The sequence below is a fragment of the Zingiber officinale genome, chromosome 7A (assembly GCF_018446385.1).
Source record: "Zingiber officinale cultivar Zhangliang chromosome 7A, Zo_v1.1, whole genome shotgun sequence".
Classification (NCBI taxonomy): domain Eukaryota; kingdom Viridiplantae; phylum Streptophyta; class Magnoliopsida; order Zingiberales; family Zingiberaceae; genus Zingiber; species Zingiber officinale.
Genome location: NC_055998.1, coordinates 56,137,859 through 56,209,947, shown reverse-complemented (window position 1 = coordinate 56,209,947; position 72,089 = coordinate 56,137,859). Strand labels below are relative to the sequence as shown.

Below are 72,089 nucleotides of genomic sequence, written 5' to 3'. Positions count from 1 at the left end.
GGCTCACCCGAATCCAATTTTCGACCTTCTCCTCGAGCAGGCTTCCGTCCCGGCTTCTCGTCCTTCGAACGTCGTGCACGTTCTTCTCGTCCACCGGAGTACTCTTCCACAGCTCTTTCGTCCTTCGGACGCACTGAGACCGTCGGCCCCCTTCCCGTGTCGTCCTTCTTGCTAGCTACATCTTTTACTCGACTTCCTACTCTCCTAAGCTCTTGCACACTTAGAAACAGGGATCAAAATCAAACAGGACCTAACCAAACTTGGTTGATCACATCAAAACAACCACGGGGTTTAACAATCTTACCCTTTTTGATGTGCATCAACCCAAGTTCAAGTTAGGGTAAAAAAAATAGACAAGTAGTAATTTAAAGAAATTACTAAACTAACATTTTAAGCATAATAATTGCAATAATAGAATTTGCAACACTAAGTAAACAAAAGATTTAAAAAATATTATCTTGTTCCAAATATTTTTTTTAATATTATCTTGTTCCAGAAAACATTTTAAGTACCAAAATATTAACTCCCCCTAAACTTGGTCTTATCTCTCCCCCTTTGATCACAGCAAAAAATGGGGTAGGAATTTTTCAAAATAAATTCTAAGTTGACAAAGAATTCTAACTTTTAGACAATTTAAATAAAGTATTTTTTGAGAAATTTCCAACAAATGTTTAAAAAAAACTTGTTAAACCATTGTTTAATTTTTATTTTCATGCTTTATTAGTAAGTTAATTAAATATTTTATTTCAATATTTTGGCCTTCAAGCAGTGGCTAGGCACTAGGCCTTCTTGGTTATTGGAGTCATAACCACTTTCTTAAACAAAGTCTCATAAAGAAATTAACTGTTTAATTTTTCTTGCTGAAAGTGCTAACTTACAAAAATATAATCTAGAAAATATTTTGGAACCCAGTATAGGTTTCTTCCTACTGAATTAATCAAAAACTTAGGGGGTATATAATTTCTAAAAAATTTTCTAAGTTGTCCTTAGTGATGTTTAATGTACCAATTTAATTTCCCATAAGCTCTAAGTTTTGATTTTTGAAATTTATTTAAGCATGCACGATCATTTTTCAATTTTTCAAATTCAATTTTCAATTTTTCATTCACTAATTTTAGATTATCGTACATTTCTAGAGAATATGTTTTTGCTAAGTTTAATTTTAACTCATTATTTTCTCTTTCTAACTTAACTAAGTCTTTAGTAAGCACTTTAATAAACTAAAAGGACTGCTTGGAAGTTAGAGCACGTATCTTACTTATCTCAATTTCTGATACTCCCCCTTCATCGCAGCTTTCTTCTTCTAATGATCCTCCACCTTCATCTATGCTCATTTCTGAGCTGGTCTCATCTTCTTCAACTTGGTGGTTGGCCATCAGTGCTAATCTCAGGAAGGCTTCGACTTCAGATTCGGAGGATGATGATTCATCCCATGTAGCCTTCAGACTCTTGCGTTTAGAGGACGTCGGTGTTTGGGACTTCTCCTTGCCCCTTTTCTTCAATTTTGGGCAGTTGTAGCATCGGACCGTCCTTCTATTGTGTTGATGTTTCCTCGACTGCGATCTAAATTTATTAGTCTTAATAAATTTATTTAACTTCCTTACCAATAGCGCCGCTTCAGTTTCATCGATCGACGCTTCGGAGTTGGGATTGTCCATCTCGGCTTGTAGGACAACATTGAGATTTGACTTCTCTATTTGGTTAGGTTCTGCAATTTGAGACTCGTGAAGTTCAAATGTAGAAAATAAATTTTCTAGCGTACTTACCTTAAAGTCCTTAGAGATGTAGTATACATCTACTAAGGACGCCCATTCTGGAGTTCTTGGGAAGACGTTGAGCGCATACCGTATTGAGTCTCGATTTGTTACCGTTTCTTCGAGATTGCTTAGTTGAGTTATCAACTCCTTAATTATCACTTGTAGTTGCGCTACCTTTTCACCGTTGTTCATCCGGAGATTTGTCAACTGAGTTCGGAGGATGTCGCGCTTTGCTAACTTCACTTCTGAGGTGCCTTCGTTGAGCTCCAGGAATTTTTTACTAGAGGTCTTTGGCGGAATCGTAACTTCTGATCCGATTTACCTCCTGGGGTGGCAGGACGCTGAGCAGATGGAACTCTGCCTTTCCGTTGGCCACAAAATCAGCTTGCTCCTTTTTTTCATCCAGTTGTATTCTTCCTTGTCTTTAGGGGCTGTAAAATCGTATTTCATAATTAAAAGAATATCAAATTCTATTTTGAAAAATACCTCCATTCAGCATTTCCATGTTGCGAAGTCTCCGTCAAATTTTGGGGGATGAATGCTTGCACCAACCATCGTCTTGATCTTGATGCTTTAGTCGGTGGTCAGTCCTTCTGAGGTGGTCTAGCTCTGATACTACTTGTTGGTGCAGCGGGGACCGACAAGAGGCGAGGGGTGAATTGCCTGTAAATAAGAACTATCCTCCTCGTACTTTCAACTCTAAAATAGCAACAATAAAATAAATGCAAATAACAGAAAAGAAGGAAAAGAGACTCAGCAGTTTGACTTGGTTACAACCCAGATGGTTGTTAATCCAAGGTGGTTGAACAGCGCACTAAGAAACTCCTTCTCTGAAGGCGGAGAAGCCTTTTACACACTTAGAGAGCTCAACAGTTGCTAGGAATTGATTACTGAGTTATATGAATAATTTCCTAACTCCAGGGGCCTTTATATAGCTCCTAAAAATCCTATCTCGAGTCTTGAGGGCGCCTCCAAAGGGGTTGAGGGCGCCTCCAAGTGGATAAGCGGATAAAACTTTATCCACGCGCAAACGATCAGATTGACCCAGTTGAAGGCATCCTCAAAAGGGCGCCCTCAATGCAGTTGAGGGCGCCCTCAATGCAGTTGAGGGCGCCCTCAATGCAGTTGAGGGCGCCCTCACTCTGGTGAGGGCGGAGGCGCCTCAACAGTTGTTAAGGGCGCCTCCAGCTACTTTTCCCACACTTCTTTATCTTCACTTTAGCTTCCGAAGTCCCGATAGCTTGGGTGATTGCGGTCAATTGAAATAGGGCTCACCCGAATCCAATTTCCGACCTTCTCCTTGAGCAGGCTTTCGTCCTGGCTTCTCATCCCTCGAACGTCGCGCACATTCTTCTCGTCCACCGGAGTACTCTTCCATATCTCTTTCGTCCTTCGGACGCACCGAGCCCGTCGACTCCCTTCCCGTACCGTCCTTCTTGCTAGCTGCATCTTCCGCTCGACTTCCTGCACTCCTAAGCTCCTGCACATTTAGACACAAGGATCAAAACCAAACAGGATCTAACTTAACTTTGTTGATCACATCAAAATAACCACGATGTCTAACATTACCTAGTGGCTTTTAGCCACAATAATTAGTTCAACGTGAATGTGGGTGTAGCTGTAGTAGGTAGGCACATAACCCACAAAGTAATGATTCTCCACCTTGGAATACATCACCAAATAGTTATAAGAACCTTTATTCTCTAATAGTTAGGACCTCACACATTATTAAAATGGATGAGTATAAGAGTATATTGCATAGTTGTTACCCTTAGATGAGGATATCGTAGTATTACAGTTTAAGTAGTAAATTTAGAGATCAAATTTTTATTAGTGGGGGAGAATGTAATATACCAAAAATATAGATAAAGATGTAAATAATTAAAATATGACATAATTAATTTTTTTAAAAAATATATATATATTAGTAATAATTTATCAAGAAATAAGTTTATATGAATTTATTAGAATTTTTTAAGATTTTAAAGGAACCATTTTATATTTTAAGGGGTATAAATGGGTAAAAGATAAAGTCTGTTTAACATATCCATTTTAATGAGGAGTTGATAATATATATTAACCTATGTTAATATTTCCAAACCTATGTTTGATTTTTTTGCGTTCTGTTTCATCTGCACGTCGCCTGCATCCCCTTCACTACAGCGGCTGCGCCGCATCCGATCGTGTGATTCATCGCTGTCGGCGAGCATCCGCCATCGCCTTCTCGAAGAAGCCCCGCACTCCAGTCCCAAGGGGTCAGCCACCTTCATGCATTGCCTCTTCACATTTGACCTCGGTGCCACCACGTAGGAGTAGCCAACATCGTGTCCCTCTCCTTGGTGCCATTGTTGGTCATTGTATCGCTACTTCTCTACCAGATCCAAAACATGGAGGGAATATCATAGCCGGTGGCAAAACCACTATTATCCACCGTGAGCGTGAGGGCTACAGGCATGTTTTCTCTCGGCTGTCGCACATGATCGGTCATTCTGGGTATCCTTTAACACCGCCTAGACATTGGCCACCCTCCTCCCTCCAAGCCGCCTAACTTCCAGTAGCCACGAAGGGCATTGGACAACAAGGAGAAAGGCTCTCCTTGCTCATTGCCATGAGCTCCCAGTCATCGGCAGGCCTTCTTGCTGCCCTATGCCACTGATTCGACGAGCAATTACTGGTGTCGGAACATAGTTACTATCAGACCTACTGCGGTTGCCAGTAGCATGGATCTCAACCCTTGGACATCGGTTTTATCATTGTCATCCCTATCCTCCAAATCGACAATGATCATTGCATTCTAGCAGTAGTCAATCCATCACAAACTAGTAGGATTCGAGCACGAGGCAGATCATTAACTTGAAGATGATTAAACAATCTACAATCGAGGTGGGCAGTTTTGATCATCTTCAAGATAATGATCTGTCTCGTGCTCGAATCCTACTGGTTTGTGATGGCTTGACTGCTGCTGGAATGCAAAGACCGTCGTCAGTTTGGAAGGGCAGGGATGACAGTGATAAAACCAATGTCCAAGGGTTGAGATCCTTACTACTAGCAATGGCAGCAGGTCTGACAGTAACTATGTTTGGGTACCAGTAATTGCTCGACGGATCAGTGGCATAGGGCAGTAAGAAGGGCTGTCGGCGACTGGGATCTCACGGTAATGAGCAAGGAGAGCCTTTCTCCTTGTTGTCAGGTGCCCTTCATGGCTATTGGAAGGTAGGCGGCCGGGAGGGAGGAGGGCGGCCGACGTCTAGGCAATGTTAAAGAACACCCAGAATGGTCGGTCACGTGCGACAGCTGAGAGAAAACGGGGTTGTAGCCCTCACGCTCACGGTGGATAATAGTGGCTTTGCCACCAGTTGTGATGTGACCTCCATGTTTCGACTCTAATAGCGAAGTAGCGATACAACGACCAACGATATCGACCAAAGAGACGGACATGACGTTGGCTGCTCATACGCGGTGGTGCCAAGGTCGGATGCCAAGAGGCAACGACACACGGCGGTGGTTGACCCCTTGGAAAGGGGGTGCGGGGCTTCTTTGAGAATGCGACGACGAATGCTCACCACGGCGACGGATCATGTGATCGGACGTGGTGCAGCTGCTGTAGCAAAGGGGACACAGGCGGCGTGTAGATGAAACAGAATGCAGAAAATAAAACTTAGGTTTGGAAATATTAACTTAGGTTAATATATATTATCAACTCCTCATTAAAATAGATATTTTAAAAAGACTTTATCTTTTACCCATTTATACCCCTTAAAATATAAAATGATTCCTTTAAAATCAAAAATAAATTTAATAAATTCATATAAACTTATTTCTTGATAAATTATCACTAAAATATATTTCTTTTCCTTAAAAATTTAATTATGCCATATTTTAATTATATACATCTTTATCTATATTTTTGGTATATTACATTCTCCTCCATTAATAAAAATTTAGTCCCCAAATTTACTACTTAAACTATAATACTACTATATCCTCATCTAAGGATAACAATTATGCAGTATACTCTTATACTCACCCATTCTAATAGCATGGGAGGTCCTAACTATTAGAGAATAAAGGTTCTTTATAGTTGGTGATCTATTCAAAAGTGGAGAATCACTACTCTGTGGGTTATAAGCCCACCTGCTGCAGCTACACCCACATTAATGTTTAACTAATTATTGTGGGTAAAAGCCACTAGGTAAAACTGATCTTCCAACTATTTTTGGTGTCCATCTTATATGCTTAAAGTAAATCCTCCAATTAGTGAAAGATGCGCTCCGTCTGTCTATCTAGCATTTTGCACAAAAGTAAGTTATGTACACCTTAATCATTAGAAACTCCACCAAGTGATCCAAATAATCAGTCTAGCGTGTCAGTAGAAAATGGTCAAATTTAGTTAATCGATCAACGATCACTTAATTTGAATCATGTACCTTCCAAAATCCATCATACTATGGTTCCCTTTCCACCTAGGTACGAAATCTTCCGAAGTAAATCTACTGATCTCTTATAGCTCTTAGCGGATTAGGGGCTCACTACCCTTCTTTGTTAATCCTAAAAATTATCACACGCTTTAAATTATTTTGTTTTGATCATAATGCATGATTGTTACTGTCATATTTTAATGAAGTTATAGTTACTCGCTTACCTTAAATCTATTCTATATTGCTCCTGAGTTTGATACTTTATTATTTGTCCTTATATTTGAATATGTTGTTGAGAGCTATGCAATTTTGATTGTTTTTCATGATTTAGTTTATATATATATGCATGATATTATCAAACCATAGTCTAGTTGTAGGCTTATGTTCGTACATTTATATTATAGTATGATTATATACTTAGGCTCGTGCCTACAAGGTATTGATATGATAGGTAGTATAGTTGTATACTTGTGAGGGCATATATATTATTGAGATGGTGTTGACCTATACTTGATGGAAATCACTCTCTAGTAGAGGGGTAGTGTATTCCACTAGGTTTCTCCCTTTGGTTCAACTCCTAGGATTACTTAATCTTGATCCCGCTGTCTATTATATGTGTGATGATACCATGTGATTAGTTGAGATATTAATACTAGATGACTAGTATTCTTTTAATAAGATTGGTTGACTAGTATTTTACAAGGTCTGATTGTCTATTTTCTACCTATATATTAGTAGAATTATATCGTAGTATATGATACCGAGTATCCAAATAAACCCTTGTTATATAGGCTCATACCTATACATTAGTAAGATAATACCGTAGTATAGTATTTCGAGTATCCTACTAGACCCTTGGTTAGTATATCTTGTCGACCATTGTCTCTCATTCGTGGTTGAGAGAGTCGTCAGTGACCATTAGTACATCCTATCGATAATTGTCTCTCATTCATGATTAAGAGAGTCGTCAGCGATCTTGATATTTATAACTACCCACAAGGCCATTTGTGGTAGCGAGTTCGCGTGCAGTCCATAGCTAGACAACTACGTATATACCCTGTCTGCACACGAGACCATTCGTAGTAGCGAGTTCGTCCGTAGATAATGACTGTGTACTTATCCTATTTCCCCACAAGATCATTCGTGGTAATGAGTTCACATGTAGACGGTGACTATTTATTTATCCTAACTGCATATGGAACCATCCGTGGTAGGGCGTTATCCTGTAGTCAGTGCTTGTTATATACTTACTATATGTGGGTCATGTATTTGTTCATGCAGGTTTGGATGAACTATATGTACTTTCGATTTGTTGGTTATACTTGGTTGAGCATGTTAGTGAAGTGCTATATTATTGATTATATTTTTGGTTAGCTGGTGATTATATTGAGACATCTATGTTGGTTAGCAAGTATTTTACCTGAGATTGCATATTTGATGTCATGACAGTATATTATTCATGTAATATTTTCTTCTATCTACTGAGTTGTTGTATTCACTGCTCTCTGCTTTTCCTTTGACTTTCAGGTTAATATATAGAGGATGTGTATCGCTCTGAGGTCCTGGCTATTAGTCTCGTTAGAGTTGGATTTATGTTGAGTTACTTCATTTTTATTATTTCTGTTGTTGCTTATAGTTATAATTTTTTCTATTCTAGATTTTTGAATGTTTTACATGTACATGTATACATACACGCATTATCATTTGTGACTTTGATATTATTATATTATATTGATATTTTATGTTTACTTGAATTGATTTAATATTATATTTTTTATATTATCACTAGGAGGTACCATCTAATTTGATGGATAAATATTCTCTTTGAGTATGATAGTTGGAGGGGTCATGTCAGCCATGCCGATGCTCATTAACGACTGTTGACGTGTAGGATCTTGGACTTGGCTGAAAGGTGGAGCTATAGTTCTAAGGAGGAGTGACCCGTATCAATTAGCACTACTTTTATTTTTGGTAATCATATCCAATTTTTATAATCTGATTAATACGGGAGGCAATCGATTCAGTTCACGAAAATATTTTAAGTAACCACTAAAATAAATTAAAAAATATTGATGGATCCTAACAAATAATGGTCAAGTGTCATAAATAATGTGAACTCCTTAAATTCAATATAATATATACAGGTGAAATTCGAATCCTTCTTAAATTAACTAACATACACGAACGATTACTACTTGTATCATTTAGTAAAGCTTCTTAATTTTTAGTCATATTTTAAAATATATATATAAATATTCAACCAATATAATATAACTTTTGAGTGGTGTGAGATAGTCCTTTTTGCTTAACCTAATTATTCATTTAATTTATATAATAAAAAATTTATGATTATCAATTATATATGCAATTTAAAATTAATGGATAAGTTTATGATTTTTAACTAACTAACTAACTAACTAACTAACTGTCCCTCCTTTAAATTTTTTAGTTATTTAAATTTCAAAAACCACATTTTTATCTCAGAGAAAAAAATCACCGAGCTTATAATTTAATATTTATCATTGAAATATATTAAAAAGTTTATCAAGCAGTAATGAATATATCACTCACATTAAAATAAAAGTCCTACAGAGATGCCGTGTTATCTTCGGTGTTAAAAAATTCGGAGGAATAAATAAAAGAATTAATATTTTAAAAGTCAACTTTGGGTGTTTTGGATTTACCGGTCTACGTTAATTATAATTATGGATATTCATTCTAATCAAATAATTTTTTTAATAAATAGATATGTATTGTTCACATACGAGCAAAGCCGTCTAGAAAATGGAGAATCATTTATTGCTTGTGTGGGAATAATATTCTCTTGTCCAAGGAGGGAGCTTTTGCGTGATTACATTTGTGATAACTATTTGTATAATTTTGTTTCAACGACGTTTTTCGAGGGCGCATTCGTTCTAAAATTCCGAAAAAAAATGTATTATACGTTTTTTTAGAACAGACGTACCTAATTTTAATACTTCTTCTGTTAATGATTATGCACCAACTATTTTAAGCCACATTAAACGTTTATAGTGTTCTAATTTTCCCGAACTCTACTAAACTTTAAGTATTTGATCATTTCTCAAAGTTAACAATGCAACGGTGTTTAACCTTCAAAATTAACGCCATATTATTTTGATTTCTCAAACCCAGCAATAGAATTGTACAGAATTTTGAAAACCAACGCCAAAGTAGTATTGAACTTTCAAAATCAGTACTACAGTGTTATGATTTTTTGAATCTAAAAACACAGAAATGTTAAACTTTGCAAAGCAACATCAAAGTAGTGTTACACCTTCAAAACCAACATCACAATGTGAATTCTCGAATCCAGCAACACAGAGGTTTTGAAATTTGAAAACCAACACTAAAGTATTGTAAGACCTTCAAAACCAACACCATATAGTTCTTGAACCATAGTATTCTAGTGTCCTTGGGGCAGTGCGATAATTAAGACATGAGGTGTTGTCATACTAGATCATGAAGTCGAAATTTAGCGCATCCGATCATGTCTTCCCCCATGTCTTAGTCACTGCACTAATGACTAACAGTCACTCGCAATTTACCTCTTCTGTATTAGTCCAGGGAAGGATTGACGGGAACACTAGGAACGACTGAATCATCCTTTACTAAATTGAATCATAGTGCTCTAGACCTAATCCAATGTTATCAGGTTTATGTATTACCTCTAAGTGACACCATGCCCTAAAGCCTCAGCTTCATGACCTTCTTATTTATTCAGAGTCTATTTAAAAAAAAAAATCAACTTGTGCGTCAATCGACATAGAGACATAAGTTTATATAGAAGGCTTAGAACTAGAGTTGCATACCATATCTATACCCCCCCACCCCCTTTCCCTTCTTCCATTCCATGCTCATTCCAAATCCTCTAGGTTAAATAATGAGTTTTTGATCAAAATACAGTATTGATACCCTTAGTCAACTCTGATTTAACCTAATCTATGTCTAGGAGGTTTTTATATTGCTCTTGAGTTTCACCATACCCTAAAGGCTTAACTTCATGGTCTTCCTATATGTGCTTAATTTGTTTATAAAAATTTAGTTTATGTGTCAATTGACACTAAGTCATAACTTATATAAGAGGTTGAAAAGTAGGGTTGCACATTGTCTCTAGATTCTTTACACTCCCATATTTCACTCTATGTCCAAATTTCACTCAAATACTATAGGTCCATCAATGTGTTTTGATCAAAATCTATTAATGCTCTTATCCATCGTTGATTTGACATAATTCAAATCTAGTAAATTTTTGCATTGCCCCCAAGTCCAACTATACTATAAAGACTCAGTTTCATAGCATTTTTATCTGCACAGAGTTTGTTTATAAAAATTCAGTTTATCAATTGACACAAAACCAAGTTTATATAGGAGGTTCAGAATTAGAATTGTACACCATCACTACCTTATCTACACTCTCTTCTTCCACTCAATGCTCAAGCTTTTGTTGTTGTAGAATTGAGAGCACTAACACAACAATTATTTGCACCAAAATAGCAAACATGCAATGAACAGGTAAACAAAAGAGTAAGGTTCAGAAATCGTTATCCTCCGGTTGAAGCGCCGGCGTGCCGACTGTCTTTAGAGAATATATTGCCGCCCACGGTGCAGAGGCTCTCCGGCAAAATTCTCCCAAGATCTGACAACCACTCGCGTTGTCCGTAGGTGCACTCCAAGATGGGCGTCGCACTCGGACCCAACCTCAAATCGCTAAACACCAAGCCTCAGGACAAGGAAAACTAGAGCACGCAAAGACAAAGAGGGAAGGAGGAGAGAGACTGCTTGAGTGCGCAAGCATTTATTCATCCTGAAGCAGTAGCACTACTTCACGAGCGAACCAAAGCGTTAGGACAGAACCAATGCTTCGCGAGCGAACCAAAGCGTCGGTTCCCTCCTTCACTCGCGGGACAGAACCAATGCTACTGCTTTCGCCAGCGAACCAAAGACTGGCAAAAACAAACCAGGCCGCCTGTGAGCGTAAGGCCCACGAGCTGGGGATTTTCACCCCCCCCCCCCTGAGCGCGATGATCGCGTGCGTCGCGCCCGGTTTATGGATTTCCGACTTGAACCCCTGAAACCACCTAATTTGGGCTTGGCTCGCGCATGCGTGTAGGTCCCCTTAACTTTGTTAAGCAAGGATGGAAGGGCTCCATATATAAGGTCTTCCAACCTTCTTAGTTTAGCAATGTGGGACTAAATGCATACACACATGCATTACTAGAACAACAATAAATACCAAGAAGAGTAGTTTGAATTAAAACACAGAACTCAACAATCCCCCACTAATTCAAATTATTTTGGTCGAAAGCAAAGATATGTTCTGAGGCTTGGTTGCAATGAGCTTTTAGTGAAAATATCTTTCGGTTTGAATTTTCACCTAAGTACACCAATCTTATTCACATAGGTTTGAAGAGAACTCAGTCTTGAACTTAAACCTTTTATATGTGAAAATCAATTTGTAACAACTCATCACAAGCGGCAATTGAATCCTTCTGGGTTGGTGCATTACGGTCATGCCACCGAATCTTATTTTATAAGTGCTAAGGAGAGTTGCCTAGACCCCCCACACTGCGACCCCACAGTTACACTTACATAGATGAGTTCTCCAAGGATGTACTACGAGCATCTTGTCGTTAAGACCTTGAACTCATTAAGAGCTCCTAAGCTCATCCTTACTAGCAGTCAAGCATCTATCTAGGGAAGAGACTGTGAGATTACATCTCAATCAATTTGATGCTTACGGTTCACCCTTATAGCTTGTTTATACCACATTGAACCTACTTCTTGGGATCTCCAATCAGATAAGTTGGGTTGCCGCTATAGATGAATCAAGGATAGGCCTAAGTCCCATTCCCTTACTGGATCTCTTGATTTTATCAGAATCAAGTCCTTTAGTGAGTGAATCAGCAATATTGTCCTTTGAACTTACAAAGTCCAATGACACCACTCCAAGAGACACTAACTCACGAATAGACTTTAATCTTATTCGTACATGTCTCTTCTGTTTCTGGTTATACTTAGAGCTTCTAATCTGAGCTATTGTTGTTTGATTATCACAGTGTACTAAAATAGAAAGTATTGGCTTCATCATCAAGGGAATTTCAGAAAGAAGACCCTTAAGCCAATCAGCTTCAGTTATTATGGTATCCAAAGCACACAATTTTACCTCAGATGTAGAACGGGTTATAATCGTCTGTTTAACAGACCTCCAAGCAACTGCACCGCCTCCAAGTGTAAAGACATAACCAGTAACGCCTTTACACTCAGCAGTGTCAGCTATCTAACTAGCATCACTATATCCCTCCAGGGCTGCAGGGAATCTCTCATACCACAAGCCCAAGGATATAGTGCCTCTTAGGTATCTAAGTACTCTGTCTAATGCATCCCAATGCGTTCTGTCCAGACAGCTGGTAAACCTGCTCAATTTCGTTATAGCAAAAGAAATATCAGGTCTAGAATAATTTGCTAAATACATTAGACTACCTATTATTTATGAGTATCTTAATTGAGACACTGCCACACCACTCTTATTCTTGTGGAGAGTTTTTGAAGGATCATAGGGTGTGACGACATATTTAACTTGACTATAGCCATATTTCTCTAATACCCTCTCAACATAGAGTGACTGAGAAATTGCTATTCCTTCAGTTGAACGAGTCAACTTCAACCCTAAAATCATGTCAGCACAACTCATATTCTTCATATCAAACTTACCACTTAAGAGGGTCTTAGTCTCATTAATAATAGAAAGGTTAGAACCAAAAAGTAGGATATCATCTACATATAAACATAAAATAATACAATTATCACCTTACATTTTAGCATACACACATTTATCAGAGTCATTTATTTCAAAGCCAAACAATAACATAGCTCTATCAAATTTTTCGTGCCACTGCTTTGGGGCTTGCTTCAAACCATAAATTGATTTGACTAACCCACAGACTTTATTCTCATTTCCAGAAACTACATGTCCCTCAGGCTGATCCATATATATCTCTTCTTCAAGATCTCCATTAAGGAATGTGGTTTTGACATTCATTTGATGGACCTCAAGATGATATATGGATGTTGGAGCAATCCCAATGGTCCACGGGACCATGTGTTTTGGTGTTTGGGCAAAGGGTTTAAGTTAGGATTACCCTCGTTATTTGATATGTGTATGTGAATGTGCAGGTTTGCAGGATACACATATGATTCAGCTTGATGGCTTTGGGTCTGGTGAAGGATGGAGCATCCGAGGGACCGTGGACAAGGCAGCAAGGACAAGGGTCGAGGGAAGCGACTTCAAGGCATACGTGAAGGATGGCATTGTGGATGAGCCGCGGGCTTGGATGCATCCGAGGGACGAGACCCAAAGGAAGTAGGCTTGAATGCAAGAAGTCAAGGATGTAAAGAAGAGTCAAGTGACTCGTGAGGGTACAAGTGCATGAGAGATTGTACTCGGGGAAAAATCCCGTGGGGGTACTGTAGCAGTCAAATGGGGGGGGGGGGTGTAGCGGGCAACTGATGCACTGTGGCAGTCGACTGGTGCACTGTAGCGTCGATTGGTAGAGCGTTGTTGGGCTGGCACCAGTCGACTGGTGCAAGGACCAGTCGACTGGTAACGGGCAAATAAGCTTACTGATTTGCTCCAAGCTCTATAAGAAGGAGCTTGGGATGGCCGGCCAAGGTGACGAAATTAAACTTGGTTAAAGCCTAATTAGTAGTCACCAAAGTGCTCAAGATCTCTTGTGTCCAAGTGTTCTTGGTTGGTATTGTGGTGAGGTTTCTCCACCCACAAGGAGTTGCTTGAGTAGCCGGAGTTTACCGAAGGCTAATCCACCGAAGGATCGGGATCGTCCACCTTACGGACAGCCGTGGAGTAGGACCATCATCTCCGAACCACGTTACATTGATATGCATTAGTTTGCTTGTTCTTTTCTTTGTCATTAGCTTTTGTATTCGTAATTAGTATTTGTATTTCCGCTTGCACACTAACGAATACGTAGGAAGCGAGTAATTGGGGGCGTCGTCCATTCAACCCCCCTTCTAGCTAGCCACAAGATCCCCAACAAGTGGTATCAGAGAGAGGCCGCTCTCCGTCGGACTAACTGCCGAGGAAGCAAAGATGACCGGCTTGATAGATCCGCCAAATTTCGAAAAAGGAAGCTTATAGGACATCACCTTTTGGATGGTGAAGATGAAGAACTTCTTCGAGATGGATTGGGACACAATGATGGTGGTGGAAGAGCCATTTGAAGTCCCTAAAGACAAGAAAGGGAAGAAGCTCCGACCACGACATTGGACGGAGGAGCAAACTGCATGATTGGAGGCAAATTCAAAAGTAATATCAATATTGATTGAAATTTTGCCTTCTAATGTGATAAGTCGTGTAGGTGAATACAAGAATGCCCATGAGTTGTGGAGCAAGGTAAAGCAAGTTCTAGGAGAAAAACTTTTGCCTACACATGATGAGATAGAGCCCAAGGAGATGGGCTTAGTAGCTCAAGAAGAAGAGGAGGAGCAACCGGAAGGTGACGAGCACTCAACTTCCGAGGAGAAGGAGGAGAAGGATGAAGAAATGTCATCCATTAGTGTGGATGAGGAGACATCCTCAAAGGTTGAGGAAGAATCCAAGACAAGTGAAGAAGAAGTCTTGGAAGTCAACCTAGTGAGTACCTTCACCGATGCAAAGTCAAAAGATCACATTGTGTGCTTCGGGTGTAATGAAAAGGGGCACTACAAGAGTAGATGTCCTTTGGGTAAGAAAGAGGTATATCCTAAACTCAATTCAATTCATTTTGAATCTAATTTGAGTTGTAGGAAGAAGAAAAAGAAGAAGCACATTAGATGCTTCACATGTGAAGAAATGGGTCACTACCACACCAAATACCCAAGGAAGGGAGAGCTCAAGAAATTGGCACATTTGAAGATGTGGGAAAAGAAGTGGAGGAAGAATGGAGGCTCGAGTCAAGGGGGAGCTCCAAAGGTAAAGGGTAAGGTAAACTCTAGTTTAAATTTGAAGTCAAATTTAAATTCCTCCATGCATGCTAGGAATAATTCTTATTATTTACCCATGCAAAATTTTGGATTTAAATATCATGATAGGAATAGGGTAAATATCGATCATAACCGTAGGAGAGCTATGCATGATAGACCTAGGAAAGTTAAATTCTCATTACCTAAGGAGAAGAAGGTAATAGAGAACCAAGGCATTAATCCCAAGAAGGGGAGACATATGCCTAGGAAGGGTAGGTCTAGGAATGTCCAAGGTGGACAAATTAACTATAGGGTTAGGAACCTAGAGAAGGAGAATCAAACTTTAAGGGGAAAGCTTGATAAGTTAGAACAATTCCTTAAGAGATTGAATATTGGATCTAAGGAATTAAGTATGATGTTGGGTAGTCAAAGACCCAACAATGATAGATCGGACTTGGGATACCGATCTAGTCCCTCCAAGGCCAAAAGGAGACCATGTGCTAGGGTGGCACATGATAAGGGTAAGGGAGAGTCATCTAAAGCCAATGAGAAGAAATATGCTAGGGTTGCATATGATTATGGCAAGGATGATGTGTCCAAGGTGCACCACTGTGGTTTAGCCATAATGGAGAAAGCATCTAAGAAGATGGCTAAGGTTAAGAGCTCTAGGGGGAGCTCAAAGAGTCAATTTGGGATCCATGGCCAATGGATCTCAGGTGGGTACTACTTGGGAGTCTAGGTTGGGTCATGGAATGTGCCAAGTGGTTTAGAGACGGACTTGAGTCTCAAACCTAGGGATTTGGTACACATGGTTTGTGTTTCATGTAAGAAATATGACATTTGGGGTCATATAGCATGATAATTGATTTTGAATGTATAAATGCCATATAAACCAATGCTAGGGATGCATTATGGGTTGGTATGGGCAAATACATCAAGAGGAAGCCAAAACTAGAACTTTAGATCAAGGTTCAATTGAACCATTTAGCTAGTTTTGGATTTTGTGTCAATCTTAGGATTGGTGATAGATACATTTTGTAATGTATTTTTTCTAAGTAGACAAGGGTACAATAGACCTCTCCACAAAATTTGGGGATTTTTGGAGGTCTAGGGAATTTCTGGTGTATTTCTGAAGTTTGTCTGAAAAGGTTAATTTTTTTTAGAAATAGGGTACCAGTCGACTGGTACAGATACTAGTCAACTGGTAATAATATTTTTGAGCACAGAATGTCTCTGTAAGCTCATTTTTATGAGGGTAGTCGATTGGTGCCGAGACCAGTCGACTGGTAACAGTAGATTTCGACCACAGAATGCTTCTGTAAGATTCTGTCGAAGGGGCAGTCGACTGGCACTCAGGGGCAGTCGACTGATACCAGCCTGATATTGTTTTTCAGTGTTGTTTGTGACCGTGTCAACTCATTTAAATGTATGGGATCCATGGAGGATAAATACATGAGTTTGGGTCAATTTGGATGATAAGTTTTCAACAATTGGGATATTGTTGGAGAACTTTTTGGATGTTAGGCAAAGGGGGAGAAGTAAGGTTTAGTTGGGAAAACCTTAAATGCCTTTGCATACCAAGGCATTTAAATAAATTGTCACGCCCCGAGAGTAAGGTTGTCCGACGAAAATCGGACAGCACCTCCCCTGTAGCAGTGACAAATGGAACCGGTATACATCACCAACAGATAATACATATACAAATAAAATCACAACCACGCGGATAATATGCAGCCTACACGGCTGTAAAAACAAACACAGTGGAAAGCAAGAATAACAAGTATAAAGTAACGAAAACTCACCGCGGGCCGGCCCGGCTTGACTTCTCGACAAAACAACCAAATACAAAATAACAAGTCCACAACCCAATTATTACAATGCTAAATTCAAAGGTTTAACTCATAATAAAATGAAAACCAAAATCATAAAACCGTCCTCGAATGTGACGTGGAACTGGCGGACAGGATCTCCAGGCGACTCCATAAATCCTTTACCTGCTAACTGGCGAAATTACCAATATACGGGGTGGTGAGTGTAAAGACTCAGCAGGTAATAGACAGATAGTGCATGAGTATAGTAAAGAACTAGAGATGCAAAGGTATACAGTCTCGTATGGAAATAGCAGATACTACAGTGATATCATAATAAATGTTCATACCTTAAACCATATCCTAGGCTAGTAATGGAAGGTAGATATAGCAAAGTCCTACTACAGTACTGCTCATAACTACATGGTATCATATGAGGTATATACAGGTCAATAGTAAGTAAGCCAGTGTCTAAACACATATCACAGGTATAAATCTCAACCTAGGTAAGCATAACAGCATAAATAAACAACAGCAGCATAATCTAGCAACAGCAGCATAGATAAGCAACAACAGCATAAGTAAACAACCAGCAGATATAATAACAACAACGTATGTACGGATGGTCACCCCGCCCACCTCTCTGCACCACGACCCATGTATGGTCGAGAGGCCGGATCGATGACAACTGTACGACACTCCAGTCGCCACTACTCTCGAGTGACCAAGTGGACAGTTGCATAGTAGCTGAATAGCTACGTCTGCGATGGGGGTCCCTGCTGCCCGCGACTCCAGCCGCCACTACCCATGAGTGGCTGAGTGTGGCACGACAGGACAAGCGGCACGCTCCAGCTGCCACTACCCATGAGTGGCCGAGCGTGCGGCCCTAGCCAATGACCCTCTCAACCACAAGGGAGACATGGTCGCCGGCATGCATGCAATTACATGATGCGAACAATGCAACGACATGATGCGAACAATGCAACAGTCATCATATATATATAAACAGAAACAGGTATGCTACATGAAGCCAGCATGCTCAGTAAGGTGTGTAAATAAACAGCAAACCAAAGCATGTAAACATGGTATCAGGTGCCCATATATATCCAACACCTAATATCTAATGTCTGGTATCTGGTATCTGATACCTAGTAATATAGTATCTAGTGTCCGGTATCTGCTAAATATCATGAATAGCAACGAGAGACTGTATAGATACAGAACCGAGTAGCTCAAAGATTGAGTGGAAGTATCAAGCGCAGGAAAATAAGAGTGGAGTCAAGATAAACATAGTAGTCATCTGAACATATAGCTCATGCACTAAGATCAATGTGCTAAAGAGATAAAGCAAGAAGTACCCGCCTTAATATGTAGATCGTGTCCGAAAATCTCACGTCGAGACGCTCGTCCCGAATCCAAGTCCTGTGATCATATAATATATTTAGCTAATTACATAAGTAGCAAATAGCTAAATAAACTTCCCAATTTAATTAGGGAAAAACCTAATCGAAATAATTAACCTAATCCCTTACTCCAATTAGGTTTAGCTAAATCCACAATCCTTCACTTCAATCCAAACAACCACATATCACAAAGGCTCCAATATAATATGATACAAATCTTTATTCACTCATCCATCATACAATGAAACCCCACAACATCACAATACTTCCCAATTCGCTAATTATCCAATCAACCTATCATAAAATCAAATCTCTATCATAAATCCACAGCAATCTAACATGATCATCTACAACTAACCAAACCACCACATCTGATAATCTAACCAACAAGCAATCCAATGATCTCAAGAATGATCACCTAACAATCTACATCAACCAATCATCATACCCACAAATTTCAACCCAATACAAACCTCAATCAATTCAACACATACCAATAATGATCATGTATCCATTTACATAAATCATTCACCAAATAACCATCACAAATCAACTTATCACAACCAAATCCCTTAGAAAACCTAATAGAGTAGCATTCTAATAAGAAAACTAGTAGTACAGCACTGAAAGACACTTACCTTGAGAGAGGGCAGCAAATCCCGTAGCCAACAACTAGCCTGCCACTGTCCGGAAGCTACAACAGAACACCACCACCAATTCTTCCAAGAATCAATCCAAAAACTCAATTGTATAGCAAAGAATTGCTGAAACCCTAATCCACAGTACAAGATTCACCTTAACAGAACCTTACCTCCTCATCCGACAGCTTCCACAGAACCCAGCCGCAAGAATTAGAGAAGATCAGCGAACAACAAAGGAGCATTCCACCAGTATGTGAATCCAAAGCCTCCTTCTAGTCCAAATCAGAAAGAATACCACAAACAAACCCAATTCACAAGAATTCTTGAATTCACAGCATTTCCAAACAAGGTCTTACCTTAAGTGATCATTTACAGTCGATGTTGTGCGATCCACCTCGGCTGGTGATGATCGGCAATACCCTCCAGTGAACAGAACGAAGAGGAGAAGAGAAAGGGCTAGATCGGCCGGAAAGGATACGAATCAACCTCTTCACGCCGTGCCCTAGATGCTGAACCGCCGCCCATCAAGCACAAGGAACCAACGAGGAAGCGATTGGGGTCAGCACCTTCAAGATTCCGGTGAGGTCCTCAGGTGGCGCGTTGAAGCCGAGTTCGCAGGTGGACGACGCTCTCCGTCGGCGTCGGGTGCGTCGGATCGTCCGTGGGAGAGAAATCGAGAGGGAGAGGACAAAGGATCAGCAACTCACTCCCTCCTAAAGCTCCGGTGGTTGCTTTGCGCCGACGACACCAAGAAGGGAAGGAGGGATCGCCGATCGTCGCTCGTCTGCGAGGGAGATCGGAGAAGAAAGGGAGGTCGGGGAAGGCAGGAGAGGAAGGATTGGCGTCGGGTTTGGGGAAAACGACGTTTGGGAAGGGAATTAAAGGAAAGAAAATAATTTATAATTATAAACATTTCCTCACCTAAACGGGTATCCCAAACAGACCTTATTTGTACCCGAAATTGATCCCCTTAAAATATGTCAAACGAGCTCCGATTAAATCCCAGAAAAATCCTAAAAATTTCTGAAAAATCCAATAAGATTATTTTTCCAATAATCTTATTATTTAATTATTATTTGGGCACCGTATTTTACAGGGGGATCCTTGTGATAGGTTCTTAAAAATCCCTGTGGGAAAATCCTAGCTCATTGGGGAGCTTAGGTGTAGGGGGAGCCTTGGGATAGGTTCAAATGCATGATGCATTGTTTCGGCGGTGTAAGTCCAAGTATGTAGCCTTGGCAACGTAAGTCCATTGTTTGTTTTTAGCATGTTTATTTGCTATTTGTTTTCCCTAACTTAAACGTATTGCCAAACACCAAAAAGGAGGGGATTATTGGAGCAATCCCAATAGTCCGCGGGACCATGTGTTTTGGTGTTTGGGCAAAGGGTTTAAGTTAGGATTACCCTCGTTATTTGATATGTGTATGTGAGTGTGCAAATTTGCAGGATACACATATGATTCAGCTTGATGGCTTCGAGTCCGATGAAGGATGGAGCATCCGAGGGACCGTGGACAAGGCAGCAAGGACAAGGGCCGAGGGAAGCGACTTCGAGGCATACGCGAAGGATGGCATTGTGGACGAGCCGCGGGCTTGGATGCATCCGAGGGATGAGAGCCAAAGGAAGTAGGCTTGAAGGCAAGAAGTCAAGGCTGCAAAGAAGAGTCAAGTGAGTCGTGAGGGTACGAGTGCATGAGAGATTATACTCGGGGAAAAATCCCGTGGGGGTACTGTAGCAGTCAATGAGAGTATTGTAGCAGTCAACGGGTAATGTAGCAGCTGACGGTACTATAGCAGTTACTGTAGCAGTCGACTGGTGCACTGTAGCGTCGACTGGTAGAGAGCCGTTGGGCTGGCACCAGTCGACTGGTGCAAGGACCAGTCGACTGATAACGGGCAAATCAGCTTACTGATTTGCTCCAAGATCTATAAGAAGGAGCTTGGGATGGCCGGCCAAGGTGACGAAATTAGACTTGGTTAAAGCCTAATTAGTAGTCACCAAAGTGCACAAGGTCTCTTGTGTCCAAGTGTTCTTGGTTGGTATTGTGGTGAGGTTTCTCCACCCACAAGGAGTTGCTTGAGTAGCTGGAGTTTGTCGGGGGCTAATCCACCGAAGGATCGGGATCGTCCACCTTACGGACAGCCGTAGAGTAGGACCATCATCTTCGAACCACGTTACATTGACGTGCATTGGTTTGCTTATTCTTTTCTTTGTCATTAGCTTTTGTATTCGTAATTAGTATTTGTATTTCCACTTGCGCACTAACGAATACGTAGGAAGCGAGTAATTGGGGGCGTCGTCGATTCAACCCCCCTTTTAGCCGGCCGCAAGATCCCCAACAATGGATGCTAATGTTATTAACACTCGGATTGTAGTAATTTTGGTAATAGAAGAATAAGTGTCAAAATAGTCAATCCCTTATTTCTGTTTGAATCCCTTAGCAACTAGGCGGGCTTTGAATTATCTACTGACCCATCAGGTTTTAGTTTTCTCTTAAACACTCATTTACATCTTATAGTGGTACACCAGGAGGCAAATCTACCAACTCCCAAGTGGAATTAGAGATAATAGAGTCCATTTCACTTTTAATGGCCTCTTTTCAATGCTTAGCTTCAAGAGAAGCCATAGCATCTCTATATCTTAAAAGGTCACCTTCTATATTATAGGTGATAAAATCCTGACCTAAATCCGTAGACACACGTTGCCTCTTGCTCCTTCTCAGTTCTGTTTACTCACTAGATTCATCTAGCACTACAACAAAAATCCTCATAGACATCGGTTTTCCACCGATGTCTATTACATTTTCGATCGATGTCTATGAAGGCGATGTAAAAGGTCTGTCATTTTAGACATCGGGTTATAACCGATGTAGTATCACTTAACGACATCGGGTGTAAAACCGATATAATATTATATGTTAATAATACCAGTTTTGGTAGCGGTATACAACCGATGTAATATTAGTTAATGACACCGGTTTTGTAGCGGTGGAAACCGATGTAATATCAGTATTGTTTAACGACACAAATTCGATTTCTGAAATAGTGAAAAACCAATATTATCACCAAGCAAATCATAAAATTAAGTTAATATTATTAATTCACTAAGAAAATCACAAATAAAAATGCACCGATGTATCTAAACACACCAAGTCAATATCCATATAACCAACACATAAATATTCTTCTTACAACATAAAAAGATAATAGATATTGTGCACATCAAGTCAGTATCCACAAATTACACATAACTATTTTTCTTATAATAGCAAAAGGTAACAGATAGTACACAAATATTCTTCTTACTGGTGCCAATGTTATCCTTCTTGCTCTGTGCAGAGATTTAACTAAATCTTCCCAAGTGTTCTCTTCCCCTTCAGCCACTCACATTTCCAACTTTTGAAATAGCACTCGGTAAACATCTGATTACAGAATCCCTGGAAATTCAAAGACTGGATCGCTCTGTCTCCATCTCGAAGCCACATAAGATCATCTCTCCCACCTAAACATATAGGTGACAGAAGTGAGATGGCAGTAACTGTTGGTGCAGCGGAGACCGGCAAGAGGGGGGTGAATTGCTGAAAAAATAAAATGAAACTACCCTCCTCGGATTTCAACTCAGAAATAAAATTAGCAATAAAACAACAACTAAATTAAGGAGACAGAAAAAGAAACAGACACAGAATTTAACCTGGTTACAACCAAGGAGGTTGTTAATCCAGGGCGATGAAAAGCTCTACTAGCAGAATCTCCTTTACTGTAGGCGGAGAAGCCTTTTTACACTTAGAACGCTCACTTAGTTGCTAGGAATTGCTTACAGATTGATTGCTTGAGTTCTTCTTGAATTCCTAGCTCCAGGGGCCTTTTTATAGCTCCTGGAAAGTCTATCTCGAGGGTCCAAGGCGCCTCCAACTCGATCTGCGGATAAAACTTTATCCACAGCGCAAACGGTCAAACTGGACTGCTCAAGGCGGCTTAAACAATCATTCAAGGCGCCTTCAATGTGTTCAAGGCGCCTTTAATGTGTTTAAGGCGCCTTCAAGGTTACTGCTACAGTAATTTCTGCTACAGTAATTTCAGCCTCTTTTGTCTTCTTTTCTTCTCCTCTTTAGCTTCCGAAGCTCGGTTCTTTTGGGTGATTGCGACCAACCGGAATAGGGCTCACCCGAACCCAATTCCCGGCCTTCTCCTCGAGCAGCCTTCCGTCCCGGCTTAACGTCCCTCGAACGCCGCGCACGCTCTTCACGCCCACCGGAGTACTCTTCCGCAGCTCTCTCGTCCTTCGGACGCACCAAGCCCGTCGGCTCCCTTCCCGTGCCGTCCTTCTCGCTAGCTGCGTCTTCCGCTCGACTTCCTGTGCTCCTAAGCTCCTGCACACTCAGACACAGGGATCAAATACAGCAGGACCTAACTAACTTGGTTGATCACATCAAAACTATCACGGGATCCAACAATCTCCCCCTTTTTGATGTGCATCAACCCAAGTTCAAGTTCGGGTTTAAAATAGACATAAAGAGTAATTTTAAAGAAAAAATTACTAAACTAACAAGTTAAGCATAATTTTTGCAATTAGTAAAATTGCAACACTTTTTATAAAAATAATAACAAAAATTTTAAATTTTTCTAACACCCCCTAAACTTGTACTTTTCTCTCCCCATTTGATCACAGCAAAAATGGGGTCCTAATTAGAGGGAACTTTTTTTTAAAAAAAAATTCTAAGTTAAAAGACTTTTTAAAAAAAATCCAAGTAAATGAACTTTTAGAATTTTCCAGAAGAATATTTAAAAAAAATTCTAAGGATTTTCCAAAAAAAATTCAAGTCAAAAAGAAAATTAAGTCTTTAGAATTTTTCAGGAAAAAATATTTCTAAAAATGAATTTATAAACAAAATTTTCAAAAATGTTTGATTAAACTTTCAAAGCATTATTTAATTCTAAATTTTTTTTTAAAATACTTTTTCAGAAAGTTAATTAAAGCTTTCATTTCAATATTTCAGCTTCCAGGTTGTAGCGAGGCACTAGGCCTTCTTGGTTATTGGAGCAACAACCACTTCCTTGACAAAGCTTTATAAAGAAATTTACTGTTTAATTTTCTTCTCTGAAAGCGCTAAGTCTAATATTTCTACTAAGATTAAATATTATGATTTTTAAATTTCCATTTTAACTTCTCATAGGTTCTTAATTCATAGTTTTTTAGAATTATGGCAAAAAGTATTGAGCATAAAAAAAATTATACATTTTCTATTGTTAATTTGTCAAAATCTTTTAATTGACAGATTGTGTCTTTTAACTCAATATTCTTTAATAGTTTTTTAGTTTTTAATTTAAAATATTCTTTTGAAAAAATAATTTGTAATTCACGAAAACTTTTCGGCAAAATTTCAATTGAAACAATTAATTTGCCAAGAGGTGGAGACCATACCTGACTTACCTTGTCGGCGGTTGATTCTCCCCTTGTTGGGTTGTTTTCATCATCTGATGTTTCTCCCCCTTCATCGATGCTCATTTGTGATGAGCATTCTAGGTCTTCAAGTTGGAGTTCGGTTACTGGTTCTATCTCGGCACTTACCTCAGTTTCGGACTCTTCTGACGTCGAATCAGTGTCCATCGAAGAGTCAGATTCAACTTCAATTTGTTCTTCGTGGAGTTTTAAGAACTTTTCCCAAAGTTCTTTTGCGCTATTGTACTCTCCGACTTTGTCGAGATCTTCATTTGGTATTGTGGTTAGAACATGAAATTCAGCTCGTGCATTTGCCATAAACTCGTCACGTTGCTTCTCGTTCCAGAGGTATTTCTCGAGCTCTTCTCCGTTTGCTTTCTTTGGTGCTTTATAACCAGATTTCATTATTAAATAAATAGAAAAATCAGAGTTAAGGTATACCTCCATCTTTTGCTTCCATGAAGCAAACTCCCCCTCGAATGCAAGTGGGTATTCACTATCTCCGGCCATCGTTTTGATTGTTGTGCGTCAGTCGGCGGTTAGTCCTTCTGAGCGGTCTGGCTCTGATGCCAATTGTTGGTGCAGCGGAGACCGGCAAGAGGGGGGTGAATTGCTGAAAAAATAAAATGAAACTACCCTCCTCGGATTTCAACTCAGAAATAAAATCAACAATAAAACAACAACTAAATTAAGGAGACAGAAAAAGAAACAGACACAGAATTTAACCTGGTTACAACCAAGGAGGTTGTTAATCAAGGGCGATGAAAAGCTCTACTAGCAGAATCTCCTTTACTGTAGGCGGAGAAGCCTTTTTACACTTAGAACGCTCACTTAGTTGCTAGGAATTGCTTACAGATTGATTGCTTGAGTTCTTCTTGAATTCCTAGCTCCAGGGGCCTTTTTATAGCTCCTGGAAAGTCTATCTCGAGGGTCCAAGGCGCCTCCAACTCGATCTGCGGATAAAACTTTATCCGCAGAGCAAACGGTCAAACTGGACTGCTCAAGGCGCCTTAAACAATCATTCAAGGCGCCTTCAATGTGTTCAAGGCGCCTTCAATGTGTTTAAGGCGCCTTCAAGGTTATTGCTACAGTAATTTCTGCTACAGTAATTTCAGCCTCTTTTGTCTTCTTTTCTTCTCCTCTTTAGCTTCCGAAGCTCGGTTCTTTTGGGTGATTGCGACCAACCGGAATAGGGCTCACCCGAACCCAATTCCCGGCCTTCTCCTCGAGCAGCCTTCCGTCCCGGCTTAACGTCCCTCGAACGCCGCGCACGCTCTTCACGCCCACCGGAGTACTCTTCCGCAGCTCTCTCGTCCTTCGGACGCACCAAGCCCGTCGGCTCCCTTCCCGTGCCATCCTTCTCGCTAGCTGCGTCTTCCGCTCGACTTCCTGTGCTCCTAAGCTCCTGCACACTCAGACACAGGGATCAAATACAGCAGGACCTAACTAACTTGGTTGATCACATCAAAACTATCACGGGGTCCAACAGTAACAAGGAGTTCATACCTGTTTAGTTAAGATTCAGCAAGCAAACATGATAAGTACCATGTAGTGAGGGCAAGTCAGAAGGCCAAGGGCGCTTGAGCCTAAGTGGAAAGGAAGATGGATACATTGGAAACATTGTTAAAGGCTCAATCTCCCAAAGAGAGACTCTTGGCTACCTCTCTCCAGAAGTTGACTCATCCCAGCCAACCTACAAGAAAAGCCAGATTCAGTTTCAAGAGGAAGTGGCAAATTAAGAACTTAGCGGTGGCATTCAAGAAACATTAATGGATTGAAACACTTTTACATGTTACTATAAAAGTCAGAAAACGGTTATCACATGGCAGGTTTGCTGAAGAGGAAAGTCAGAAAACTTCAGTATATATACCTTCACAGAGCGCCAATATGAATTTGGCCATTGGACAAGATCTAGATCACTTATCCCTGTGACAGTGCCCATATATCTAATAATAAAAGGACAAGGCAATTAGAAGCTACTGTGCATTAAAAAGCCTGCAGTCTAGAGTGACTTGAGGAAGGTGTACCTACTACGGATAATGGGACCTCTACGACAGCAGGCTTATCTCTAGTAGGAATACCAGATATAGGCTGAGGTGTTCTCGTCTTCATAAGAAATATATCCTCAAAAAATGTAGCATCGCGAAGTTCTACAATAGTATTTGCATCTATTCCAGAAATTTCAGATTTAATAATCAGAAACCTATATGCAATACTATTTTGAGCATAACCCAAGAAGATACCATCTACGGTCTTTGGACCAAGTTTTTCCTTCTGTGTTCAGGTACTAGTACCTTTGCAAGACACCCCCACACTTTAAGGTATTTCAAACTTGTCCTTCGGCCTTTCCAAAGCTCATATGAGTTTTTATCCCTTGACTTCATGGGGACTCTATTTAACACATGACATGCAGTATATAGAGCCTCCCCCCACATGAAGTTGGGTAACTCAGAACTGCCTAACGTGGAATTAATCATATCTTCAAGGGTTCGATTTTTTCGTTTTGCTATACCGTTGGATCGAGGACTATATGGAGCAGTTACCTCGTGAATTATACCTGTATCTTGACAAAATTTTTGAAACAGGTTCGAGGTAAACTCTCCACCCCTATCAGACCTTAACCTCTTAATAGATTTATTTGTTTGATTCTCAGCTTCAGATTTAAAAATCATAAATTTATCTAAAGCTTCATCCTTACTTTTCAGCAAATAAACATAACAATAACGAGAATGATCATCAATAAAGGTAATCAAATATCTTTTATGGCCTCTCGTTATTACACTGTTAAACTCACAACAGTCAGTATGAATCAATTTTAAAATATCAGAATTTCTATCAACTGATTTGAAGAGTTTACGGTGTTGTTTATATTGCACGCAAACTTCACATTTTTTTCTTATCATTTATAGCATGCTTAGGAATCATGTCTAGATTCATCATCCTTTTTACGGTATTAAAATTGACATGTCCTAATCTGTCATACCATATATCATAAGACTCAATGTTATATGAACAACCAATATTAGTAGATTTATTTAAGGTAGCATTTTCTACATTGAGTTTAAATAAACCTTCATTAAGGTAACATTTTCCAATAAATGTTCCTAAATGTAATATTACAACTTTATTACATTTAAAATTCAACTCATAACTAACACGGACAAACTTCGATCCGCTAATCAAATTCCGACGGACCGCTGGAACATGATGCACCTCATGCAGTGACAGGACTTTTCCAGAGGTGAACCTCAAGTCAACTTGTCCTATCCCAAACACCCTGGCTATAGAACGGTTCCCCATGGTCACGGAAGTGCCTTCAATTACCTGATAAGTAAGGAAGGCAGAGCGATGAACACAACAGTGCACATTAGCACCTGTATCAACTAACCATTCATTGGGTTGATAGATCAAGTTTAGTTCGGGTTTGAAGGTAACAAACCTATCGCTGGTGCCGTCACTAGCAGTCATAACATTTGTTTGTGCCTTGGTGTTGGACGTATTGCTTTGGTTTTTCTTCTTGTCCTTTTGCTTATGGCAGAATTTGGCATAATGTCCAACTTGTCCACATGCCCAGCACAGCTTGGTTCCATTTTTCTTTTGAACCTTTGGTTTAGGTTTCATCTTATTTTTTATTTTCTGATTTTTTAATTTATTCTTGTCAGATAAGACTACTATGTTTGCCTTTGGAATAAAATCCATAGGCATTCTTTTATCATCATCTTTATGTTGCTTCCGATGTTCTTCTTCGATATTTAACGCAATCATCAAATCTTCTAGAGAGATTTTACCTCTCCTATATTTAAGAGTCATGCCAAAATCTTCCCAACTCGGAGGCAATTTTTCGATGATAGACAAGACCTGAAATTTTTCAGGTAATGACATATCTCCTTCAGCAAGACCATGAATTTGAACTTGGAATTCATGTGTCTTCTCAACCACAGATTTCCCTTCAGCCATTTTGAAGTTTAGGAATTTTACCACAGTGTACTTTTCTAAACCAGAATCTTTGGAGTTGTATTTTTTATCCAAAGATTTCCACAACTCTTTAGCCGAAGACGTTGAGCGGTACACATCAAATAGTGCGTCTAAGAGGGCAGACAGGATCCTCCCATGGCAGAGATAATCCCTTTGCTTAAACCTTTGTAAGGCAGCACTATAGGCAGATTCCTCTTCATCAGGTGAAGGAGGATCTGTTTCTATAACGAAGAATAGCCCTAGCATAGTAAGCCAAAATTTCATCCATTGTTGCCAACGTCTGAAGTTTTGCCCGAAAAATCTCTCGGGTCTGGCGCTAGCCTCATCAGACCCCGTTACCCTATCATTCATCATGTCTATTGATGCTTACAATATATTCTCTAAAATTGTTGTTGTAGAATTGAGAGCACTAGCACAGCAATTATTTGCACCAAAATAGCAAGCATGCAATGAACAAGTATACAAAAGAGTAAGGTTCAGAAATCGTTATCCTCCGGTTGAAGCGCCAGCGTGCCGACTGTCTTTAGAGAATATATTGCCGCCCACGGTGCAGAGGCTCTCCGGCAAAATTCTCCCAAGATCCGAAAACCACTCGCGTCGTCCGTAGGTGCACTCCAAGACGGACGTCGCACTCGAACCCAACCTCAGATCGCTAAACACCAAGCCTCAGGACAAGGAAAACTAGAGCTAGCAGAGACAGAGAGGGAAGGAGGAGAGAGCAGATTGCTTGAGAGAGTATGAAACAGACTGCTTGAGTGCGTAGGCATTTATTCACCCTGAAGAAATAGCATTGCTTCGCGAGCGAACCAAAGCATCAGGACAGAACCAATGCTTCGGAGCGAACCAAAACGTCAGTTCCCTCCTTCACTCGCGGGATAGAACCAATGCTACTGCTTGTAGAGGATCGGTGGCCGGCTTGAAGGGGGGTTGGATAGACGGCGCCCCCAAATCCTCGCTTCTTACACTTGTTAGTATGCGTAGCGGAATATACAAAACAAACAAGCTAAAGACGGATGTCGCTCTCGAACCCAACCTCAAATCGCTAAACACCAAGCCTCAGGACAAGGAAAACTAGAGCACGCAGAGACAGAGAGGGAAGGAGGAGAGAGCAGATTGCTCGAGAGAGTATGAAACAGACTGCTTGAGTGTGCAAGCATTTATTCACCCTGAAGCAGTAGCATTGCTTCGCGAGCGAACCAAAGCGTCAGGACAGAACCAATGCTTCGCGAGCGAACCAAAACGTCGGTTCCCTCCTTCACTTGCGGGACAGAACCAATGCTACTGCTTGTAGGGGATCGGTGGCCGGCTTGAAGGGGGGGTTGGATAGACGGCGCCCCCAAATCCTCGCTTCCTACACTTGTTAGTATGCGCAGCGGAATATACAAAACAAACAAGCTAAAGGAAATTAAACTAAAGACAAGAAAGAATGCAAACCAAGCTACATGATCAGTTACGTGGTTGGAGATAAAGCTCCTACTCCACGGCGTGTCCTTGAGGTGGACGATCCCTATCCGTCGGTGGATTACTACTCCCCGGAAAACCTCCGACTAGCTCACGTAGCTCCTTGTGGGTGGAGAAACCTCACCACAACTCTCACTAAAGACTCTTTACAAGATAGGGCACAGGTAGACTACTAATAGAGATTAACCACCTCTATTTCGTCAGGGATAACCAAGCTTCCAAGCATTGGTTATATAGGCCGCGGGTTGAAAAACCCCGCCTACCAGTCGACTGCCAAAACATGCAGTCGATTCCCCTCTGTGGAAATTCGACCGTTACATCCCAACGGCTCGATACTGTCGACTGCTAAAACTTGCAGTCGACTGGTGCAGTCGACTGCTAAAACATGCAGTCAACTGCTAAAACATGCAGTCAACTGATCCACACTGACCGAACGAACAGAACCATTCTGTTCGCACCCAGTCAACTGCGCGGTCGACTGCACCAGTCGACTGCTAAAATATGCAGTCGACTGCTATAGTAACACTACAGTACTGCTACAGTACTTCTACACTGCTACAGTACTGCTACAATAACCCCTAAAACTAGGATTTTACTCCGAGTATAATCTCTCGTGCACTCGTACCCTCACCCTTATGACTCACTTGACGCTTCTTTTGCAGCTTTAACCTCTTGCCTTCAAACCTACTTCCTTTGGCTCTCGTCCCTCAGATGCATGCAAGCTCGCGGCTCATCCCCAATGCCATCCTTCGTGTATGCCTCGAAGTCACTTCCCTCGGCCCTTGTCCTCACCGCCTTGTCCACGGTCCCTCGGATGCTTCATCCTTCACCGGACCCAAAGCCATCAACCTGAGTCGCATGTATATCCTGCAAACCTGCACAACTCAAATACACATATCAAATACAAGGGTGAACCTAACTTAAACCCTTTGCCCAAACACCAAAACACATGGTCGCACAGACCATTGGGATTGCTCCAACAATCTCCCCCTTTTTGATGTTTGGCAATACGTTTAAATTAGGGAAAACAAATAGCAAATAAACATGCTAAAAATAATGGACTTACGATGCCAAGGCTACACACTTGGACTTACAACGCCGAATGGACTTACGATGCCAAGGCTACACACTTGGACTTACAACGCCGAAACAATGCATCATGCATTAGAACCTATCCCAAGGCTCCCCCTACACCTATGCTCCCCATTGAGCTAGGAATTTTCCCACAGGGATTTTTAAGAACCTATCCCAAGACTCCCCCTACGCAAAGGCACTAAAGTTTTCCCAACTAAATCTTACTTCTCCCCCTTTGCCTAACATCCAAAAAGTTTTCAAACAATATCCCAATTGTTGAAAACTTATCATCCAATTGACCCTAAACTCATGTATTTATCCCCCATGGATCCCATACATCTATACGAGCTGACCCGGTCAAAATCCAGTGTTGAAAACACTTTCAGACTGGTATCAGTCGACTACAAGAAGTACCAGTCGACTTCCCTCATGAAAATGAGCTTACAGAGACATTCTGTACTCAAAAACATTATTACCAGTCGACTGGTACACTATTCATGAAAAAATCAGCCTTTTCTGGCCAACTTCAGAAAATGCGTCAGAAATTCCACAGACCTCCAAAAATTCTCAAATTTTGTGGAGAGGTCTATTATATCAATGTCTACTTGGGAAAAATATATATAAAAATATATTTATCAAAAATCCCAAGATTGATACAAAACACAAAACTAGCTAAAAAGTTCAATTGAATCTTGACCTAAAGTCCTAGTTTTGGTTTCCTCTTAATGTATTTGCCCATACTAACCCATAATGCATCCCTAGCATTGGTTTATATGGCATCTATACATCCAAAATCAATTATCATGCTATATGACCCCAATGTCATATTTCTAAGCATGAAACATAACTCATGTGTGTCAATTCCCTAGGGTTGAGACTCAAGTCCGTCTCCAAACCACTTGGCACATTCCATGACCCAACCTAGAGTCCCAAGTAAAACCCACTTGAGATCCATTGGCCATGGGCCCCAACAAGACTCTTTGAGCTCCCCCTAGAGCTCTTAACCTTAGCCACCTCCCTAGGTGACTCATCCACAATTGTTAAGCCACATCGGTGCATCTCCGATGACACTTGGCCAACAAACCTAACCTTCTTAACCTTGGACACCTTGTCCTTGGTTAATTTAACCTTACTTTTAAATGGCTTTCCCTTGCCATTTATTGACTTCTCCTTGCTATAGTCATATGCAACCCTAGCATATAACTTTCCCTTAGCCTTGGAGAACTCTCCCTTGCCATGATCATTTGCCACCCTAGCATATGATCTCTCCTTGGCCTTGGAGGGACTAGATCGGTATCCCAAGCCCGATCTATCATGGTTGGGTCTTTGGCTACCCAACACCATATTTAATTCCTTAGATCTAACATTGGATCTCTTAAGGAGTTGTTCTAACTTATCAAGCTTTCCCCTTAAGGCTTGATTCTCTTTCTCTAGGTTCCTAACCCTAGAGTTAATTTGTCCAAATTGGACATTCCTAGACCTACCCTTTCTAGGCATATGTCTCCCCTTCTTGGGATTAATGCCTTGGGTCTCCTTAGCTCTACAATTTCTAGATTTATCATGAATGGATACCTTAGGATTTTTATCTACATTAACCCTACTTCTATCATGATATTTGAAACCAAAATTTTGCATGGGTAAATAGTAGCAATTATTTTTAGCATGCATGGAGGAATTTAAATTTGACTTCAAATTTAAATTAGGGTCTACCTTATCCTTTACCTTTGGAGCTCCCCCTTGACATGAGCCTCCATTCTTCCTCCACTTCTTCTCCTCCTTCTTCAAATGCGCCAACTTTTTGATCTCTTTCTTCTTTGGGCATTTGGTGTGGTAATGACCCCGCTCACCACACGTGAAGCACACTATGTGCTTTTTCTCATTCTTCTTCCTACAACTCAAATTAGATTCAAAATAAATTGAATTGAGTTTAGGAGATACCTTCTTCTTACCCATAGTACATCTACTTTTGTAGTGTCCCTTTTCATTGCACCCGAAGCACACAATGTGATCTTTTGACTTTGCTTCGGTGGAGGTGCTCACTAGGTTGACCTCTTCCAAGATTTCTTCTTCACTTGTCTTGGATTCTTCTTCAACCTTTGAGGATGTAGATGCTATATCTTCCTCATCCACACTTGTGGATGGTCTTTCTTCATCCTTTTCCTCAAATGTGACCAAGTTCACTTCCTCTTCTTCTTTTGATGTTGAATTGGTCTCCATATTCGATTGGTTCTTCTCTACTTGAGCTTCTTCATCCGTTTCTTCGGATTTTTCCTCCTCTTGTGTAGACAAAGGTTCTTCCCATGGGACCTTCTTTATCTTGCTCCACAAATCATGGGCGTTCTCATAGTCACCTACACGGCTCATCAAGTTATTAGGTAAAATATCAATTAAAATCGATATTACATTTGAATTTGCCTTTGACCGTGAGGTTTGCTCTTCCGTCCAATATCGCGGTTGGAGTTTCTTCCCTTTCTTATCCTTCGGGACTTCGAACAGTTCATCTACCACCTTCATGGTGTCCCAATCCGTGTTGAAGAAGATCTCCATCTTCATCATCCAATAGGTGATGTCCCCAAGGCTTCCTCCTTCAAACTTTGGAGGTTCAAGCAAGCTGGTCATCTTCTTGTATTTGCTCTTCTCGGCGATTAGTCCGGTGAAGTACGACCTTCGCTCTAATACCACTTGTAGGGGATCGGTGGCCGGCTTGAAGGGGGGTTGGATAGACGGCGCCTCCAAATCCTCTCTTCCTACACTTGTTAGTATGCACAGCGGAATATACAAAACAAACAAGCTAAAGGAAATTAAATTAAAGACAAGAAAGAATGCAAACCAAGCTACACGATCTTTTACGTGGTTCGGAGATAAAGCTCCTACTCCACGGCATGTCCTTGAGGTGGACGATCCCTATCCATCAGTGGATTACTCCCCGGAAGACCTTCGGCTAGCTCACGTAGCTCCTTGTGGGTGGAGAAACCTCATCACAACTCTCACCAAGGACTCTTTACAAGCTAGGGCACAGGAAGACTACTAATAGAGATTAACCACCTCTATTTCGTCAGGGATAACCAAGCTTCCAAGCCTTGGTTATATAGGTCGCGGGTTGAAAACCCCGCTTACCAGTCGACTGCCAAAACATGCAGTCGACTACCCTCTGTGGAAATTCGACCGTTATATCCCAACGGCTCGATACTAGTCGACTGGTGTAGTCGACTGCTAAAACATGCAGTCGATTGATCCACACTGACCGAACGAACAGAACCATTCTGTTCGCACCCAGTCGACTGCGCGGTCGACTACAACAGTCGACTGCTAAAACATGCAGTCGAGTGCTACAGTGCTGCTACAGTAACGCTATAATAAATCCTAAAACTAGGATTTTACTTCGAGTACAATCTCTCATGCACTCGTACCCTCACCCTTATGACTCACTTGACGCTTCTTTTGCAGATTTAACCTCTTGCCTTCAAGCCTACTTCCTTTGGCTCTCGTCCCTCGGATGCATTCAAGCTCGTGGCTCGTCCCCAATGTCATCCTTCGCGTATGCCTCGAAGTCACTTCCCTCGTCCCTTGTCCTCGCTGCATTGTCCACGGTCCCTCGGATGCTTCATCCTTCACCGGACCCGAAGCCATCAACCTAACTCAAATACACATATCAAATACAAGGGTGAACCTAACTTACACCCTTTGCCCAAATACCAAAATACATGGTCGCACGGACCATTGGGATTGCTCCAACACTGCTTTCGCTAGTGAACCAAAGACTGGCAAAAACAAACCAGGCCGCCTGTGAGCGTGAGGCCCACGAGTTGGAGATTTGCACCCCCCCCCTGCGCGCGATGATCGCGTGTGTCACACCCGGTTTATGGATTTCCGGCTCGAACCCCGGAAACCACCTAATTTGGGCTCAGCCCGCGCATGCGTGTAGATCCCCTTAACTTTGCTAAGCAAGGATAGAAGGGCTCCATATATAACGTCTTCCAACATTCTTAGCTTAGCAATGTGAGACTAAATACATACACACATGCATTACTAGAACAACAACAAATACCAAGAAGAATAGTTTGAATTAAAAAACATAACTCAACAGTTTTAGTATTTCAAATCTTCTAGGTTCATTAATAAGTTTCGGTTAAAACTTATAGATGGTTTTATTTAGCTTTGATTGGGCTCGATTTAAGTCTAGTAGATTTGTTCATTGCCCCTAAGTTCCATCATACCCTAAAGCCTCAACTTCATGACATTTTTATCTGCACAATGTCTATTTTTTAAAAATTCATTTTTTTTATCTTTCTTAGTTGGCAATAAGTATCCAACTTATGTCGACTAATCCTGAGAGTGGTCGGCTCAATCCTACGAAAATTTCCCACTGGTAGTGTTGTCAAACATGCCAATCCATGGCAGGGGCTGGCTGACTCACAAAAAACCCATTATATGGAGGGGTGTGGGTGGGCTCACCTGCCATCCTAAAGGGTTGAAAAATCCCCAACTCAATCCAAACCAACTCAACCCAATCCAAGGTGGGTTGTGAGATAGGCGAACACCATTCACGAACCCATAAAAAAAAATATAAAAAAGGTTAAAATTTTTAAGCTTGGATTGTGAATTAGGTAGGTTAAGCTCACGAGTCCATTGAGTTTTTCACTTTAGATTTCAATTTTAAAAGAAAATTTTTTTTTCTCAACCCTGGGTCAACACAAGCACATCACACACTGACCTGTGCGGGTTGCTGGCCCAAGTGGGTCGGCTCGTTTAGACCTATCTTAAAATGAGTTGATAAAATCTCAATCCAACCTACTTAAATTGTTTGGAGAGGTGGGACAACCCGACGAACCCAACCCAAATTGATTACTCTATCCACCGGCCATTATGTTAAATGGGGAAGCACTTGCAGTGGATAGAGTTGTCAGACAAGCAACCTGAGATGGGGTAGGCAAACCCATGATGGGTTAGCCATTTGGAGGGTTGAGAAATCCCTAACCCAAAGTGTGTTACCGTTTATGCGAGCTAATCCAAGAATTCACTAATATATATATATATATATAAACTAATCCAAGAATTCACTAATATATATATATATATATATATATATATATATATATATATATATATATATATATATATATATATAAATTTTTAAATTTGAATTATGAATTAGATGAGTTGAATCATGCCTTAAAAAGAAAGAATACTCCTATCAATATCAATTTCTTATATCTCAGTCAATTTGGTAGCAATTCATAGGCATGTTTAGATGTATCGTTTGCAGCATAGCACTCTAGATGTTTGTGACAAGCTTTGCATGAGCATGCTATCAAATTTCCAACTTGTTTATTATTATAATATATTGGTTTTATAGATATGCTTGGGATAAAAATATTAATGATTATTTTTTAAATTAAATTATACAATATTTTTGATATTAGATGTCATACAATAACCTGATGAAATTGTCTTCAAACCCACTCGCCGTTAAATCTACAAGCTCATTAAATTTTAGAGAATTTTTTTTTTTTTTAATCCGTAAGCTAACCCAAACTCATAGCGAGCCAATTCATGTGGGTCAAGAGCCCAGATGGGTCAGCCTATCTACCTCTACTTTTGAATAGATGGATAAAATTTAACTTAATCTATTTAAATTATTTAACGAGATGGATCAAGCTGATAGACGTAATCTAAATTGACGATTCTAATAACTAGTGCCTATCAATCTAGTATTTTTAGATTAATTATCTATTAAAATAAATTTATTTGTTATTCACGTTAAAATTTAATTCTTATATGCCTAAAAATTAGTAAAGAAAATATTAAAATTAGATGCACTCGGTAATAAATAGTAAAGTATGATGCCCTTTTGACAATTTTAAAATTTTGGACGTGTCCTCTTAGAAAATAAAAATAAAATAGTTTTTTTATTATAAAAGTAATTTTATTCTATTTAGGCAAAACTGCTATGACTTATCCCAATTTACTTAGTAGGACAAAAACAAAATTTGAGAATTTTTTTTTAAATTTTTATATCCTTAAAAAGGATAGACTGCTTATCCTTATTGCTAGTTATCTTATAAACAAAGGGATAGAAAAATTTAAAAATTCATCCCTGAATATTTTTTAGATATTTTTTTTCCATCAAATCGGACGGAAATGAAGTTTTCTTCCTGCTGATCTAAAAACTCTCCCAATGGTCACCTCGCGTGATCACAGGCTACGAGCAGTGGCGGACCGACGGGGGGGGCTGAGGGGGGCTTCAGGCCCCCAACTTGCTGCCGTCCACTATACATCACCGGAATGAGGAGGCTTCAGCCCCCCCACCTCCACCTGGACCGCTGGACGCCGGCGCGCCGCCCACTGGCCACTGCCATTGCCGGACGCCGATGGCCCTCCCCTGTGGCGGAGCGTCATGCGCCGCCGCTGGTGCCGGCGTGCCGCGACGGCTGTGCCTGCGCTGTGCCGCTGTGCGTAGTGCGTGCGCCGGCGCCGGCCTGTGAAGCGTGAAGCGTGTGTGCAGTTTGCGTCTGTGTCACTGTGTGGGCGTGTGGCTGTGCCGAAGAAGACGAAGTTTTGTTTTGTTTTTTTTTAAATTTTTTTACCAATTTTAATTAAACAATAATAGGTGGGGCCCATTGTTAAATAAATTAAATAAAAAAAAACATTAAACAGGGTTGGTAAAAAGTAAAAGCCCCAAATTGCTTTGCAGAATTGCAGCTGCTGCCTGCTGCTTCACATTTCGCAGACGGCGATTCAAACTTCAAACCCTAAGTCCTTAACTCCACTTCTTCCTCCTCAGTCCTCAGCTCTTCTCCCACTCCCACTCAAGTTACTCAACTCTCCTCCAAGTTCCAACTCTAACTCTCCAACTCCAAGCCTCCAACCAAGGTTCTAGAGACTAGAGTCCAAGCCCAAGGAGTAAGGACCAAGGTCTCCAGCCTCCAACTCCAACTCGCAGTCTCTCTCGACTCTAACTCTAAGCCTCCAAATCCAAGCTTCAACACCATTTCTTCACAAGGTTAGAACTTAGATTTGCTATGTTTTAAATTTTTTTTATTATTTGATTTTTTTTGAAAATGTACAGTCCATATTACAATTTAGTGAATTTACCATAGTTTAGTTTTCTATTAGATTGGTAGTTTTCCATTATTATTTATTTTATTTTTTTGTAAAATATGCAGAATTACATTTATAGTTTAGACTATTTAGTTTTCCATGAGTATTCTATATTTCTATTAAATTGGCAATGGTACTGTGGTCTATGGTAGTTTATTAAAGTTTTAGTTCAACATATATTTTTCCATTACATTTGTAGTTGTTCATTACATAATTTATTTTTAGTTATTTATTTGTGTAGGATATGGAGAGATTTTTTAAACGAACTCGTAGTTCCGGCTCTAGCTCCTCTAATGAGCCGAATGTTATTGAACAAGTAGAAAATCAATCCCGTGTAGAATTGAATTTGGATGATATTGTTAGTGATCCGGGATTACGAAAACCAATTGAAGAATTTGATATTACTATTCGAGATCAAGCTCGAAGAGAGTATGCGCTCCGAGGGCCTTGTCAACCAAATGGTCATGTGTATCCGAAAACAACTTTTGGTAATCAAGAAAGAAGTTTTCAAGGAACTTGGTATAAAAAATATACATGGCTAGAGTATAGCATATCAAAAGATGCTGCATTTTGTTTTTGGTGTTATCTCTTCAAACCTTTAAATAAAGAAAATGTAGATAATGCCTTTATAAAAGATGGATACAACAATTGGAAAAGGGCATTAGAAAGATTCAATCGTCATATGGGGACTGTGAATAGTTGTCACAATGAAGCTAGAATACAATTTGAGGCTTTTCAAGATCAAAGGCATAGTGTGGGGAATATTTTACGAGTACATAGTCGCGATATGGAAATTGATTATCGGACTCGTTTAACAGCAATGCTGGATGTGACACGCTTTCTATTGAAGCAAGGGTTGCCCTTTCGTGGACACGATGAGTCAACTAGTTCTTCAAATAGAGGTAATTTTCTTGAGTTGCTTGAATGGTATAGTCAACGAAATGAAGAGGTTTCTAAAGTTATAAAACAAAATGCTCCTGCAAACAATCAATTGACTTCCCCAAAAATTCAAAAGGATTTAACACGTGCTTGTGCTTCAGAGATTACACTTGCTATAATCAATGATATTGGAGATAAATTCTTTTCTTTGATGGTTGATGAGGCTAGGGACAGTTCAGTGAAGGAGCATATGGGAGTTGTTTTGAGGTATGTGAATAAAAAAGGATGTGTGATTGAACGATTTCTTGCAGTTGTGCATGTGCCTGACACCAGTTCTCATTCTTTGAAAATGGCTATTGATGCTTTATTTGTGCAACATGGTTTATCATTATCTAGATTGAGAGGCCAAGGATATGATGGAGCTTCAAATATGCGTGGTGAGTTCAATGGATTGAAATCTCTGATACTACAAGAAAATCCATTTGCAATGTATGTTCACTGTTTCTCTCACCAGCTCCAATTAGTTCTTGTTGCTGTTGCCCATGATAATTTTACTGTGAGTGAATTTTTTGGGTATATCACTATGATTGTGAATATATCTGGAGCATCTTGTAAGAGGAGAGATCAACTTAGAAAGATTCAACATGATAAAATAATTGCTGAATTGGAAAGTGGAGAAATTACTAGTGGAAAAGGAAAAAATTAAGAAACTAGTTTAGCAAGACCTGGAGATACTCGTTGGGGATCACACTACTTAACATTACTTCGTTTATGCTCTATGTGGTCCTCAGTGATAGAAGTGTTAGGAAATGTATATGATGACGCCTCTTATTCTGCAAATAAAGGTGTTGCCGCAGGTTTAATTGAGAAGATGGAGAGTTATCAATTTGTTTTTGTGTTACATTTGATGAAGTATATATTGGGAATTACAAATGAGTTATCACTTTCCTTATAACAAGGGGATCAAAATATTGTTCAAGTCATGTCCTTGGTTAGAAGTGTGAAATGTCGACTACAAGACTTCAGGGAAGATGGATGGCAGATAATTTTGGAACAAGTTAACACATTTTGTGAATTGAATATGATTCCAATACTTGATATGGAGGACAACATGCTAACTCGTGGTCATGGTAGGCGTAGAGGGCAGCTCATCACCAATTTTCATCATTATCGTGTGGAGATTTTTTGTCAGGTATTATTTCTAAATATCTATTTTTTTTGTTAAAGATATTTCATTGATTATTAATGTTATCATGGTTGCAAATTTGAATGATAGGTTGTTGATTTAATTATACAAGAGATGAATAATCGTTTTTCAGAAGTTAGTACAGAATTGCTTGGTTGCATATCATGTCTTCATCCAAGAAATTCTTTCTCTCAATTTGATGTTCACAAACTCATCAATCTTGCTGATTTTTATCACGAGAACTTCTGTGGTCCTGATTATTTATTTTTGGAACAACAACTTATGCGTTACTTTTATAATCTACGGGATGATCCTTACTTTTCTTCAATTGATGACTTGGAAATTCTTGCTCAGAAATTGGTTGAGACTGAAAAACATTTAGTGTTCCCATTGGTTTATCGTATGATAGAGTTGGCATTAGTTTTACCAGTTGCAACTGCTTCGGTTGAACGAGTATTTTCTGCAATGAAGACTGTGAAGACTGATTTACGCAATAGAATGGGAGATGAATGGATGAATGACAGTCTAGTTGTATACATTGAAAAGGATATTTTTTCTACAATTGAAAATGAGCAAATATTACAACATTTTCAACAAATGCAGTCTCGTAGAATCCAATTGCCTCCTCTTGTACCGACTCGTCAGCCCCGGAAATGAAGCTCACCTATGGAAGAAAGGTAGACTAATCTTTCCTAAACTTCTAATTTTTTTCTCCTGCAAGTTAGATTAAATGTTCTCAATGTTAATTTATCAGGTTATGGAGAATCGGTCTAGTATTAAGTGGGACAAGGGAAAGGCTCTCGAGTTCTAGTCTCTTGGACTCTTGGTAAACTCTAACAATATCATTTCAATCAGATATTGCAAGTATTAGTATTGCAGCTTGTTATATGATTTAAATGAGAATCCTAAGTGATCAATAAGATCAATTGGTTATTTGGTTGTGATTAACTTAATAGGCTAAATGGCTAATAGCTTTTGCATGGAGAGTGTTTCCTGTTGTTAGTCATCAAGTGAGTTGCAAAATGAGATGTAGACCTATTTCTTATTGCTTCTGTATTGACAGAAACATTTGCTATTAAAGTGTTCTTTGTTCATCACTGATTCCTCAAAATTCTGAACTTCTTTTTTTTGCTCTGTTCTACACTATATCTCATAAGAATTCCATGCATATTATGATTTATATGAGTGACGTTCATGTTTATTTGGCTGTAGTTTCTGCAGCAACCTATATTATGCAAGAGTTGGAGCCTTGGAGGGATCAACACAGTGGAAATAAATAGACTAGAGTCTAGAGCTTAACTCCTTTGTTCGTTAAATTTCAGACTTTATGTGTATAGTTTCTGTAGACTGTAGTATCGTATATTATGCAAGAGTTGAAGTAAAACTTTAATTATTAAATATTTTTATTTAGTCATAAAAAAAATATCTGTACAATTCAGCCCCCCTGAAATTTTTTTTCTGGTTCCGCCCCTGGCTACGAGGGACCTTGCAAAGTCACGATTGACCTTGCCACAACCGCTGGCAACTTTGCTCACGGCCACAGGTTTATTCATTTTTTAGTATTTTTCATTTTTTTTTATTTTCCCTCTTTCATTTCCTAAGATTTTTTTCCCTATTACCCTTACTCTCTCTAGGAATTTTTTTTACCTTAAATTCTTTTCCTTTCTCAATCCATACATTAAGTGAAGGGTGCATAAAAGGAAATTACACACTTTTAATCAAAATTATTATACATAAAAATATTATTATATTAAAATATTTTTAAAAATCAATTAAAATTATTTTTTTGTTAAATTAAATTTACTTCAATAATTTCATACTAATTTTGATAAAATTATCATTTTTTAATAAAAAACTTTTATAATGCCCAAACTCCCAAAAATAATTTGAGACAAATTGGTCAAAACTACTATATTTCATAGTAATTTTTAACAAAACCTCTACAAAAAGAATATTTTAAATGAAAAATATAATAAAATACTTTATTTTTTTCCAAATTGGATAAAAAATGCCCCTTTTATTTTGATCCAAAATTAAATGCAAGTCTTCTTCACACGTAGCCCAGGAAGGGACCATCTTATCAGCGATACTTTAATCTATTGTGGTACAAATAACTGCAGCTGCATGTTGCCATACAATTGGGGCGATAAAATGGTCCCCTTTCACGTGGGACTCGAACCAACAGATTTTTTACATAAGAATAAATGTACACATACGATCGATTCGAGCTTTGTTAAAAAAAAAAAAGTCTGCCACATTTAACTGTGTTAAGTGTAGCAGACAGTCATCCGTAATAATTTAAGGATTGCATTCCAATTTTGATAGGTTAATGAATATATTTCTTTTTCAATGGACCATTGATAAGAATACTCGGACGGATGGATTCTTTGTGACATCTTGAAATATTTTGATGACGAAGTACTTTTGTAAAACCGGAATGATAATTAATCAGCCTGAGTAGTCAGCCATATTCATTACAATCATTAATTACATGCCTGAGAAATAATCAAGCCAAGCCATTATAATAAGTGGGAACTCGAAGGCTTCAACCACGTCTGTGCAATAGAACAAGCCATTGAGGCGGCTGTTCTGATCCATTGAGATTTGCTAAATATACATCCACCGTTGCAGTCTAAAAATGGAGAAGAAATTGGCGACATGGGCCACCTCGATCAACACCAACCCATCACTGCTTCAGGTTATTCTGATGCATTCACTTTCGTGGAACAGAGTTTTACTAAAAGTGCTCCGTTTTAGATTCCAAATCAATAAAAGCTAAGGCAACTCGTTGGAATTGATCCCACTTGAATTGGACAGATCGATGCATCTAAGAATCATCAAACACGAGGATATATATGATGACTTCCGACTTCCGTAGTTCTAAATCTGATGAGAATCTCTTTTATTTTATTTTTTTTGGTTCTCGACACGTATTTTAAAACATTTTGTTATTATTGTTTAGTTTATATTAGATGTCAATTCTATCTATATATATATATATATATATATGCGCTAAAACGATTGGGGGATGAAACCGAATGATTGTGAGGAAACGTGAAGCCCAAATTCACGCATACTCTACAATGAATTGACTTTTGCTCCTCCTCCTCCTCCTCCTCCATTCTAGCTCCCTGTTTCGATTCCGAGTTCCGACCATGTCGCCGGCTTCTGAGTCCTACGACCATGTCGTCTTGATTCCCTACCCAAACCAGAGCCACATCAACGCCATGCTTCAGTTCGCCAAGCGCCTCGCCGCCCACGGCCTCGCTGCCACCCTCACTCCAACCCGCTTCCTTCTCGCCACCACCAGGATACCCTCCCCAGGCCCCGTCCGCCTCGCCCCCATCTCCGACGGCCACGACGCAGGCGGCTCCGCCGAGGCCGCCTCCGTCCACGCGTACCTTGATTCCTTCGAGCGCGCCGGCTCACGCAGCCTCGACGATCTGCTACTCGAAGCCGCCGGCCCCAGCCCCGTCCGACTCCTCATCTTCGACTCCTTCCTGCCGTGGGCCGGCGACGTCGGAAGAAGGCACGGAATCCCCACCGCCGCCTTCTTTACGCAGTGCGCCGCCGTGAACCTGGTGTACTTCCACGTGAAGGCGGGGATGGTGGAGGTACCGGTGCGGGAGGCGGTAGAACTTCCGGCGCTGCCTCGTCTGGAGCTGAGAGACCTGCCTTCGTTCCTGCCGGAGGGGATCAGCATCTTCCCGGAGTTCTTGGACCTGGTCCTGAACCAGTTCAGAGACTTAGAGAAGGTGGACGAGGTGCTCGTCAACACCGTCTATGAATGGGAGCCTCAGGTGACTTGATCACAAATTAATTAATTAATTAATTTCTTAATAATCTCAGCCTCTCCACCTTAATGTTCTGCAGTGAGACAGTCTGGAAATTTCATTACTTTTAAAAGGCTTTATTTTTAAAATAACAACAGCAACAGTGAGATAATTAAATAATACGATAAAGCGAAATCTTCTATAATAAGACAATATTTATACTATTTAGGGAAATGAAATTCTTCTAAAAGGTGAAATTCCTTTAGACCACTGCGTGAGCGTTCCTTTCGGAATGCAATTTTAATATTAAAGAGAATAATGTTATAAAAAAAAACTCAAATGAAAGATTTTATTCTGGGTGCTGTCTATTGGGTTTCCATTTCTGTGCGTATAAGCCGAATGGATAAGACGGCTGACATTGTGCTCTGTTCCGATTATGACAAGAGGCCGGCCCTTGTCCGTAATCGATGCGCATCAAACGCTGACTTCTTGTCGTCTAGCGCTGCGCATGATGTTTATCCCTTCCCTGCCCTGCCTTTTCAGCCTCCAAAAACGCTTTAACAAATTACCCTGCGATCTTCCTCCTCGCATCGCTGCAACAAATTACCCTGATTTGTCTTTGTAGTTGATTTGTGCTGAAATGTGATTGTGGAATGTTTGTGAGCAGCAAATAGATTGGTTGAGGAGTGCTTATCCAGTCAAGACCGTAGGTCCGACGATACCGTACGCGTACCTGGACAACCGAAACCCCTCCGGCGCAAACAACGTCTTTCGCCACCTCTCGGCGGAAGGGTCACCGTGCGTGGCCTGGCTCGACGTCCGCCCGGCCGCCTCCGTCGTCTACGTCTCCTTCGGCAGCACCGCCGCGCCGAGCCCCCAGCAGATGCTCGAGGTCGCCTTCGGCCTCGCCGATGCCGGCAAGCACTTTCTGTGGGCGGTCCGGTCGTCCGAAGCCGACATGATTCCGCCGGGGTTCGCGGAGGAGCACGGCGGATCCGGCAGGGGTCTGGTTGTCGATTGGAGCCCGCAGCTGGAGGTGCTGGCGCACGATGCGGTGGGGTGCTTCGTGACGCACTGCGGATGGAACTCGACGTTGGAAGGGATGAGCCTCGGCGTGCCGATGGTGGCGGTGCCGCAGTGGACCGACCAGCCGACGGTGGCCAAGTACGTGGAGGACGTGTGGGGGGTCGGGGTGAGGGCGAAGCGGGATGAGGAGGCCCGGTTGGTGAGGAGGGAGGAGGTCGTGAGGTGCGTGAGGGAGGTGATGGAGGGAAGCCGGAGCGACGAGATCAGGCGGAACGCTGCCAAGTGGAGGGAGGCGGCCAAGGCAGCCGTCGGCGATGGGAACGGAAGCTCCGGTAAGAGCACTGTCGAACTCATCAATAAGTATTGCTCCAAAGCAGAGTAAGATTTTCATCTACGTCCATGAAGTTGTCGATTAAAGTGTTGTAATTCAATTTCTCTAGGATTTGAATATCACAATTCTTGTAAGTTTTGGTGTTATTTGATCAGCTTTAAAGAGAGTGCGGGTTTATTTATGCCATTTGGGGGATATACTGAATACAGTTGAATGATCTCTGTATAGATTTATTGTTGATACGGTGTACAGTGGGTTGCCAGGTGATCGGGCGGTTAAAAGTGGAGGAGATGACACTAAAGTTAGGAAGTACATGTTCGAACTATTTTCTCTCAACTTCGCTCCCTCCGGCGGAAAAATTCCTGAAATTTACTAAGCATTTATTTATTTATTTATTTATTTATTTTTATTTATTTTAAAGAAGTTATCTTTATGCGCGTTTCGGAATTGCAAAATGTGAAACTGGTAAATGCGAAACTTATTTACAAATGCAAAACTAGATGAAAATGTCAAACGTTCTAGACATGACAAAAAAGCAAAGAATTTTTTTTACCGCTTTCGCAATTCTTAAATGCGAAAGCTGTAGTTTCACCTTTAAGAAATGTGAATTTTATTAATTTTATTATTTATATAATTTTCATAAATATTGAGAGACAATATTTGGCATTTATATTGCGGTAATTATAAAATATGAAATCACCTTGGATAAAAAAAATAAAATAAAAAATGAGGAATTTCTAAACAAACGTAGAAGCTGTTCTTGAATATTTTATTCCCACATATGAATCTATCTAATGTCATCCAATCATAATAATAGTGTCATAAACTCAATTTATAATTAATATTATTCTTCAAAAAAATCCATGATGCATATATATTAAAAAATAATAATATTAATCCTTATATAATTATTATACAATAATAACATAGAAAAATATATTTAAAATTTTGAATTAATGATTTTTTTTATAATTTATATTTAGAGTATTGGTAATTTAAAAATTATGAAAATAATCTATATTAAATATTTAATTATAAGTATTTAAGCATATGCCTAAAATACTAAACAACATTATAAAAAGAATAAATAATAAATTATATATATAGGATGGTAATAATTAAAACTATTTAAAATTTAATTTAATTAAAATTTATTTTAGAAAATAATAATAATATAATTAATATTTAATAAGAAAATAATTTTATATGATTATATAGATTTTTTTAAAAGATTTTAAATGAATTTTAATTATATTATATTTTAAAATAATTATATTTTTAGAAAATGAATTTTATTTATTAAAATCTAAGTTCTAAGTTCTCTAACCTCTCATGCACACACCTAATAAACCCTAAACCGTCGTTGCCGCCGCCTTCTTCTTGCGATCTCGTGCTCGCCCACCCCATGAGCAGTCTAATCAGGCCACGCAAGAGCACCTAAACCCTAAACCGTCATCGCCGTCTCCTCCTCCTCCTTCTTCTTCTTCTTCTCGTGGTGCCCACCCACCCCATGAGCTGTTTGATTAAGCCACACCAGAGAGCGCCTAAACCCTAAACCGTCGCTGCTGCCTTCTTCTTCTTCTTCTCGCGATCTCGTGGCCTCCCACCCCATGAGCTGTCCAATCAGGCCACGATGGAGCACCTCATTGCGAAGGATTAGAAGGCAAATTTGACTCATTGCGAAGGATTAGAAAGCAATGTCTAATTGTGAATATAAAAACTCGATTCTCGTCAAATTCACCGGCATTGAATTGTACTCTAGCTTAACGACAGTGAGTTTTATGGCTTAAAAAATCTTCCCTTTTTTTTTAAATAATAGTTCATAACGTAATATATTGATGTAATGACTATACCATGCAATTAGGGTTGTTTGGCTTATTAGTATGACTTTAGAACGTCCAATTCCTATGAGCTTGTTTTTGGGAGCTAAGATTGAATATGAGAATGGTTCAATTAAGCATGACCATTCTATCTCCAAAGCTATAATAGTGATTAAACATAAATTGAGTTACGACGAGTTGATAGATGAGATTTGTCAACAAGTTGGTGTGGATAGAAAACATTTTAAGCTGAATATCATCTTAGATTATGAACAAAATGGGGAATCCATATTGGAATCCCAAGGTTTTTTTTTGTGTGATCAACCAAGTTAGGTTAAGTCATGTTATATTTTGATCCTTGTGTCTAAGTGTGCAGGTGCTTAGGAGCACAGGAAGTCGAGCGGAAGACGCAGCTAGCAAGAAGGACGGCATGAGAGAGAGTTGATGGGTTCGATGCATCCGAGGGATGAGATGCTGCAGAAGAGTACACTGGTGGATGAGAAGGACGTATGTGGCGATCCGAGGGATGAGAAGACGAGGAGGAAGACTGCTCGAGGAGAATGCCAAAATTAGATTCGGGTGAACCTTATTTCGGTTAGCCAAAATCACCCAAGTGGAAGAGCGAGAGGAAGAGAAAAATAAGCTGAAGCCTTCTGCTGGGAGGTGCCTTCACTGTGCATGGAAGGCGCCTTCCTTATGCATGGAAGGAGAAGGTGCCTTCCATGGTTATGGAATGCGCCTTTAACCAGGTTGGTTCGAGTCGTTGCAGTGGATAAAACTTTATTCACCAGCACCTCGCTGGAGGCGCCTTCCAGCCCTATGGAAGGTGCCATCAGCCTACAGATAAGTTTTTCCATGGGCTATAAAAAGACCCCTGGACCTAGGAAAGATGTAACAACTTAAGTATTCATTTCCTAGCAATAGTCTGAGCTGTTAACGAGTGTAAGAAGCTTCTCCACCTTCACCGAAGGAGATTCTTAGTGAGCTTTCATCTGCCTTGGATTAACAACCACCCCGGTTGTAACCAAGTAAATTCCGAGTCTCTTTCTTTTAGTTTTGTATTGTTTATTTTTATGCTATTGCTGCTAATCTAAGTTGAAGGACGAGAAAAGTGTTCTATTTTAGTGTTTCAGGCAACTCAACCCTCTCCAGCCGGCCTACCCGGACCAACAATCCATATCCACTCTTATTACGAATGATAAGTCATTATGAATTATATTCTATTTACAGTTATAATTTTTTAGGCTGACATCTATGTTGAGATGGAAGAAATTCCACGAAGTTCGATCCAACAGGAAGCATTATTGCCAACTGAACACATGAGCATGATTGCGTTTCTTAATAACTTTATGGGATCAATGTCTCATGTTGGATCTTTTAATGGATATGTTGAACTGAATTTAGATGCTGTAGGTGAAGACACCAATATGAGTCCTCCATTACGATCTCAAGATTTTGTTGAGCTTCCTCATGTAGAATATCTAATGTATGATACCATGATTCCTTTTCCATTGCCACTGGAGGTGCAGTTAGATGATGAGGCATGGAGCAGTGAATATTTTCATTCTCAATCTTCTTCTGAAGATGGTGAGGACATTTTGAGCATTCTTATGGATGCTGACTCTCCTAATAATGGTGATTGTGATACTCATCTTAATCGTGGTGAGATTCCATCATATAATGAAAGGGTGATGCACTTCATGAATGTTATAGGGGAGGAAAATGGTGATGGCAACGTAGATCAAGAAGATAATGTTCATATTGATATTTGGAGTGAATCAGAAAAATCAAATTCAGTTAGGAATGTTATTTGACAACAAGTCTCAACTGTAGAAAGTCATGACATTATGGTCTATCAGTCAAAATCGAGAGTTTAAGGTAGTTGAAAGTAGAATCAACACATGGGTTGCAAAATGCAAAGTGGTGTCGTGCTGTTAGACATAGATTCTAATAGTGGGCTTGAGAATTATAGGTCATCATGTCTTTGGTGTATTTGTGCAGTTCATAAGAAGACGTGTAAGATGTGAGAAATCACTCAATGGGTGAAGATGCACAATTGTCTTAGCTCTATCAGTGACAATAATAATAGAAATTTGAGTTTAGTTGTTATTGTGTCTCACATTATCCATCAAATTGAGGTAAACCCTGGATATCCTATAAAAATGTCCAAGCTGATATTAAACAGTCATTGCATGTTGATATTTTATACAAGAAGGCATGGCATGGGAGGAGAAAAGCCATAGAGATTGCTTATGGAAATTGGGACAGTAATTTCGCTGAGCTACCTTCGTATATTGCAACCTTAGAGCATTCTAATCCCAATACTATTATTAAGTAGCATCATCACTCAAGTAGTACTGAAAATGTGAAAGTCTTCAAATATATATTTTGGGCATTTGGACTAACAATTGATGCATTCCACATGTGTAGGTCGGTTATCAGTGTTGATGGTACACATTTGTGAGGGGCTTATAAAGGGAAGATGCTTATAGCGGTTTCTAAGGATGCAAACAATCGTATATTACCTGTTGCTTATGCCATGGTAGATGAGGAGACTATAGCTAGTTGGTGTTGGTTTTTTGAACAATTTTGGTATTATGTGGCACAAGATAGATAATTATGTGTTATTTCTGATAGACACCGTGGTATTATTTATGCTATGTCAAATTTAGAGGAATGGAAGGAACCAATTGCATATCATAGTTTTTGCCTTCGACATGTTCGAAGTAATTTCATGACAAAGTTTAAGAATGTCACTTTGAAACATTGTTGTAGGGCTATTGGTAGTACTACTCAAAGATGGAAATTCAACAAATTTAGGAGACAGATAAGGGCACTTGATCCAATGGCATGGTAGTATTTGAGAGATATTGATATAAGTCGGTAGAATCTTTCTCAAGATGGTAACCATCGATGGGGATGTCTCACAACAAACACTTTTGAGAGTTTGAACAATGTATTGTGGGGGGCTAGATTGTTGCCAATTAAGGCATGCATTGATCTATCATTTCATAGAACTATTTAACTTTTTCAAAGGTATAAACAGGTAGCCCATCATTGTAAAACAACCCTCTCACCACATCATTAGAGTAAATCAAGGGAGGTTAAAAGACATGCACAAGGACATCACATTGATGAGTTTAACTATGCAGATGGAGTATACAAGATTGTTACAACAAGACAATTGATTGATAAGGTGGTCATGTACACACGATTCTTTACTATGAAAATGATTGCACATGTAGAAAGTGGCGAATGCATAGATTTCCATGTTCACATGCAATTGTTGTTTGCCGACATAGAGGGGATAATGCTATTGACCTTGTGGATGAAGTTCACACTACAAAAACTTACATGACACAATATTCTGATAATTTTTATCTTGTTCGTCACAAGGATTATTGGACAAATCCAAGTTGGAAGATTCAAGCAGATTACTGAAGATTGATCAATCATGGGTGGAGTAGGTGACGTGAAAGTCGAATACAAAATGAGATGGATTTAAGACACCCTGATGAACCTCAAAGATGTGAAATGTGTCACGAAATAGGTCACAATAAGAGAAATTGTCAAAATTCACACCCTAGAGTGTTGGTGTTAAGAAGGTAAAAGGGTGCCTCTTTCCCTTCATCTTCCAACCCTTTCGCCTTCCTCCATTAATGGAGGTAGAGGAAGATTCATCTTCCTCTATATAAAAGAGCATCTAAGGCAATTGATGTATGAAGAGAAAGGAGTGCATGCATCAGGAAAAGGTTGCTGCGTTGTATACACAGATGAAATCAAAACACAACAAAAGTGTTGTCAGAATTCTACCGAGACTGTGTCTTGTAGAAAAGAAGAACATTCAAGATTGGTTTGTCCAATCTCGCAAGAGGGATTTGGTTTGTGAACCATGAAGAGCTTTCTGATTTTGTGAACATTCTTTCGTTAGCAAGTCTTGCCGGCACCGATTGCATATTTGCACGAGATTGCTGTAAGTGTTTACTATTTTTTATGCTTTAGATTATCAACAATGGTATCAGAGTAGTGTCTTAGTTTTAAAACTACATGAAACTTGTTTCTTCGTTGAAAAAATGTCTCTGCCACCGTCGCTAGGCAAGATTGCGACTGGGTCGCGATTTGCCATAGTTGTCGAGCCCCGAGAGGATTGCTGGCTATCACCTTCCAAGGTCGGAGAGTGTCAGCTACCACATTGGGAGGCCGATGATCGATAGTCATGGCAGCCGTGTTTGTCGCGACAGAAGAAGTGAGCATCGCGGTCGCGACAAAGAAGAGAAGAAGAAGTTTAATCGATTAAACTAATCAATTTAAACAGATCTTAATCAATTCAAAATCTATGGATTAAATTGACAAAGCACAATAAATCTGTGTAATTGATTCAAATAGATTTTTAATCGATCTGAGTAATCGATTAAAATCCATTTGTAATCGATTAAAATGACGAAGAAAACAGTATATGGTACTCTTCCTCCATCAAACATTTTTAATCGATTCATGTAATTGATTCAAGTAAAAAAAAAATTAGAGAAGACTCATCCCACGTTGCTTGCAGTGCTTTCTTCTTCTTTTGTTTCTTTACTTCCTTTTGGTTTGGATAGTTAGCTTTGACGTATCCCTTTTGGTTGCAACCATAGCAAGTTACCTCGAACTTCACTTTCGGACTTGATTGTACCTTCTTGGATTGAATCACCTTTTTGATATCTTTCTTTGTGAATCCCCTCTTCTTTTTGTAGAGTCTGCGTACTAGGTTGACAAGTTCGGCTGCTATCTCATCATCGTCATCTTCTGAGTCTGGTTTATCTTCAGACTCGGGTTCAATCTGATCCTTCTTTCTAGCCTCCTTTGCCTTGCTTGTACCTGCAATCAACGCAATACTTTTCTCGACCGGACATGCATTAGTCTGTTTGTGTAATTTAAATTCAAAAAATAATTCATCTAATTTAATTAATGACAAATCCTTGGATACTTTGTAGGTGTCTACCATTGATGCCCATAATGTATTCCTCAGAAAAGTGTTTAGTACGTACCTTATTACATGTCGATTCTCCACCTTCTGTCTGATCGTGTGGAGGCCGTTGAGGAGGTCTTGGATGCATGCATGCAATTGACTTGCCGATTCACCATCCTGTAATTTTATGTTATAAAGTTTATTCAAAATTATATCTCTTTTACTTACTTTAGTATTGGAGGTCCCTTCATGTAGCTCAATTAGCTCTCCCACAAATCTTTAGCACTTGCGAACGGACCAACTCGGTTCAGCTCCTCCTTTGTTAGCCCACATTGAAGAGTACATGAAGCTTTGGTGTTTGGCTCAACCTTCTTTATTAGACTTGCGTCCTAGTTCTCAGATGATACTAGTTTTCCCGAGCCGTCGAGTGGGAGTGAGATGGCGGTTTTGATGATCATCCACATCTCGAACTGGGTTTGGATGTAGGACTCCATTCGGCCCTTCCAGTAGCTGAAGTCTTCGTCGGAGAAGAGCGGCGTGCGGGTTGTGTTGTAACCTTCTTGATGGGCCATTGTAGCAGAAAAATCTTGCACACAAAAAAATGAGTAAACTTGTTCCAAGACTTGGTCTTGGACTAGTAGTGCAGGATTAAGAAAAAATAAACTCGAGCGGTGGTTACACCAACTTGGAGAAACGAGAAAACTCAATCGATAAAGCTGATCAGAAGGTGGCAATTTTACTGATTTTGATTGACTTCGTAAAATAAAAAATTATCACAAAAAATTGCCTGAATAGTGGTTTCACCAATTTGAAGCAACCCCGCTCTGATATCAATTGTAGAATCGAATGGGCTAGAGTGGGGTGAATAGCACTCGTGGCTTTCACGTCGTTTTAAAACAATCGATCGGAGTAAACGTTACACAACAGAATAAAAGAAACAACACACGAAAACACCAAGGAATTACTTGGTTCGGAGCCTGTGGCGACTCCTACTCCAAGGCTCACGATCATTGATTCCTTTCGGTGGGCAATCACTATAAGTTCAAAAATTCTTTACAATTTGAAATACAATATTAAAGTAGTAATAAAAATTATACCGACAATGGAAAACAGTAAAGCTTCTAGTCGTCGGAGTCTTGTTACAGCTTTGTCGGATCATTCTCTGAGTAGAATACGGAAGGAAGATTGTGATTTCGAGTTATTGTTAGGTTGCTGCTCGAATTTGCCTTAAGTAGGCTGTTGAGGGTGCCTCCAACTGCATGGAGGGCGCCTCTAAGCCCTGAGTCATCAGCGCGTGGATAAGCTCTGCACTACCCCGCTTATCCGCCCAAGGGTGCCTCCATTCTCAATGGAAGGTGACCTCTACCCAGTGTCCAAGATGCCTCCAAGCTCCATGAAGGGTGCCCTCTGCCCTGCTGCACGGAGGTCTTCGACTAGTGCACCCGAGGCACCTCCAAGCTCCATGGTGGGTGCCTTGGGTACTGTTCATCTGAGGCTTTACATCTTTTTCACTCCCTGCAAGATGTGTTAGTCCAAAATACAAAACTTATCTGCAAAACAGAGTTAAGCATAATAAAAAAGATTAAGATAAATATTTGACAGTCAGCGGACTATCAGGTTCTGACTTTGGATTTCCATCATGAAACCCTAGGTCAAACCAATACCTATTGTTACCTTACCGGAGAACGTGTCCTCACCTACTCCACTCAGGAGAGTTTACCTATTGTCAAACCGGTCCTCCAGACTGACTGGACTTTTGCTCAACGCCCGAGGCTCCAGGACTTTCTGATGGACGTTCGCTCCACAACCCGTCCAGTCTTTTCACCTGGTCCGCGACCACCAGGACTTTCCACCTAGAGTCCCCAACCCTAGGGTTTTTGCTCGAAGCCTTCGACCCGCCAAGACTTTCCGCCCAAGGTTACTGCCCCCTAGGACCTAGGGTTACCACCCCCTAGGGGTTTCCACCTACCTAGTCGCAGCTAGGACTTTTGCCTAAGTACACTTAGGACTTTCCTGCAAACTCATTCACACACGTTAGACCACAAATAACCTTAACTTTAAACCCTTTGTTATTATCAAAACTTAGGTTCGATCGTCGGATGCTTCCCGCACCAACATTTTCAAAATATCTTTTTAGTGTTTCCACATCCTTTGAAAAGATGTTTTTAAAAATTCTTTTTCAAAATGCTTACTTTGAAAATCATTCTTAACACATTTTGTCAAATCACATGTTTTGAAAAATTCTGATACTTATCAAATCATATGTTTTAAAAAATTATTTTGAAAATTGTTTCAATTCTTGTAAACTGTTTTTGAATAGTTTTTTAAAAAGTTCATTCTTGCAAAACGTAATCTTTTAATTTCATTCTTAAAAAAGTTTCATCCTTGAAAATTTTTAAAAAGTTCCATTCTTGTAAAACTTATTTAAAAAAATTTCCTTAAACCTTATTCATATTTTAAAGCATCTTACAAATATTTTCTAAGCTCAAAATTCTTGTCCAAAGTGTTTTTGAAAAGATTGATAGATCTTGCAAATTATTTTAAAAGTTTCTTAACATCTATTTAAACTTTAAAATTAGCTATGTGAAAGCTAGCTTTCAAAACCTAGTATAAATCTTCAAAAGCTTTCCTTTAAAAAATTTTTTGGTTAAAAAATTACAAGTGTTTTGCAAACTTCGTTTTTCGATTAGTTTGAACAAGTTTTCTTTAAATTCCCCCAATAATTTTGAATTTTTTAATATTGCCAATGTTTCACCACTTTTCCTCATTAATTTACATAGCATTGTTTTTTGATAATTGTCAAAGGGGGACGGTTAGAGATTAAGTTAGCAAACAAAAGAAAATCAAGAAAATCAGAATAACTTAACCCTAAAAATGATCAAGAGAATAAAACCAATTGTCTCAAACTTTTTGTTTCTCTTAAACCATTTTTTTCTTCTTTATGCTTATTTTGCATATTTTTTTCCCCTAACTTAACCCATATTATCATTGCTTCAAAAAGGAGAAGATTGTTGGTATAGTTTGCACTAACAATCCAACTTAGGTTTTGATGAATGACAAATAAGTTAAGTTAGATATAATTGTGATCTAACCACTTTACCAAGTGTGCAGATAGGTCGACGGGTCGACCGAATATCTGGTAAGAAGTCCAGATAGGTAGACGGGCTAACCAGATATCTAGCGAGAAGTTCAGATAGGTCAACGAGCCAATCGGATATCTGGCGAGAAGTCCAGATAGGTCGACGGGTTGATCGAATATCTGGCAAGAAGTCCAGATAGGTCGATGAGCTAACCAGATATTTGACAAACTAGTAAGTAACGGTAACATCACTGGAGTAGAGTGACTAAGTGAGGACAAGTCTCAGTTGAGGGGACAGTAGGCGTCAGTCCAGTTTAGGTCCATTTCGGATCTCTAATATAAGACCTTGACTAATTCTGGGTCCTAGATGGATATGAACTAATTACTAATACTTATTGTGCTGACACTTGTCTTACATGTCATTATTTAGTTTATTGGACTAACGTTGTTTTGTAGGACAAAGGTGTAGGGGATCGGTGGCTGGCTAGAAGGGGGGTTGGATAGACGGCGCCCCAAAATCGTTCGCTTCCTACATATTCGTTAGTGCGCAAGTGGAAATACAATAACAAATACTAATACGAATACAAATATAAACAAGAAAGAAATGCAAACCGCTAACACGTTCGTTTACGTGGTTCGGAGATAACTAGCCCCTACTCCACGGCTATCCATAACGTGGACAATCCCTCAATCCGTCGGTGGATTAATCCCCGGAAGCTCCGGCTAGCTCAAACCTCCTTGTGGGTGAAGAAACCTCACCACAACACTCACCAAAGACACTTGGACACAAGGGAAACCTTAAGCACTTAGTGACTACTAATTAGGCTTTAACCAAGTCTAATTTCGTCACCTTGGTCGGTCATCCCAAGCTCCTTCTTATAGAGCTTGGAACAAATCAGCAAGCTGATTTGCCCATTACCAGTCGATTGGTCCATGCACCAGTCGACTGGTGTCAGCCCAACGACACTCCAACGGCTCTTTACTAGTCGACTAGTCTTTGCACCAGTCGACTGGTGCCTGGCCGTTTGGGCACAGAAGCTCTCTGTACTCACCACCAGTCGACTGGTCCCAGTACCAATCGACTGGTACAATCCTAAACTTAGTGTTTCCCATCCCAAGTACATTTCTCTCATACTCGGACCCTCACGGCTCACTTGACTCTTCTTTGCAGCCTTGACCTCTTACCTTCAAGCCTACTTCCTTTGGCTCTCGTCCCTCGGATGCATCCAAGCCCGCGGCTCGCCCCCAATGCCATCCTTCGTGTATGCCTTGACATCGCTTCCCTCGGCCCTTGTTCTTGCTGCCTTGTCCACGGTCCCTCAGATGCATACAAGCTCGCGGCTCGTCCCCAATGCCATCCTTCACTGGACTCGAAGCCATCAACCTGAGTCACATGTGTATCCCGGAGTCCTGCACAACTCAAGTACACATATCAAATACAAGGGTGAACCTAATTTAAACCCTTTGCCCAAACACCGAAACACATGGTCGCACGGACCATTGGGATTACTCCAACAATCTCCCCCTTTTGATGTTTGGCAATATGTTTAAGTTAGGGAAAACATAATAGCAAATAAACATGCTAAAAAGAAACAATGGACTTACGTTTCCAAGGCTACACACTTGGACTTACACCGCCGAATGGACTTACGTTGCCAAGGTTACACACTTGGACTTACACCACCGAATCAAAATACAAACATGCATTGGAACCTATCGCAAAGCTCCCCCTTCACCTAAGCTCCCCAATGAGCTAGGATTTTCCCATAGAGATATTTAAGAACCTACTACAAGGCTCCCCCTATGTAAAGGCACTAAGGTTTTCTTAACTAAACCTTACTTCTCCCCCTTTGCCTAACATCTAGAAAGTTTTCCAACAATATCCCAATTGTTAAAAACTTATCATCCAAACTGCCCCTAAACTCATGTATTTATCCCCCATGGATATCATACATCTAAACGAGTTGGCATGGTCAAGAACAGTGCTGAAAAACACTTTCAAGCTAGTATCAGTCGACTGCCCTTTGATATCAGTCGACTGCCCCCTTCGACACAACCTTATAGAAGCATTCTGTGGTTGAAAAACATTGTTACCAGTCGACTGGTATCTGCACCAGTCGACTGGTACCCTATTTCTGAAAAAATTAACCTTTTCTGGTCAACTTCAGAAATACACCAGAAATTCCATAAACATCAAAAGATCTTCAAATTTTGTGGAGAGGTCTATTGTACCCATGTCTACTTAGGAAAAATATATTACAAAATGTATCTATCACCAATCCCAAGATTGACACAAAATCTAAAACTAGCTAAATGGTTCAATTGAACTTTGACCTAAAGTCCTATGTTTGGCTTCCTCTTGATGTATTTACCCATACCAACCCACAATGCATCCCTAGCATTGGTTTATATGACATCTATATATCTAAAACCAATTATCATATTATATAACTCCAATGTCATATCTCTAAGCATGAAACACAACCGAATTGTGCCAAATCACTAAGGTTGAGACTCAAATCGGTCTTCAAACCTTTTGGCACATTTCATAACCCATCTAGAATCCCAAATAGTACCCACTTGAGGTCCATTTGCCATGGGTCCCAAATTGACTCTTTGAGCTTCCCCTAGAGCTCTTAACCTTAGTCACCGCCCTAGGTGACTCATCTACAATTGCTGGGTCACATCGGTGCACCTCCGACAACACTTGGCCTACAAACCTAACCTTTTTAACCTTGGATACCTTGTCCTTGGTTAACTTCTCCTTACCTTGAAATGACTTTCCCTTGCCATTTATTGGATTCTCCTTACTATAGTCATATGCGACCCTAGCATATGACTTTCCCTTAGCCTTGGAGACATTAGATCGGTATCCCAAACCCGATCTATTGTTGTTGGGTCTTTGGCTACCCAACACCATACCTAAACCCTTAGATCCAACATTGAATCTTTCTAGGGTTTTCTCCAACTTATCAAGCTTTGCCTTCAAAGCTAGATTTTACCTTTCTAGATTCCTAAACCTAGAATCAACATGTCACTAAGGACATTTCAAGACCTACCCTTCCTAGGCATATGTCTCCCCTGCTTGGGATTAATGCCTTGGTTTTCCTTAAGTCTACCATTTCTAGGTTTATGATGTGCGGATGTGCGTAGATTGTATACACTTTTTTAGCATATTTTGACACACATTCACATACTTTGTACATGCTTTATCTATGCACTTTCGTACTTCCAGATTTCCTTTTGAGCATATTTACTCTCTTTGTTCAGAGATATGCTTTTGTACATTTTTTGTACACAGGAGTCGAATTTGGTGAAGGATGCGTGTTCGAGGCCAAATCTGCAAGCAAAGCAATGGAGGAAGGCATTGTACTTGAACCCCACACGACCATGCCAGGGGGTTTGCCAAGGCGTGTGGAGATGAGAGGCTATGTAGCTACAGCAAAGAAGGGAGATGGCCTGGCCGTGTGAACCTCACACGGCCGTGCCATGTTTTGAAACCCAATGAAGTCTAGGTCGTGTACACCACACGACCATGTCATTTTTCTAGAGACTAGAGAAGCCTCGGCCGTGTACCTTACACGGTCGTGTGAGGTTTCCAGTGAGCAAGAGAGTGCTGGCCGTGTGCACCACACGACCATAATGCGTTCCTAGAGGCGAAGGCAGTACAGGTCATGTAGATCTACACGGCCGTGCAAGGGGATCATTGGTAGAGGCAAGCCACGGTCGTGTACCTCACACGACTGTGTGAAGTTGGCAGAGAAGAGAATGGAGCAGGTCGTGTGAACCTCACACGGCCGTGCTTCGGGGTCATGTGGCGCCCAAACCCCTCTTCTATATAAGGCTTCCTTCATGAATTGAAAGGGGATCTTCTCCCCTTTGGGAGAAAGAAATATTTGGGCAATTTCCCTGCATCTTGGAGGGATTTTCTGGCCATTCTAAGGAGGATCTTCACTGATTCAACCCCAAGATCGAAGGATTGGATCCGAAGATGATTTTTCTCTGTAGATAAGTTTTCTTTCTATCCTTTATTGGATTTGAGGGATTAAGAATGCTTGTAATCTTTGTTTCTTGGGATTTCTTTCTTCGATTTATGAAGTAGATCTTTTAGTCTAGGATGGAGGGAGTATTTGTAAGGAAATCTTGATGTAAAACTCTTGTGGATATGTCAATTTCCCATTTCTATTATTTTGTCCTGTTTTGTATCTATTTGATCTTGTGTGGAATGTTGTAATTGTGCCTAATTACCATGCTTGATTGAGGGTTTGGATATCTTGTGGATCTTGTAGAGGTAATTCCTCATTCAATTTTTCGAGGGATCTTCGTGACAGGAACATGCCCGTGTAAGGACGTTTGAGGGAGGATCTTGAAGGTGAAATAGGGTCATTCAAGAGGGTAGGATAGATTTATGCATTAATCTTTATACCTAGATGCATTTGATGAGAGATGAATTCTTATGTTGATTATCCGAGGGACGCACGTGACAGGCAAGCCCGTGTAAGGACAACATAAGTTCATTCCTATTTGATCACATTTAGGTCTAGATTTCAGTCCTAGGCCGGTTGTCTATTGCAAGAGAGAACTGACAACCTTCTACAAATGATGGACAATTGAGGAATTAGATTTAGGTAGATCATTTACATTGAGTAACCTTATAAAGAAATCAAAACTCCTAGAACATCCCTTATCATTGCCCTTATTCTTGTTTCCTAACTTTTCATTTGCATCTTTACCTTTGGTAGATTTACTTTGTACTTGTTAACTAATTGAATTGTTGTCTAGCTAACTCGCTTTGAGACATTTTTAGTGCTTATTCCAGTTCCTATGGATACAATAATCTTTTATATTACTTGCGATATTTCCGTATACTTACGGAGGTCAACAAGTTTTTTGGCGCCGTTGCCGGGGACCGCGCTATAACATTAGGGATTATCAATTGAGTTAGACTAGACATAACTTTTCTTTTCATTTGCATAGTTGTAACTAACTTTTAGAATTATGTTTTCATAACTTTTTCTTGTATTCTTTGCTACATTTTGTTTTTTTTGTAATTCTAATTCTGCACTTTTTAATTCTTAACATTCTAACCTAACTTTTCTCTGTTTTTCTTGTCTTTAATTCAGTTTCGTTCTTTTTTCTTTTCTTTTGAACATATCTTGCTATCTTGTTCTTGTGTATGCGAAGGTCTAACTTTACAGGAGAACTTCTTCCTCTAGACCCTGAGATAGACAGAACATTTCATAGAAGAAAAATTCTGCAAAGACAACAAGAAGAACAAGAACATTCTATTATGGCGAATATACCACTAAAGGATTATGCAGCACCTTACGCTAGGGGTTTTCGATCTAAGATTTCAAGGCCTTCAGTTGAAGCAAACAATTTTGAAATCAAACTTGCAATTATATCTATGGTGCAACAAAATCAGTTTGGTGGAGGACCGCATGAAGCCCCGAACTAACATCTAGAGGTCTTCTATGAGATATGCGGGACAATGAAGATGAATGGTGTTCCTTCAGAGGCAGTGCGCCTACTATTATTTGGGTTTTCTTTTAGAGATAGAGCCAAGCAATGGCAGAATTCTTTGGCTCCAAATAGCATCACCACATTGGAGCAATGTGAGCAACAATTCCTTGACAAATTCTATCCTCCAAGTAAAATAGCTCATATGAGGAATCTTATCGCAAGCTTCAAGCAAGTGGGCTCTGAATCTTTATTTGAAGCTTGGGATAGATATAATAGCATGCTCAAACAATGGCCACACCATGGTTTGGAAAGGTGGTTAGTGCTACATCCATTTTATAATGGCATTAATTATCATACAAAAGTGTCCCTTGATTCAGCTGCTGGAGGGGCACTTATGAATAAGAGCTTGGATGAAGCCGAGGAGATAATTGAGAGTGTAACACAAAACCACCATCAATGGGCTAATGAAAGAAGTGGTGGCTATTCTTGTATGAACCCAACAATAAAAGCATCAGGAAAATTTGATGTTGATGTAGTGACCTTATTGTCTGCAAAATTGGATGCTCTTACAAAAAGGTTTGAGAATATGGGAGCTAGCTCAAGTACGGTTAATGTCATTGTGTCTTCTTGTGAAGTATGTGTAGGACCGTTGCGGCCGGCTAGAAGGGGGTTGTTGGATAGTCCTGTAAAATAAAAGCAAAACAACCCTTCCTCAAACTCTTTAAGCTAACATTTGCATAAATAAAGCAGAGCAAATAAATAAAGCATTAAAAAGACGAGGCACAAAAGGTTTACTTGGTTACAACCGATGTGGTTGTTAATCGAAGGAAGATAAAGCCCACTATCAATCTCCTTCAGGTGGAGAAGCCTCATACAACAATGAAGCGCAAAAAACAGAAGCTTAACTCTAAACTAAAGCGCACAAGCGTTAGAAATGAATTACAGGAGTTCGTTGAAAAGCTTCTGGACCAAGATTATATTTATAACTTTGGTCGGGGCTCTCCGAAGGGGTTCCGGGTGCCCTATGGGGATAAAACTTTATCCCCAACGTTCAGATCGAGTTTTGACTCGATCTGGTCAAATTCCAGGTCCGAGCGCTCGGAGCCATTTCGGGCGCCCCGGGCTGTTCCGGGCGCCCCGGACTGGTCCGGGCGCCCCGAATAGTTCTAGGCATCCCGGACTGCTCCGGGCGCCCCGAGCTGGTCCGGGCGCCGCGGACCCTAAGTCAACTCCGATTGACTTTTTTCGCCTCAGTCCGGGTCTTCAACTCTGGTTCCGCTCGCTTGGGTGATCTCTGCCATCCGGAAAAGGGCTCACCCGAACCCAACTTCCGGTCTTCTTGAGCAGTCTTCCGCTCCGGCTTCTCGTCCCTCGGAATCGCTGCGTGTTTCCTTCTAGTCCACCAGCGTACTCATCCGCAGTCTTCGTCCCTCGGTCGCACCCCGTGCCGACCTTCTCGCTAGTTGCGTCTCTTGCTCTCCGAGCAATCTTCCGCTTTGGCTTTTGTCCCTCGGAACCACCGCACGCTTCCTTCTCGTCCACCGGGGTACTCTTCCGCAGCACCTCGTCCCTCGGACGCACCGCGTGCCATCCTTCTCGCTAGCTGCATCTTCCGCTCGAGTACCTGTGCTCCTAAGCTCCTACACACTTAGACACAAGGTTAGAAACAACACAGGACCTAACTTAACTTGTTGATCACACCAAAACAACCTTAGGGTTCCAACAATCTCCCCCTTTTTGATGTAATCAACCCAAGTTAAGCTAGGGTCAATAATAGATATGAAAATTAAACAGTTTATTTTGCACTAACGTGCAACAAGATAAAAACATTAAATTTCAAGATAGAAACATTAAATTTCAAATTTTTTAATTTTCAATTTTCAATTTTTCTACCTCCCCCTAGACTTATACTTTTTCTTCTCCCTCTTTGATCACATAAAAAAATTGGGGTTGCAAAAAAAATCTAAGGGTTGGCACTTTCTAAGTCAACATGATTTTCTGGAAAATATTTCTGGAAAATATTTCTGGAAAATATTTCTAAGTCAAGATAATTTTCTGGAAAATATTTCTAAGTTAAGAAAAATTTCTAAGTCATTAAGAACTTTTTAGAAAATTTTGAGAACTTTGAAAATTTTGCAATAATTTTCACAAAAACAATTTCAAAATATCAGAGAAAATATCTAAGTTAAATAATTTTTCACAAAACATTTGAGAAATTTCTAGATTTTTGTAAAATTATTTTTGAAAAAGAATTTAAGGCAGAAAATAACTTTTGACTTATTATATATATAATTTTTTTATTTAAGCAGAATTCATTCTCAAGTTACTGTCACATATCTAAATTTCTATTTTAATCTTTCATTATTTTTTAGATCACAATTTTTCAGATTTAAAGCAGACAGTATTAAACATGCAGAGAATTATATCATGTTAATTTCTCTTATTGGTTTGTCGAGAATCTTTAATCGACAAGCTATTGTTCGAAATTCTTTCAACTCATTATTATTTAATGATTTTTTAGTTTTTAATTCGCAAAACTCTTTCGAGAAAGTAATTTGTAATTAGAAAAAATATTCGAAGAAAGTTTTCGACAACATTTATAATTTACATAATTCTTTCGAAAAAATGTTTTGCAATTTACAAAAGTCTTTTGACAAAATTTCTAACTTGCAAAACTCTTTTATCAAAATATTTTATAATTCGTAAGAATCTTTCGTCGAAACACTTTGCAGTTCGAAGAATTCTTTTGATAATATTTTTAATTTGCAGAATTCTTTCAAAGTTATTGGTAAACCAAAAAATTCTTTCAATGATTCAATTTTTAAATCACAAAAATATCCAAGCAACTTTTCATTTTCAGGCAATTTTTCAATAAATTTATCCAATTGCTCATAAGGTGGAGACCATACCTGACTTACCTTGTCAGCGGTTGATTCTCCTCCTGTTGAGTTGCTTTCTTCCAATATCTCTCCTCCTTCATTTATGCTCACCTGGGATGAGCTTTCTGTGTCCTCGGGATGGAGATCGACTATCTCGGTAGTTTCCTCATTCTCGGACTGTTCTGTCGACGGCTTAGTGTCCATCAAGGAGTCAGATTCGGCTTCAGCTGGTTCTTCGTAGATCTTCAAGAACTTTTCCCAAAGTTCTTTTGCATTCTTGTATTCTCCGATTCTGTCGAGATCTTCTTTTAGTATTACGGTTAGAATGTGAAATTTAGCTCGCGCGTTTGCCATAAACTCCTCACGTTGCTTGTGAGTCCAGAGACGTTTATCGATTTCTTCTCCATACGCGTTCTTCGGTTCATCATAACCAAATTTCATTATTAAAGAAATTCCAAAATCTGAATTAAGGTATACCTCCATTTTTTGTTTCCAGATGGAAACTCCCCCTCGAATGCAGGTGGGTAGTCGCTAGCTCCAGCCATAGTTTTGTTGCTTCAGACGACGATTAGTCCTTTTGAGGCGTCTCGGCTCTGATACCACTTGTAGGACCGTTGCGGCCTACTGGAAGGGGGTTGTTGGATAGTCCTGTAAAATAAAAGCAAAACAACCCTTCCTCGAACTCTTTAAGCTAACACTTGCATAAATAAAACAGATCGAGCAAATAAATAAAGCATTAAAAAGACGAGGCACAAAAGGTTTACTTGGTTACAGCCGATGTGGTTGTTAATCCAAGATAAAGCTCACTATCAATCTCTTTCAGGCGGAGAAGCCTCGTACAACAATGAAGCGCAGAAAACAAAAGCTTATCTCTAAACTAAAGCGCACAAGTGTTAGAAATGAATTACAGGAGTTCGTTGAAAAGCTTCTAGGCCAAGGTTATATTTATAGCCTTGGTTGGGGCGCCCCGAAGGGATTCCGGGCGCCCTGGGGGATAAAACTTTATCCCCAACGTTCAGATTAAGTTTTGACTCGATCTGGTCAAATTCCAGGTCTGGGCGCCCGGAGCCATTCCGGGCGCCCCGGGCTGTTTCGGGCGCCCCGGGCTGGTCCGGGCGCCCCAGGCTGGTCCGGGATCCCCTGACAGTTCCGGGCGCCTCGGACCCTAAGTCAACTCCGGTTGACTTTTTTCGCCTCGGTCCGAGTCTTCAACTCCAGTTCCGCTCGCTTGGGTGATCTCTGCCATCCGAAAAAGGGCTCACCCGAACCCAACTTCTGGTCTTCTCGAGCAGCCTTCCGCTCCAGCTTCTCGTCCCTCGGAATCGCTGCGTGTTTCCTTCTCATCCACCAGTATACTCATCCGCAGTCTCTCGGTCGCACCCCGTGCCGACCTTCTCGCTAGCTGCGTCTCTTGCTCCCCGAGCAATCTTCCGCTCCGGTTTTCGTCCCTCGGAACCACTGCACGCTTCCTTCTTGTCCATCGGGGTACTCTTCCACAGCACCTCGTCCCTCGGACGCACCGCGTTCCGTCCTTCTCACTAGCTACGTCTTCCACTCGAGTACCTGTGCTCCTAAGCTCCTGCACACTTAGACACAAGGTTATAAACAACACAGGACCTAACTTAACTTGTTGACAATACCAAAACAACCTTGGGGTTCCAATAATATGTGGAAGTTCTGAACATTCAAATGACTCATGTCCATTATGAGCTATCACTGCACAAATCAATCAATTAGAGCAATGTGATGCAATCATGAGTTTCAATCAATGGTAGAACAACCCATACTCAAATACCTACAACCCTGGATGGAAAAGTCATCCAAAATTTTCCTATAGAAATAATCAAGATCAAGGACCATCTATGGGGGCAAGACTTAATTTTCAGTCCGGGCAGCAAAATTTTCAGCAACAATCTTCTCAAGGCTTTCCTACATCTAAAATTGAAAAGATGTTTGAAGAAATTATGTCCACTCAGAATGAAATGAAACAAGACATTTTAAAGCTCACTCAGAGAATGGATAATTCTGATAGACATCAAAAGATCTTGGAAAGTCAGATTGTCCAACTAGCTAGCTTCCTCATCTTCTAGAGCACCAGGACAATTACCTGGCAAACCTGATGTCAATTCCATGGAGCACTGTAACAGAATTGAGCTTAGGAGCAGATGAACCTTGAGAGATCCCCAAGTGACTGCTCTAAAAGGGATGTACACTGAAGAAGAGCTCTCTCCTTTAACACCAAATCAAATTCAAGATAATGAAGAGAGTACCATTAAAGTTGAAGAGACTCTTCCACTTAACCATCAAAGCTTAGCAGTCCCTTTTCCTCAAAGATTTATTATGTTAAAGAAGGATGAAGAGTTTGGCAAATTCTTGGAGAAGGTAAAAGAAATATGTGTTGAAGTACCACTCATTGATGCAATCCTTCAAATGCCCAAGTTTGCCAAATTCCTGAAGGACATTATGTCAAACAAGAGAAGGAAGGGAGACATAGAGACCATTGCACTTACTGAGGAATGCATCGCTCTTTTTGAGAAGAACACTTCCCCAAAGTTGAAAGACCCCGGAAGCTTTTATATTCCTTGCAATATAGAAACTGAATTTATTGAGAAAGCTTTTTGTGATTGGGGGCAAGTGTTAGTCTCATTCCTTATTCTATCTGTAATAAATTAAGTCTCAAAAACTTTAAACTTACTACCATGGCATTACAACTTGCTGATCACTCCTGCAGGTACCCTATGGGTATCATTGAAGATGTGTCGGTAGAAGTAGGTGGGAGTATAATTCCCACCGATTTTGTTGTGTTAGACATGTAGGAGGACCCAAAAATCCCTATCATATTGGAAAGACCATTCCTTGCTACAGCAGGAGCTATCATAGATGTTAAGAATCATAAACTTTCTTTGGTAATCGATAAGGAACGATTGGAATATGATTTATCTAAAGCCTCTAACCATGTCTCTTCTCTCTTAAATGCTTGTAGCAGGGCAAGCATTTACAAATTGGAGGAATGGAATTTCCATCCTCATGGGAGGCCACCAAACGAAGAAAATATTGTGGAGGAAGATGTTGGGAGGAGACCTCCCAACAAAAATGACAAATATGTCTGCCCTCCAAGGGCAAGGAAAAGAGAGGAGTAATCAAGATTGGTCGAACTAAAGACCTTAAACAAGCGCTTTTTGGGAGACAACCCAAGGGTTCTTTGTAGTTAGTTTCATTCCATGTCTCTATTGTTCATTAGTAGTGTTTTTACTTGGTTTTGTTTTGTTTTTAGGTTGAAATTTCACTTCCATGAGCTGGCCATGACTTCTTCATGGGCATGGAAGTGTTGGAAGAGCTTGGAAAGAGGAGAAGCATCAATTGGAGCAAAATAGAGCATGGCCGTGTGTTGTACACGGCCAGGCTTATGGTGCAGAGAAGGGAGATGTTTGGGCCATGTCTACATGACACGGCGTGTGGAGTCTCTAAAGAAGAGGAGGTACATGGTCATGTCCCAGACACGGCCGTGTGAAGAATCCAGAGGAGGAAAATTTTTCGGTCGTGTCTCACACACGGCCGTGCGAAGGAACCAGTGCAGAAGCATGCACTGGCCGTGTCATCTGACATGGCCGTGTGCTGATTCCAGAGTAGGAGGCTGGTGAGGCCATGTCCCAGACACGGCCGTGCAAGGTTAGCCGAGAGGAAGAAGTATATGGTCGTGCCAATTGGCATGGCCGTGTGACTCAACCCGAGAAGGAGAAGGCAAGGGTCGTGTAGATCTACACGGCCCATGTGGAGAAACCTATTCAGGCCGTGTCTCTTATACACGGCCAGATCCAGGCCGTGTCCCCCACACACCCACCTCATCTCAACACCCTTTTCTCTCCAAAAACTCCTCTCTTCTTCAACCTTTCTTCCAAACTTTTTCAGATCTAGACCTAAAACCCTTTATTCTCCACAAACTTCACCTAGATCTAGATTCTTCTCTTCTCCTAGATCCAAGATCTCCACTTTCATAACCCTAAGATCTATTTCCTCAAGATCTAGTTCCTCCAACCCTAAACAGTATCTTTCCCCACTCAAACTTGACAATATGTCCAACCTATTGAAGAGACTTCGCAAGGGTGGTGGTGGATCTAGCGGTGGAGACAAAGGGAAGGAGCCATCCAAAGACAAAGGGAAGCAACCGGTGCAAGGCAAAGGAAAGAGGGCATCACACAACGAAGGTAATGACAATGAATTCAATATTATATTTAGAAATGATGATCAAATTACTAGATTTGCAATTCTTGTCAATAGAAAGATTGTGTGTACTAGGTATATGGACCCAACTATTTTAGATATGATGGGAATTAGGGATGATATAGATTGGATGATTGGGTTCTTAGATTGGAATGATATGTTGTACACACATCTACCTACTTATCCTCACTTTATTTTGGAGTTTCTAAGTTCACTAGATGTCCATTTTGCCAATGAGGATGATTATGTTGGCAAGATAACTTTTAGACTAATGAATCAAGAATTTCAATGGACATTTAGTGATTTCAACACTTGTTTTGGATTGTCTTTCAGTAGCTCTCGGAGGTTTGACTCTAGGTTCAATTAGAATAATTTTTGGAATTCTATCACCGGATTAGATCATCCTTATGGGCCCTCTAGAGCCAAGGCTTCTCACATGCAAACCCCTGTTTTTAGATACCTACATCGTGTCATGAGCAAAATTATTTTTGGTAGAGGGGAAAGTGATGGAGTCGTTAAGAAAGTAGAACTTTATGCTCTATGGGCCATGTTGCATAAGGTTGATTTTGATTTTGCTTTTCATTTTCTGCAAACCTTAGTGAGAGCTGCGAGGGTGTCTTCGGGATCAATAGTTCTTGGTGGGTTGATTACTCAAATAGCAATTAACTTAGAACTTGATTTACATGGGTTGGAAGTTATTCATGGTAATGATATGATTGACATGGATGCATGTCTTGCCATGAAAATGATTATTCGGGATGAGAACGGTTTCGCATTTCCTAGGAGGAATGGTTTTCCTCTACCTCTTCCTTGTCTCAAACGAACTTCCATTCGTAACCTAGCTAATTGGGTAATCACTAATGTAGACCCCGAGAATGCCCCCTCCATATCCGGAGACATAGAGCCACACATTGAGCCCTCGACATCTGGATACTCGTAGCCTTCCGGACACCCGGATCCTGCTAGGCATTCTTTTGCCTATGGTACGGGTCCCTCCAGATTTGACTTTTCTAATTTTCGTACTTCTCTAGAATCGCTTCATGAGAAGCATGATGCCCAACAAAGAATGTTGGAAGGTCGCTTCTCTTTATCAGATAATCAGTTTAGAGAAGTATAAGAGCACTTTCAATCCACGAGGAATTTTCAAGGTCAAGTGACTGAATTTGTCTAGGATTATGATACAGATCAAGTTAGAATGAGAGATTTTATGCAAAGCATGAGTGTCACTAGCGAACAAGTAGATGTTTTGTTTGAGTATCAGATAATCCTGAGCAAAACTCCGGGTTTCCCTAGTTTTCCCATTAGCCAACCACGTCGTAGGCATCCTTTTCCTCGTCCTCCTCCACCTCCACCTCCTCCACCATATTGATTTCATCGAGACGATGAAAAGTTTAAGTCTGGGGGGGATGTCGAACCTGATTTTTCTTTTTACATTCTAGTTTTCAGTTTTTGCTTGTTTTCTGCATGTTAGTTGTTTTTGCTCTACATTTTATTTCGATTGTCTTGCTTGGATTGCTTGTTTTGATAGTCATTTGACTATCTTTTGAAAATCTTGTAGCATACATCTTGAAAACATCAAAATTTTACTTATATGCTTTCTTATCTTCAAGATTAAATGTTAGCACGTTCATTATCTAGATTCATGATGCTCAAATGATGTTAGTAGTATGCTTAATGTACCTCTTTTCTCTATCTTGGGTAGCATGACATAAGCTATGTATCATATGGAGATGAGTTTTAGTTTTTGGCTTGACCTTAAGGATCTTATTTTCACTTCACTATACTTGATGCTTGAATGGTTGATATAATTGAAATAGTCATGATTCATCTTGTTTGTTTAGTACTTGGTTTCCATGGTGATTTCTCAAACTTTATTTTGGTTACTAGATGAGGCTCAACTCATGTAAGCTCATTTAGAAAAATCAAAATATCCCAACATTTGTGATAAAAATACATTTGTGAATAAGATTTGCACAATGCAAATACTTTTGAAAAAAAAGTGTGAAAAAAGTAAAGAAAAAAAATGAATAAGGATATAAAAAACAGTTGTCGTGACTGGAATCTAGCTAGTCACCTGTTTGAGACCGAGTTAGGTTACTGGGGAAATGATTGCTTAGCTTCTCTTGAGATTGAGCACGCCTTTGAGACCTTGGGTTGATTGAGAAATATGAATCAAGTGCGTGGCAAGTAAGTGTCTATCACTGGTTACTTGTCTATCACCGCAAACATTAGGAATTCAAACTTGATGATGACTTGATTAGGACATAGATTGAAACTTGAAGAGTTTTGAGTTGTTTTATTTGCATAGTGCACAGGATACTTATGCTTGAGCCAAACTTAACTTGTTTTCATGATCATGCTTACTAATGAAACTTTTTGATAGAGTTAGGAGAATGTATTAGGGATATGAGAGCATTGTAGAGCATATGATTTTAGATTACAACATTTTTCTTGAGGACAAGCAAAGGTTTAAGTCTGGAGATGTGATGTGCGTAGATTGTATACACTTGTTTAGCATATTTTGACGCATATTCACATACTTTGTACATGCTTTATCTATGCACTTTCGTACTTCCAGCTTTCCTTTTGAGCATATTTACTCTCTTTGTTCGGAGATCTACTTTTGTGCATTTTTTGTACACAGGAGTCGAATTTGGTGAAGGATGCGTGTTCGAGGCCAAATCTGCAAGCAAAGCAATGGAGGAAGGCATTGTACCTGAACCCCACACAACCTTTCCATGGGGGTTTGCCCAGGGCGTGTGGAGATGAGAGGCCATGTAGCTGTAGCAGAGAAGGGAGATGGCCTGGCCGTGTGAACCTCACACGACCGTGCCAAGTTTTGAAACCCAATGAAGTCTAGGTCGTGTACACCACACGACCATGTCAGTTTTCTAGAGACTAGAGAAGCCTCGGCCGTGTACCTTACACGGTCGTGTGAGGTTTCCAGTGAGCAAGAGAGTGCTGGCCGTGTGCACCACACGACCGTAATGCGTTCCTAGAGGCGAAGGCAGTACAGGTCGTGTAGATCTACACGGCCGTGCAAGGGGATCATTGGTAGAGGCAAGCCACGGTCATGTACCTCACACGGCTGTGTGAAGTTGGCAGAGAAGAGAATGGAGCAGGCCGTGTGAACCTCACACGGCCGTGCTTCGGGGTCACGTGGCGCCCAAACCCCTCTTCTATATAAGGCTTCCTTCATGAATTGAAAGGGGATCTTCTCCCCTTTGGGAGAAAGAAATATTTGGGCAATTTCCCTGCATCTTGGAGGGATTTTCTGGCCATTCTAAGGAGGATCTTCACTGATTCAACTCCAAGATCGAAGGATTGGATCCGAAGATGATTTTTCTCTGTAGATAAGTTTTCTTTCTCTCCTTTCTTGGATTTGAGGGATTAAGAATGCTTGTAATCTTTGTTTCTTGGGATTTCTTTCTTCGATTTATAAAGTAGATCTTTTAGTCTAGGATGGAGGGAGTATTTGTAAGGAAATCTTGATGTAAAACTCTTGTGGATATGCCAATTTCCCATTTCTATTATTTTGTCCTGTTTTGTATCTATTTGATCTTGTGTGGAATGTTGTAATTGTGCCTAATTACCATGCTTGATTGAGGGTTTGGATATCTTGTGGATCTTGTAGAGGTAATTCCTCATTCAATTTTCCGAGGGATCTTCGTGACAGGAACATGCCCGTGTAAGGACGTTTGAGGGAGGATCTTGAAGGTGAAATAGGGTCATTCAAGGGGGTAGGATAGATTTATGCATTAATCTTTATACCTAGATGCGTTTGATGAGAGATGAATTCTTATGTTGATTATCCGAGGGACGCACGTAACAGGCAAGCCCGTGTAAGGACAATATAGGTTTATCCCTATTTGATCACATTTAGGTGTAGATTTCAGTCTTAGGCCGGTTGTCTTTTGCAAGAGAGAACCGACAACCTTCTACAAATGATGGACAATTGAGGAATGAGATTTGGGTAGATCATTTACATTGAGTAACCTTACAAAGAAACTAAAACTCCTAGAACATCCCTTATCATTGCCCTTATTCTTGTTTCCTTACTTTTCATTTGCATCTTTACCTTTGGTAGATTTACTTTGTACTTGTTAACTCATTGAATTGTTGTCTAGCTAACTCGCTTTGAGACATTTTTAGTGCTTATTTCAATCCCTGTGGATACGATAATCTTTTATATTACTTGCGATATTTCCATATACTTATGGAGGTCAACAGTTTATCATGCATGACTTTCCTAGGGTTTTGATCTATATTAACCCTATTCCTATCATGATATTTAAAACTAAAATTTTGCATGGCCATATAATGATAATCAAAATCATTTCTCCTAGCATGCATGGGAACATAAGACTTTGAATTTGACTTTGAATTGCGATTCAAATTAGGGTATACCTCCCTTACCCTTGAAGCTCC

The 72,089-nt window shown here is 40.1% G+C and overlaps 2 protein-coding genes and 1 long non-coding RNA gene across 3 annotated transcripts; 2 read left to right on the top strand and 1 right to left on the bottom strand.

Annotated features, from left to right (window-relative positions):
- Nucleotides 1–22,468: 22,468 nt before the first annotated feature.
- LOC122000128 lies at nucleotides 22,469–26,393 on the bottom strand. The gene is made up of 3 exons (XR_006116961.1): nucleotides 26,316–26,393; nucleotides 25,991–26,138; nucleotides 22,469–22,507 (listed from the first exon to the last, which is right to left on the bottom strand). It is a non-coding gene; the product is annotated as an uncharacterized LOC122000128 (long non-coding RNA).
- An 11,820-nt stretch (nucleotides 26,394–38,213) lies between these two features.
- On the top strand, nucleotides 38,214–40,932 carry LOC121999390. Its single transcript, XM_042554076.1, has 6 exons — nucleotides 38,214–38,971; nucleotides 39,035–39,546; nucleotides 39,727–39,792; nucleotides 39,895–40,127; nucleotides 40,212–40,751; nucleotides 40,876–40,932. The coding sequence occupies exons 1-6, from the start codon at nucleotides 38,301–38,303 to the stop codon at nucleotides 40,930–40,932; spliced, it is 2,079 nt and encodes a 692-aa protein (XP_042410010.1). The 5' UTR covers nucleotides 38,214–38,300.
- Nucleotides 40,933–43,146: 2,214 nt separating this feature from the next.
- LOC122001414 (crocetin glucosyltransferase 2-like) lies at nucleotides 43,147–45,542 on the top strand. The gene is made up of 2 exons (XM_042556131.1): nucleotides 43,147–43,921; nucleotides 44,562–45,542. The coding sequence occupies exons 1-2, from the start codon at nucleotides 43,277–43,279 to the stop codon at nucleotides 45,300–45,302; spliced, it is 1,386 nt and encodes a 461-aa protein (XP_042412065.1). The 5' UTR covers nucleotides 43,147–43,276; the 3' UTR covers nucleotides 45,303–45,542.
- The last annotated feature ends 26,547 nt before the right edge of the window (nucleotides 45,543–72,089 follow it).

What these genes read in the sequence shown, in the direction of transcription:
- LOC121999390 (XM_042554076.1), top strand. Translation starts at nt 38,301, where the DNA reads ATGGAGAGATTTTTTAAACGAACTCGTAGTTCCGGCTCTAGCTCCTCT. An exon ending in AAATAAAGGTGTTGCCGCAG is followed by an intron (nt 39,793 to 39,894) that starts GTTTAATTGAGA and finishes CCTTATAACAAG; the next exon opens with GGGATCAAAATATTGTTCAA. An exon ending in GTGTGGAGATTTTTTGTCAG is followed by an intron (nt 40,128 to 40,211) that starts GTATTATTTCTA and finishes TTTGAATGATAG; the next exon opens with GTTGTTGATTTAATTATACA.
- LOC122001414 (XM_042556131.1), top strand. Translation starts at nt 43,277, where the DNA reads ATGTCGCCGGCTTCTGAGTCCTACGACCATGTCGTCTTGATTCCCTAC. An exon ending in TCTATGAATGGGAGCCTCAG is followed by an intron (nt 43,922 to 44,561) that starts GTGACTTGATCA and finishes GTTTGTGAGCAG; the next exon opens with CAAATAGATTGGTTGAGGAG.